Source organism: Talpa occidentalis, unplaced genomic scaffold, assembly GCF_014898055.3.
Source record: "Talpa occidentalis isolate TD23 unplaced genomic scaffold, MPIMG_talOcc4v2.1 talOcc4.15, whole genome shotgun sequence".
NCBI lineage: Eukaryota > Metazoa > Chordata > Mammalia > Eulipotyphla > Talpidae > Talpa > Talpa occidentalis.
The window spans coordinates 60,594,006-60,659,001 of NW_023601543.1; the positions used below are offsets into that span (position 1 = coordinate 60,594,006).

Consider the following 64,996-nt stretch of genomic DNA (forward strand, 5'->3'; position numbering starts at 1 on the left):
AGTGTTGTGTGCGAAAATTTTCTCCTAGTTGGTGGGATGTCTCTTTGTTTTGGTTATGGTCTCTTTTGCTGTACAGAAGCTCTTCAATTTGATGTAGTCCCAGCTCTTTATCTTTGCCTTCGCTATCACTGCTTTGGGTGATGAGTCTTTAAAGATGTTACTGAGGTTTATGTCATGTAGTGTTTTGCCAATATTTCCTTCTATATATTTTATGGTTTCGGGTCTTATGTCTAGCTCTTTAATCCATTTTGAGTTGGTTTTGTGCATGGTGTGAGGTAGTAGTCAAGATTCATTCTTTTGCATGTAGCGACCCAGTTTTCCCAGCATCATTTATTGAACAAATTTTCTTTGTTCCATTGCATATTCTTTGCTCCTTTGTCAAAGATATGAAAAAATGTTCAGCATCACTTGCAATCAGGGAAATGCAAATCAAAACTACAATGAGCTACCATCTTACACCAGTGAGAATGGCACATATTTAAAAAACTAGCAACAACAATTGTTGGCAAGGATGCCGAGAAAAAGGAACTCTCCTGCACTGTTGGTGGGAGTGCAAACTGGTCCAACCACTATGGAAAGCTATGTGGAGATTCTTTGACCTGCTAAAGATCGAGCTTCCATATGATCCAGCAATTCCACTCCTAGGTATTTACCCAAAGGACACAAAATCATTAATTCAAAAGGGCACCTGCACCCCTGTGTTTATAGCAGCACCATTTACAATAACTAAGCTATGGAAACAACCCAAATGCCCAAAAATAGATGACTAGATCAAGAAGATGTGGTACATATACACAATGGAATATTACTCAGAAATCAAAAAAATAAACTCATGCAATTTGCTGCAACATGGATGGAGCTAGAAGGGATCATGCTCAGCAAAATAAGCCAGAAAGAAAAAGGAAAAAAAAAACAGATGGTCTCACTCATAGCAGGAATTTAGAAAACCTAAATAAGGGAACAGGAGAAAGACTAATTATAATAAAGTAAAAATCAAAATCAACAAACAACTATAAGCCAGAGACACATTATGGGGGGAAAGGAGGGCATATGATCAAAATAAGTGGGGTGAGAATTGCAAGGGGACTATAACCAAGATGAAAAAGCATACATTGTGCAAAAATGCAAAATGATGTAAAAATATATAAAATTATATATATATATATATATATATATATATATATATATATATATATATGAAAGAAACACCTAGTGTATTGCACATTAAACCACAGCGATGGTCCTATAAGGCTTGGCCATGGAGGAAATGCTCATAGTTGTGGAAGGAATGCTACAGTAATGTGCTATTACAGTAGCTGAAGGAGAAGAGGATTTCAAGCAGGAAATGGTCAACCTCTTTAAAAGCTTTAGGGAAGTAAAATTAAATCCCTATTGAGAAAAGTTTATTGTGTTAGTTTGGAAAGTCCCCATGTGTGGGTGATAGGGAGGCATCCAGTAACACCCTGATATTTCAAAAGTATTGACTTCTCAGCAGTCTGACATATCGAACAATAGAGATTGTAGGAGAGCATAAAAAATAATAAAACAAGTTGCATTCATGTTGGAAAATGATTACTGACCCAGAAAGTAGCCAGAAGATGTTTCCAGCTCCCATGGTTAATGGTCCCTAGAACTCTGTACCCATAACCACCTACCTGGAAGTAGGGGTTGCTTGGCTTTTAGTAAGCATGCAAGTGAAAAGTAAGGAGTAAGAATACTAGCATTCTATCACAAACTGGTAAGGGCAGTAGCAGTATATTAAACACCAGTCTTACTTTAATCTTTGCTTATAACTGGAATGTCTATCAGCTGTGTCCAACCATTATTTATTTATTAGTATTTTAGGAAGGTCCTGAAAGCCACATGTCTATAGTAGACATACACAAAAAGATTAGCAGAGCATCAAGCTGCAGTATTACATTTTAAATTGCATAACATATGCGTAATATTCTTGGATCTCTTCTATTTTTACAGATACCTTTCTGTTCAACTTATTTGAAAAGAAAAATCACTTCCACTAGATTATAAAAAATGAACTTCAGCTTTGCTAGAATGAATGCCTTGAAGCCACTTTAATCTCATATTTATACTGTATATAAAGTAAATACAGTGTTCTGCTCAAAACCACAAGTTAAAAAAATCTGTAGCTTTAAAGCTACATTTTCAGTATATTTTTTACTCTTACCAATCTATTTTAATTTATTTACTGAATGTTTGATATGTGATCAAATCTCAAATAACATAAATTTTGAAGTAATTAGATGGTGGACATTTTCTGCTAAGCAAATAAACATTTTGGGGAATTGATGGCAAGAGTAAAATCGTGCTGTACGACAGAAGAGCTGAGCTAAGTGTCTGCCTGCCCAAGGGCTGGTTAGCAATTCCATGTGGTGATTTGATGGGAAGTTAATCCTTATAGCAAAAGAAGGTGGAGAGTCCTCAGTGACAGAAAGAGGGCAGGTAATTGAATGAGTGGACTCAGATGATTGATGGGTGAGTGTGAGGGTAGGAAGAAAATGAAATTTAGAGAAGCTCCCAGGTACAAGCCTCCATCCACACATGGATGGAGCAGCAATCCATGGGGCAGCAATCCCTCTGCTAATTGTCCTGACTTAGGTGTTGCCACTCCCAGTCTTTTGCCAAGACTGGGCAGTGAAATAGAAGTTTTAGAGGCACCATGAAACTTTAGGAAGGGGAGAAGAATTTGAAAAGTATAGAGGATGGCTATCATATCATGGAGCATACCCTTACCATTACTAAGAAAGAATTCTGAGAGGGGCCTCCCTGGTGGCGCAAGGGGTTAAGACCCAACCTATGAAGCTATCTGCAGCCTCTGCAGCATGAGCTTGATCCCCAGCCAGGGAGCTACACACACGGCACAGAAGAACTCTGCTGACTTGCCCGCTGACCCCCTCAGCAGTGTATTTCAGTCAATCCGCCTGTTCTGTTCCCCACTCTGTCTCTGGTGAATCATCTCACCCCCCCGCACCTCTGGCTTGTACCCCAGTTCTTGTATGCATAAATAAATAAATCTTAAAAAAAAAAACAATTCTGAGAGGCTTTACTTACTTTCATCACAAGACTTTCCAGATTTGTGTGTCTGTAATCAAAGAGACGTTTTTGAACGTGGGGACTCAATCAAGCAGTCTTAGAATATTACTCAGCTATCAAAAAGGACAAACTCAGGCCATTTGCAGCAATATGGATGGAGCTGGAAGGGATTATGTTAGCCGAAGTAAGTCAGAAGCAAAAAGATAAATATCAAATGGGCTCACTTATACGTGGATTATATTATAATGTGGAATATAGAGAAATCAAATAAAAGGTCAAGAGAAAGACAAAACTTGCAAATGACCATAGATGTGAGGCATACAGCAAGGGAGGGAGAGGGGTCAAAATAGGGAAGGGAAGAGCACAAGGGAATATGGTGATGGTTCACGGGTGATACAGTGGTGAGGGAACTATGGGGACTACAACAATGTAAGAAAATAAACAAAATTAAAAAGGATGTAAGAAAATAAACAAAATTAAAAAGAAATTGAGTTAGTATAAATGACAGGGCCACACTGGTAATGAGGATGAATTACATTTCACCACACCTGCTTGAACACAAGTGTCTACCTGTTGCCAGTCCCTCTGTCTAGGACATGTTCAACCTCGTTTGATTCCTGGATTCTGAGACCAGTTCAATTCTTCTCTGCACCTGACCTACATCCTCTGTACTTGGGATGCTTCCCCCATTTGCAAGCCACTTCCTTTTCATCCTGTAGGTTATATAGCTTAAATAGTGCTTCCCCACAGTACTCTTTCCTGCCTATTCCAGCTGGATGGTCCACAGATAGAAATTATATATTTGTTTGCTCTTTATTGGACCCTTGATGGCAGGTATATTCATTTGCTACAACTGCCATTACAAAGTGCCACAGAGCAGATAACTTAAGCAACAGATACGTACTATCTCACAGTTCTGGAAGCTGCAAGTTCCAGATCAAGGTCGCAGCAGGGTTGATTCCTTGTGACAGCTGTGTGGGAGGGTCTGTTTCAGGCCTCCTTATTTGGTTTATACCTGTGTCTCCTCACATTGTCTTCCCTCTATTGGTGTCTGTGTTCACATTTCCCCTTTTGATAAGAACACAAGTGTATTGCATGTGGGCCCATATTAAGGATTCTCTTTTAACCTGATTATTTCTGTAAAGGCCATATCTCCAAATAATCACATTCTGAGGTACTAGTGGTTAGGATTTCAACATTTCAATTTGGGGGAAGGAACACAATTCAGCCCCTGACAGCAGGAATTTTGCCATTTTCCCATCATCCCTTGTATGACTGCTCAGCTACTAGACCAGTATCTGGCATATAATAGACCTTCAACTAATGTTAGTTGAGTGAATGGATGATCTAGTTTTCCAGTTGCTTAAAGAATGAACTCATCCAGGCCTAGCACTGATCCTCTTCCTGCTATACTCCATGGATCTGCATGCTAGAAAATTCTCCTATTGCTTCAGGGACATTCGTGGGTATATGTGTTATTTTGCACAGATACTCTGTCTTTCCTGGACAGACTTAAGCGCACTTAATCATAATACACCAAACACAAGAGGACCAGACGCCTAAGAGGAACAACTTCATGTCACCTAGATTTTTAACCCTTGTCTCCAAGCTTCTCCTTTCATGGTTCATATGGTCCATCTGATACAAACAAGTCAACAGTTCAGGAAGAAACAGCTAACATTGACTGGTTATTGGGGTCAACAATAACAAGAATTTCTCTTGGGTGTCCCCCCTGGATAGGGCTTTGATATCATGATGAAAACATTTTCTGTAAGACATACCAAACATGTTCATAAAACCATTTATTTCTCTCTTTTTGACCATCTAGAAGTCAACTAATTGTATTTATAATTTCTGATTATAAAACTGTACCTATTCTATGGAGAAAATATGAAACTTACAGCTAAGCAGAAAAATATATAAATAATATAAAATCCCATCTCCTAGGAAAAATCCATTGCTAACATTCTGGTGTATGTTTTTTCCATCTTACATATGTACAAGTATTATTTTTAACAAAAGTTTCAAAATGCATATTAATTTTCAATTTGCTATAATTTAACTATACATCATACATATTTCCTCATATCATTAAATATTCTTTTAAAATATTTTAATAAATTTCTTTTATTTTAATATGTCACTTTATTTTAAAATATTTTAATAGCTTCTATGTATTTCACTAAATAATGTATTTCATTTATTTATTGAGCTAATTCTTTATCATTGAATAGTTTATTTCCAAAATTAGTTAGTATAAGAAATGACGCCACAGACACAATCAGAGCTAAATCATTACAAAAATTTTAAATAGTTTTCTTAGAAAAATTCTCCAAAGGCCAATGGTCAAAATTTCAAAGCTGTTTATGGAATGACCACTTTTCAGAATGGAATGTTACAATTTACCCTCTGGCCAACTGTGATTGAAGGTAGCAGCTGCTTACACAGTTACCAAAACTTTGGGTAACATTTTATTTAATTCTTGTCAGATTGATACACAAAAAAGCAGTGTATCCTCAAGTTATTACTAATAATCTAAACTCCTCTTAAAAATAAAATGATTGACCCTGCAATTTTGTGAATTACAAAATTCATGGCCTTTGCCAAATTCAATTTTATTATTTTTATGATTTGTGAAAGTTCCTTATTGTATATATTTGTTTCTGCTTCATATGTTGAGATTATATTTTCCAATTTTTTTGTGCTCTTCCAATGGAAAACCACAATATGAATAAGTTTTTTTTTTCAAGATTTTTTTAGGTATAAAGGAACTGGGGTACAGGCCAGAGATTTGAGGGGTGAGAGGATTCACCAAAGACAGAGTGGGGAACAGAACAGGCAGGCTGACAAAATACACTACTGAGGGGAGCAGCCAGCGAGACAGGAGAGGTCTGCTGCACCATGTGGGTAGCTCCGTGGCTGGCCAGGGATCTAACTCATGCTGCAGAGGCTGTGGATTGGTTCATAATGCTGTGCCCAACCCCCTGCACCACCAGGGAAGCCCTAAAGATTTTATTTATTTATACAAGCACTGGGGTACAGGCCGGAGGCGTGCGAGGGTGAGAGAATTCACCAGAGACTTTGCAGGGAGCAGAACAGGCAGAAGGACTGAAATAAACTGCTGAGGGGAGCAGCGGGTGAGGGGAGCAGTGGGCGTGACAGGAGAGGTCTGCCAGGCCATGTGGGAATCTCCCTGGCTGGCCAGGAATTGAACTGGCACTGCAGAGGCTGCAGACAGCTTCACAGTGCTGCGCTCAACCCGCTGAGCCACCAGGGAGGTCCTGTGTAAGTTTTTAATATATACTGTTTTTTCTTTTATATACAGGAGAATTAGCATTTTTATATAGTCAAATGCACTAGTCTTTTTTTATGATGTTGCTTTCTTCTATGTCATGACTAAAAATGTTTACCCCACTCCCACTTGCATCATTGTGTATCTGTATTCTCTTTTGGACTCTTCACGTTTTTTCCTTAAATATCTGCATTTTAGCCAAGCCAAAATGTACTCTAGAATACATTGAAATTAATGTTTCCATTATGTATTATGTCTTTAGCGAAGCTACATAATAAATGTCACTTTAAATCACACAGTTATCAATGTTAAATTCTTAAACACTCCTACATCTGTCTTTCTATTTTTGTTTTTAATTTATATTATTATTTTTTTCTTACATCATTGTTAATTTTTAGACAGTATTTGATTTCTACCCTCAGGTGTAGTTCCTGTAGTTTTCCCACCACCATAACACCTGAGATCCATCACCATAGTCCCTCATGCTCTTCTCTCCCCTGTTTTGATCCCATCTCACTCCCCACCCCCCTTCTGTATGCCTCTGATTTATGGTCAGCTTGCTAGTTTTGTCTTTTTCCTAACTCTCTGTTTGGTTTCTCTATATTCCACATATAAGTGAAAACATCTGATATTTCTCTTTTTTCTTCTGACTTACTTCACTTAGTAATATCCCTTCCAGCTCCATCCATGTTGCCACAAATGGCATGAGTTTATCTTTTTGATGGCTGAGTAGTATTCCATTATGTATATATACCATGTCCTCTGGAGCCATTCATCTGTTTTGGGCCATTTAGTTTGTTTCCATATCTTGGCTATTGTAAATAGCGCTGCAATAAATATAGAAGTGCAGCTTTCCTTTCCAATTAGTGTTTTGTGTCCTTTTGGTAGATTCCTATTATTGGAATCTCAGAATCATATGGCAGATCTATTTTTAGTGTTTTGAGGAACCTCCACAGAGCTTTCCATAGTGGCTGGACAAGTTTACAGTCCCACCAAGTAAGAGGGTTCCTTTGTCTCCACATCCTCACCACTACTGGTTCTTTCTGTTTTTGTGTGTTTGTTTGTTTCTTGTTTGTTTTTAATCCGGGCCATTCTCACAGATGTGAGGTGCTATCTGTTTGTGGTTTTGATTTGCATTTCCCTGAAAGTTAGTGATGTTGAACATTTTTTCATATACCTGTTGGCCATTTGCACTTCTTCTTTGGAGAAGTGCCTATTTAGCTCTTCTGCCCATTTTTGTTTGTTTGTTTGTTTTATTGGGTTATTAGTTTTATGTTTGTTGAGTTGTGTTAGCTCTTTGTAGGTCTTGATATAAGTCCCTTGTCAGATGTATGGAGTGCAAATACTTTCTCCCATTCAGTAGAGTGTCTCTTTGTTTTCGTTGCTGTCTCTTTTGCTGTACAGAAGCTTTTTAGCTTAGTGTGGGCTATTTTTGTTACCTCGAATTGTTTGTCTAGTCCTGCACCCATGCCACATTGTTCAAATTATTGTGGCTTTATAATATATTTCAACATTTTGTTTCAAGTTCCTTCTCATTTTTCTTTTGAAAATGTTCTTAGTTATTCTTGCGTGTTTATTCTTCTTGATAAATTTTAAAGGCATTTTATCAAGTTGCAAGAATGTTAAGTTGGTATTGGATTGGATTTAGAAAATTCACATTTAGAAGCAACCTGGGTAGAATTAACACTAATAATAATGAAGTTTGTAATCAAGAAACATAGTGTGTTTTTCCATTTTAAACTCTTTTTAGTATATTTTTTACACAGTATTGCACATTTATGATTTGACTCATTTTTAAACACATTCATTTTGTGAAATAAATAATACTTATTTTTAATATATGAAAGGTATTGATACTTGAATATTTACTTATTATCTACCACATTTTAGTAGTTAAAACATTTTCAAAGATGATTTTCTTTAAGGTAGGTAAAAATTGAAAAAGCATCTACATTGTCCCCTTTAAAATATTTATACCTCTCCTTTCTTTTCTTGTTTTCTTGTATTGTCTAGAATTTAGGAGAAATGAGAAAGAGTGATGATTTTATACATCCTTATCCTATTCTTGACTTTATTTGAAATGTATATCAGAATGATGCAAATTGTTGGTTTGCAAAATATGCCATTTATTATGTTATGAAAATTTTCTTCTAATGCCAGTTTACTACACATATTTGTAGTTATTTATCATCTGTTAATAAATTTGGGGATATCTACTGAAATTCTGGCTTTTCTCCATTGTTGTGAAAAATTATGTAGATTTTTAAATATTTTAAACCTTTTATACCATTTCTGGTATAAACTCTTTCATTTTTTTGTATTGCTTTTTTGTTTCCATCCTGGATTAGGAGTTTTGCTTCCAAATACTTACTAGGTGATTTAGTAAGCTTTCTCTGAGTGCTTAATCTTTATCAGCTTTTGATATTGTGGTTTTGCTTCCATAAAATAAGTTATAAGTTATCCACTGTTTTCTCTGCTTTGGAATTATTTCAGTAGCTCTGGACTGTTATAAAAATGAAAACAACTCAATAATTCACTTTTGATGAGGTTTAAGATTTCTTTCATGATTTTTGATCTATTCCAATGTCTTACTTCTTTGTGAACAAGTTAATAGAACTCCCTCAGAAAAAAGAAATTTAAAGTGCTCACACATCATCTGGGGATCTCATTGGCTTTGGAAGAGATGGGTATTTCTTAGATCTTCTTCTTCAGAAGCAGATCCTGATTTGAGGACTCTTATACATGTGGTTTATATTAAAAGTGCTTTCAGGAGATACTGACAAAATGTGGGTAAGCAGGATAAAGGAGGGGAAGAAGCCAAGAAAGAGTGTGAGTTCTGGTGATGCCCCAGCATCAGCCTGATCTTGCAGGGAACTCTGGAGGAGAAACTGTAACTCAGAGTTTTCTTGACTTGGTGCAAAAGAACTGAGCTTTGTTCTCTTGCACCTATCAGTCATTGACTAAGGGTCATGGGGTCCAGGGATAGGGTGGGGTGATATAAATTCCTAGGTACTTCCTGCTCTTGTGCCTGCAGGCCAAGTAGCTCCAGTGACCTGAGGTCAGTCATCCCAAAAAGAGTTGCAGAGGTTAGGGTGGGGTATCCATTCCTAAAAGGGATCCAAGGGAATCAGGGTAGAGGAATAACAGTGTTGGCTACAGGGTGGATTCTGTATCCCTTGAGTAATCTTCCCTAGACTTTGCTTACTTCATATAATTATTAGCTACAATTGGGGCAACAGAGTTTGAGACTGCATTCTCTCTCTTGTAAGTTCTGACAGTAATCCTATTCTATATTGGAATACTTTTGCAGTTGCAGAGGATCTATTGCTTGGGAGTAGGGTTGACATCCTTTTGTGAAAAGTGAGGAACTATCTATAAGTATGGTACATGGCTGAATAGGCAAGCCATATTACCTTTGCCTTAAAGAGACATGGGGAAACCATGAGCAAGACCAAGATTCTCCCAGAAAATTGTTTTTCATTTGCTAAAGTGCATAGACATATGAAACAAAGCCTGAAGCTCTATTTCAGATTCTATAACAAAAATATTTTTAGTATGGAATTTTTTTAAACTTTGACCATTAAATTTATCTCAGTGAAGGACACAAATTAAGTTACTTCTAATTATACCAGTTAACTAGATAAAATGCATAATTGTATCTGCATACTCATATGTAATTTGAGAAATGTCTACCAAGAACAATGTCTTCAATTTTAGAAAAGCTTATCTGATGCATTTATTCTTTTAACAATTATTAACTAGAATCCCTGTAATCTGTTCAAACCATAATATCTGTATATAAGAAAATATTTGTCTCATCTCGATAGTAGGAGAGCATAAAAGTAGCTTGTCCAAAAGTGGTAATAGATCTTAGAAAGCAAATTGCCCACCCATTTGTACTAGGGAAAATTGTATTTTTGAAAGATGACTACCATACATATCACATCCTCCATGTCTTTCTTATAATTTTACATTGACACTTCTCACTCAATATGTGGCATCCCTGTTCACCCCCTCAAACTTGGATGAACCTTTTTAAGTGTCTTGATCAATAGAATCTGGCAGAAGTGATGCTGTTTGACGTCTGATGTTGAGTCACAAAAGGCACAGTGACTCTCTTTCTTGCTACATTCAGCCTTAAATCTTAGCCACCATATTGGAAAGATGTATAGGCTATGTGGACAGGGTGTTCCAGCTGATAGTCCCAACTAGGCGTCCAGCCAACAGCAAGATTCAGCCCCAGGCTTGTAAGTGAATGAACCTTCAGGAGATTCCAGCCCTCAGATTTGAGCTGCCCCAGCTGAGGCCCTAAGCTCTGTGTGTGGTGTAGAAAACAATCTGTTTCCATGGTGACCTTCCTGAATTTCTGACCCACTGAATTGAGAGATAATAAATGATTGTTGTTGTTTTGAATCTCTGAGTTTTGGGTTAATTTATTAACTGAGACATGCACCAGTAATCCATCTTTACCCACTGATTTAAGGCATTGCAATCTTCTAAACCTGAGTCTATTTATGAACCTTTTTATACTTGATTCATCCATTTAGTGGCATGCATTAAGAAAAGTTTCCTTTTGTATCAGTATATACATAACATAGTGTGTGTGTGTGTGTATATATATATATATATATATATATATATATATATATATATATATGAGTGTGTTTGTGTGTGTGTGTGTGTGTTGCTACAGTAAATCACGAACTTTCAAATCTCTGTAGTTTAGTAAGAACAGAGACTTATTTTATATTCATGAATTCCACAGTGGGCCAGGCAACTCTGCAGGTCAGTTGTCTTTCATGTGGAGATCCAGCAACACAGTCTGTTTCCATGTTGTGATGCTACAATCTTAATGTGTGACCGCCAGGTAGTTTACACATGGGAAGAGAGAACTGGATAGTTTGTACTTGGGATCTAAATGGTTTGACCCAAAAGTGACTCCTTTTCTGCCCACTGGCCAGAAGTAGTCACATCGTATCAACGACAAGGGGGGACTGAGAAACGTGCACAGGTTCGTAGATATTGGGTGAGCAGTTAATTCTTTTGCCACACCCTTCAGTACTCTTTGTTTATTTTTCCAGACATTTCGGCTATTCTCTCATGTATTCTGTTTCTGACAAATTTTGAAATCTATTAAATTCCAATTTTGTATTAAAAAAAGATCTTTTTATTTGGGGAGGAAGAAATACGCTAAAACAAAGAGAGACCTGAATGGTTCCCTATTTTATATTGTTGAGTATTTTGATTTGTTGCTCCATTCTTAGCAACCAAAACTCTTTCAGTTCCTGATTAAATATTACTAATCATGATTTAATGTCTAGTATATTTCGCTTAAGCCATAACCAATTCCTGGCTCTAAATCCAAAAATTGAGGATACGTCAGTGGCATTTTTAAATCAAGAATAAGAAAGAGGGTCTCCTCGGTGGTGCAGCGGGTTGAGCACAGCTCTGTGAAGCTGCCTGCAGCCTCTGCAGTGCGGGTTTGATTCCTGGCCAGCCAGGGAGCTACCCATATGGTGCAGAGGACCTCTCCTGACTCGCCCGCTGCTCCCCTCAGCAGTGTATTTTGGTCCATCTGCCTGTTCTGCTCCCTGCTCTGTCTCTGGTGAATCCTCTCACCCTCCCACCTCTGGCCTGTACCCCAGCTCCTTCTTCCATAAATAAATAAATCTTTTAAAAAAAGAGTAAGAAAGAACCTAAGAGTGATTTGTAGTGGAATAAACATATCAGAAGCATTATCATTCTGTAATTCAAGAATTAGTCTGAGAAAATTAGTTTTGAAAGAGAAAGTGGAGAATGTTCAGTAATTTAGTAGTTCCATAGTTTCAGATGAGGAGGGAGTAAAATATACCCCTATTAAAGGTAGTATAAAATGTCACATCCAAAAGAAAATCAAACTCTGCTCAAAAAACTTTGAAATAATTATCTAATTTTAATTGAAATCTCTGTAAGAGTAAGCAAAGAATGGTATTTTGTCAATTTTCTGTTGCATAGGCACACAATTTTCCCTTTGCAAAGTAAGGAGATAGCTGTGTTTTTAATATTCATATGTTGATCATGTTTTTATCTATGTTTATAGAAATATTTCTGTTACCTTCAATCATGATACCTCAAGTCTACCTCAGGCTGCCTTATGCAATAAATTACAAGTATGATTTTGAGATAACATTATGTTTGAATGTTCCTTCTTTTCTCGGCATAGGCAAACAAAACTCTATCTGGAGAAGTGGGCATTTGACCTGCTCAGTTTTCTAAATATTAACAAATGCCAGGTAGAGTTCAGTTTGCTGCCATTTTATCTTTTGTATTTGCTCCTAAACTGGTCCAGTTCTATGGCTTTAAAAGACAATTAATATTGATGATTGCAAAATGTATATCCTGTCCAGATCTCTCCCTTGAGCTGCAAGGATAACCACCTCTCTGTTTGGGACTCCACTAGGCATTACCAAGTCAGAACTCAATTTGACCTCCATCTCCACCACCCACTCCTTCAACTTTTATTTCTATCAATGACAACATGATTAAATCAGACTTTCAGGATCAAAACCTGTGCATACTCCTTTCCCCTCTACCCCTTCAAATCACAAAGCCAGCAAGTTCTTCATGAAATCTACATTCGGAGTATTTCCAGAATCCAACCACATTCTGTCACTGCCACTATCCACTTAATCCAAAATTTTACTAAGAGGTAAATGTTAATTTGCCCATAAATTATCCCCTGCAGAGAGGGAATTAGTCTCCTACAAGTCTCCATAGAAACTGGCCAAGCCTAGTACTTAAAACAATCAATCCTGGTCAACCATGAGATCCATGAGGCTTGGATCTCAGCCCTCCCAGCATGCCCAGAAAGGGGCTGGTGTTTCTCCAATCATGAGCACTAATGTGGTAAATCCTGCTGTTAGGTTTCTTTGTCATGCAGCTGCAACACTTGGATCCTTCTCTCACTTCCCAAACAGCAGAAGAGGAACTGACAGGATAGAGAGGAAACAAGGTTCCGCTATAGCGTGTTATTATATCCTGGTTCCTGATCACCCCAGAAAAGGGGCTGACAGGATAAAGATGGAACATGGTTCTACTGTACCAAATTGCTATTATATTCAGACCCCTCACTATATGAGAGGAGCAAGCTGGTTCTTCCCTAATCATTCAGCTTAAAATCCCCAAATCCCAAAAATCACATCCCTCTCCCACATGTGACGTGTAGGATGAAGTTACCCCAGAGCGTGAGAGACAATAAGGAACTCCCCTATATGCCCTGATCCCATCTCCACCTTTCCCCCAGTGAGTGCTGTCCCTGCAGGCCTGGTTTACATGCCTGCACAACAGCTGTCCTTGTTGCACAATAGATGTTCTGTTATATTCAAATCAGAACTCTTGGTTCTGTCCCTCCCGTCTACAACCACTGTACTCACCCTCTAATCTTGCCTATTTCAATTAATGGGCATGCCAATGAATCACTGATTGTTCATAGCAAAAACCTAAGGGTCAGCACCAATTCTTCTCCCTCACCTAAACCATAAATGCAGAATATCAGTGAGATCGGCAAGAGATCTGCTTTCAAAATATAGTCAGAATTCAATCACATTTCACTGCATTGGCCTCCCAATTGGGTTGCCTATTTCATCAAAGACCCAGGATTATTATTATCATTATCAATTCTATAAACATGAATCAGGGCATGTCACCCTTTAGTTCAAAGCTCAGGGACGTCAGCTCATAGCCAATAATTCTCTTCCTCTGGTTCACTCTGCTTCAGCCAGAAAGGCCTCCTTTCTTCATCTTGATGACTCCAGGCTTGCTCCTACCCTCAGAATTCCCTCTGCCTAAAATGGTCTTCTCTCAGCCCTTGGATTTCTCTTACTTTACCCATATCTCTGTTAAAATACCACTTCCTCCTAGAAGCATTTCTTGGTTACCCAGTCTACACAATTACTTCCTCTTTACTCTGCATCCCCTTATCCTTTTTTATTTTCATCATGGTACCTATCATCGCTTGAAAGTATATCATGCATTTGTCTATGACCTTGTTGTCTGTCTCCCTAATGGAGTTTGAGCTTCATGAGAGCTTGAACCTTGTCTGTCTCATTTACTACTCTTTCTCCAAAGCCAAAAACAGGACTTGGTACTGCTCAAAAAGTATTTGTCAACTAAATGAATGAGTAGGCCTGGGGGAAAAAAAAATTCTGAAAATAATTCCACAGTTATCTGTGAAAATCAGTATATTTCTGAAACTATAATTATTCATCAATTTGGTAAAGAAAGTCAGAGATTTCTGCACTTAACAGGTGTTTAATAAATGCAGATTGAATAAGTAAATGGATAAAATGAAGTTGCCTTTATTCATCACATAAAACAACCATGCAAACTTCTAAGCCTATTTTTATTTTTTCTTGACCTAAACCACCAAATATGTTTTTCAAACCTTCTTAATTGGAAAAAAGTTATACATTTGAAGCATAGAAACTACTCAATCTGTGAAAAAATTCATTTGGGAAAAAATAAAGTGTCAAATAGTATGAGTGGTATCATCTCTGTGTGTGGGGGGACAAGATCAAGAAATAGAACCTTTCCTTGAACATCTAGTCAATGACTATTCATCCCTTCAAAAGTGTACATTAATTATAAGCTGTCAGTACAAACTCTCACAATAATACTTTCTGTGTGAAATTGACCTTAAGCGGGATTAAAACTGACCTAACATGAGTTTGTCGAGCTCCTAGTGAAGGTAGTATGTACATGATCACTGAGACCTACCAACCTCATTAAAAATATATTTCTAAATGAATGTCACATTTTATATTAAAAGAAGTGAATATTTCTTAATCCTGTGAAATTTAAGAATTTGAGAAAATAAGACTTGACAGTGGAGTCTATTCTTTTTATAGCAAGCACATAAGAAATTGAAGTTTAAATATGACTGAAACAGTTCTGTTTCATTCTATGGAGAAAATGATCACTTCCTAGTCTGCCAGTAGTTTTCTAGGTATGATAATATAGGAAACAAAGGCCGCACACCTGTGCAGAGCTGGGGCTGAGTTCACCACTTCCTCAGGTGTTTTAGCAGAGCTCTGACAACACAGAGCAATAATCTTTGAAATTTAAAACAATGTTGATTCAGTGTCTCCAATGACCCTCACACCAAGTCACTTTAATTAGTTTTCTTTACCATGAAGTAGATGAAGTGACTGAGGCTGTAAGACGTTACCAACTTACTCCAAATTGCAAAGCTCATATGATTTCCCAGATTGGGGCAGGTGTGGTATCACTGAGCTATGGATATGCAATGAGAGGTGCCAGTGGGCTATTTAAATAGTGACTTCTGGCCATCCTACCAAAAGCAATTTACAGATTCAATGCTATTCCAGTAAAAATCTCAATGACATTCTCAAAGAAATAGAACAAATACTGATGAAATTCATATGGAACCACAAAAAACCATGAATAGCCAAAGCCCTACTGATGAAAACAGAGGAGAATGGAGGTATCACACTTCCAAACTTCAAGCTATACTACAAAGCTATAATAATTAAAACAGTTTAGTATTGGAATAAAAACAGACACAGACCAATGGAACTGAATAGAAAGCCCAGAAGTAAAGCCACACTTATATGGACAACTAATCATTGACAAAGGAACAAAGCATATACAATGGAACATAGACAGTTTGTTCAATAAATGGTGCTAGAAAAACTGGGCCACCACAGGCAAAAGAATGAAACTAGACCACAACCCCTCACTGTGCACAAAAATCAACTCAAAATGGATAAAAGAACTGGACATAAGACCTGAAAACATAAAATATGTAAAAGGATATATAGGTAAAACACTATAAGACATACATCTCAGTAACTTTTTTTTATAATAAATTTTATTTTTATATTCTCCATACAATTGCAACCCCCTTATTTTGACCCCAATCCCTCCCCTCCCCATAGAGTGTCTCTGGTTCATAGTTTTTGTTAATTTTGATTTCCACTTTCTTATAGTTATTCATTTTCCTGGTCCCTTATTTAAGTTTTCTAGATTCCTGCTATGAGTGAGACCATCTGGTATTTTTCTTTTTCTTTCTGGCTTATTTCACTGAGCATGATCCCTTCCAGTGCCATCCATGTTGCTGCAAATTAAATGTGTTTATCTTTTTTGAATGCTGAATAATATTCCATGGTGTATATGGACAACATCTTCTTGATCCAGTCATCTATTTTTGGGCATTTGGGTTGTTTCCAAAGCTTAGCTATTGTAAACAGTGCTGCTGTAAACATAGGGGTGCAGGTGCTCTTTGGAATTGATGTTTCTGTGTCCTTTGGGTAAATACCTAGGAGTGGAATTGCTGGATCATATGGAAGCTCTATGTTTAGTAGGTCCAGAAATCTCCACACAGCTCTCCATAGTGGTTGGACCAGTTTGCACTCCCACCAGCAGTGCAGGAGAGTTCCTTTTTCTCCATATCCTCACCAATATTTGTTGTTGCTAGTTTTTTTTAATAAAACACTGTTAAAAGAAATAGAAGAAGACACAAAGAAATGGAAAGACATCCCCTGCTCATGGATTGGAAGAATAAACATTATTAAAATGGCCATCCTACCAAAAGCAATATACAGATTCAAGGCTATTCCAATCAAAATTTCAATGTCATTCTTCAAAGAAATAGAACAATTATTGATGAAATTCATATGGAATCACTAAAAACCCCGAATAGCCAAAGCTCTCCTGAAAAAAAAAAAGAAGGGAATGGAGGCATCACACTCCCAGACTTCAAACTATACTACAAAGCCATAATCATCAAAACTGCATGGTGTTGGAACAAGAACAGACACACAGACCAATGGAATCAAATAGAAAAAACTCACTAACATTTTTAAAGACTCATCACCTGAAGCAAAGAAAGTCAAGGAAAAGATAAACGCCTGGGATTACATTAAACTGAAAAGATTCTGTACAGCAAAAGAGACATTAACAAAAGCAAAGAGACACCCCACTGATTGAGAAAAAATTTTTGCACTCCATACAGCTGATAAGGGTTTAATCACAAAGACATACAAAGAACTCATATGACTCAACAAAATCAAAGTAAACAATCCAGTCAAGAAATGGGCAGAAGTACTTAAAAGACACTTCTCCAAAGAGGAAATGAAAATGGCCAGCGGGCATATGAAGAAATGTTCAACAACCCTTATCATCAGGAAAATGCAAATCAAAACCACTTTGAGATACCACCTTCACCAGTAAGAATGGCACATATCAAAAAATCAAGCAACAACAAATGATGGGGAGGATGAGGTGAAAAAGGAACTCTCCTACATTGCTGGTGGGAGGGCAAACTGGTCCAACCACTATGGAAAGCTGTCTGGAGTTTCCTCAGTCTACTAAAAATGGAGCTACCATATGACCCAGCAATTCCATTCCTAGGGCTCTACCCAAAGGACACAAAAACACTGATTCAAAAGAACACCTGTACCCCTATGTTTATAGCAGCACTATTTACAATAGGTAAAACATGGAAACAACCCAAATGCCCCCAAAATAGATGAGTGGATCAAGAAGATGTGGCATATATACACAATGGAATATTATTCAACAATCAAGAAAGATAAACTCATGCCATTCGCAGCAACATGGATGGAGCTAGATCGAATTATGCTCAGTGAAATAAGTGAGAAAGAAAAAGAAAAATATCGGATGGTTTTACTTATAGCAGGAATATAGGGAAACCAAATAAGACATCAGTGTAAAAAAATAATAACAATATAAAACATAACAGCAAAACCAGACAGTTATATATCAGAGACATCCTGCAGGGGAGGAGGAGGGAGAGGGATCAGAGGGAGGGAGGGAGGAGCACAGGGGACTGAGGTGACAGTGCATGGGTGCATTGGTGATGGAAACTCTATGGGGACTACACCTGAGGGGGTGGGGGAAGCAAATATTGTTTAAAAATGAACAATGATGTGAAAAAAAAATTAAGAAAAAAAGAGTAGTGTTTCATCCCAGATTCCTAATAAAAAGTTCCTTTAGGGGAAAAAAATGGCGATTTCTTGGGAATAAGTGAAAATTCTTTTTTAAAAAAGATTGATTTATTTATGCATACAAGAACTGACGTACATGTTAAAAGTGTGCGGGTATTGGTGAGAGGATTCACCAGAAGCAGAGTGGGGAACAAAACAGGCAGATTGACTGAAATACACTGCTGAGGGGAGCAGCAGGTGAGACAATTCTTGCCTTGAAGTTCAGAAAGAAAGCTGAGAACAGAAATTGACCTCAAGGTAACATTTGAGTCGTGATTTAGATAATCACTCAGGTAGATGTTAGTGGAGAAAAGAATCGAGGTCATGAAGGAAAGGGATGCCAGGCTGAGAGTAGATCCTCTAATGTGAGGAACATAAAGGGAAGAAATAATTTTAAGGGGGAGTTGTTCCTTTGTGTCAGATAGTATTGAGGGGTCCTGTGGAATGAGGAGTAAGACCTTTGACATAAAATAGACTTTGGGGTCCTTACCTTTAGCATGGAGTCCCCTTATCGGTTTGGCATAGTACTAAGTGATGATTTTAATAGCTTTATTTCTCACCTAAACAAGGAAGGGTTATTTTTAGAACCATAATGAAGCAAGATTAGACATTTTGCTAGAAGATATGTTTCCTCACTAAATATAAGTTCTCTTTTCTCAAATTTTCTTTCTTTTCTTTTGAAGCTGTACATTTTTAATTCTGGATATAAAATAATTTTATTACCTTTATGAAATAACTCATGGATAGTAGAATTAACTTAAAAGAAAAGAGCTAGATAAAAATCTTAAATTTTCTATTACACCAGTAAACTTACTCTTCAAGTGATTTTTAAGAAGTTCAAAAGGTGCTTAAATTTAGAGCCAAGTCTTTATTGTTTTGTCATCTTTTTACACACCAAAAATTATCCTTGATTTATGCCTTTGATGAGATTTTCAGTATGGTGTAAGGAAAAAGATGTCTTCTCAATGCTTTGAAGATTCTCATAAAATGCTGGAAAAGATGCCAAAAAAGATTATTCAATAAAAATAGCACATACATAGTAGTTCGTTAGCTTCAATTTACATTCTGAAATTGTTAATTGGATTGATTTACTGGGTTCAGTTATGATGACTAGAGGTTTTTAATTCTAACTGCACTTTTAGAATTGCCTGGGAAGTTTTGTTTTTGTTCCCTTTTTGCTGTGAGTCTATCTTCTTAATCAGGTAATATTTTGTGGGGGCAAAGGGGGGATGTCAGTTTGTTGTTTTTAAATACTTTATTTTTGACAGCAATTTTAAGTTCACAGCAAAATCAAGAGGAAAATAAAGAGTTCCCATATTTCCCCTGTCTTCACACACACATAACCTCCCTCCTTATCAACATCCTCCACCAGGATGGTACACTTATTGCTATTGATGAACAGACATTGACACAGCATTATCACCTGAAACCTTAGTCTGCATTAGGGTCCACTTTGGGTCTTACATATTCTATGGGGTTGGACAAATGTATAATGATGTGTATTTATCATTATAATACCATGAAGAATATTTTCACTGCCTTAAAAATCTTCTGTGTTCCACACCTATTCTTCCTTCCCTTACCCCAACCACTGAACTTTTTAAGTCTCCATACTCTTGCTTTTCCAATATGTCATATAGTTGGAATCATACCATATGTAGCTTTTTCAGATTGGCTTCTTTCACTTAATAACATCATTTTTAGAAATTCAACTTTATTGAGGTATAATTTGCATATAAAATTGTAAGGTAATATGCATTTCAGATTCTTCCATGTCTTTTCATGACTTGATAGATCACTGAACAATATTCCATTGTCAGATGTGCCACAGTTTATTTATCCACTCAACGACCTTGAGCTCATCTTGCTTGTTTCCAACTTTGGGCAAACGTGATTAAAGTTGTTATAAATATCTGTTTGCAGGTTTTTGTGTGGACAGAACTTTTCAGTTTCTTTGGGAAAATACTGAGGAGTGCAATTGTTGGATCTTGTGCTTAGAGTATGTTTTGTTTTATAAGAAACTGCCAGATTGCCTCCAAAATGACTATGAATGATTGTGCATGACCACCTGCAATGAATGAGAGTTCCTAGTGGTCATCCTAATGCATGTGTAGTGGTATCTCTTTGAACTTGCGTTTTCCTGATGACATATGATATGGATCATCTTTTCCTATGCTTTGTCGCAATGTATATATTTTCTTTAGTGAAGTATCTGTTCAAATCTTTTGTCCAGATTTTAATCTGGGTGTTCCTTTTCTTTCCTTTTTAAAAATTACCTTTATCAGGGCCTCCCTGGTGGCACAAGGGGTTAAGCACAGCACTATGAGGCAATCCGCAGCCTCTGCAACATGAATTCAATCCCTGGCCGGCCAGGGAGCAACCCACATGGTGCAGCAGACTTCCCCTCTCTTGCCCGCTGCTCCCCTCAGCAGTATATTTCAGTCAATCTGCCTGTTCTGTTCCCCATTCTGTCTCTGGTGGATCCTCTCACCCACCTACCCCCTCATCTCTGGCCTGTACCCCAGCTCTTGTATGCATAGGTGGATAAATCTTTAAAAAAATAAAAATTAAATATTACCTTTATCAAGGTAGCATTAATTTGCAATGCTATATGTTTTAGGCATACAGGTTCACACTTCTACAAATACATGTTACTGCAACACAACACACCACACCACAAAAGCACCAATAACCCTCCACCATAGTTCATTGGGTTGGCTCCCATCATTGCTGTCAAACTCCCCACACCTTCCATCTCTGGTAGCCGCAGTTCGGTGGTCAGCTCACTCACGTTTGTTTTGCTTCATTTTGGTTTTGTCTGTTCTTTTGCTTTATTTGTTATATTTTCTATATGAGTGAAGTCAAGCAGTATTTATCTGTCTCCTTATGACTTATGTTATTTAGCATAATGTTCTCCGGTTCCATCCATGTAGTTACAAAAAACATGGGTTCACCTTTTTTATAGCTGAGTAATATTCCATTGTGTCTATAGACGACCAGCTTCTTTATCTATTCATCTGTTGTTGGACACTTAGATTTGTTTCAATAAATTGGCTATTGTGAATAGTGCTGCAATAGACATAAGAGTGCATATTTCCCTTAAACTTAGAGTTATTGCCTTCTTTGAGCTAGGAGTGGAATTATTGCATCATATGGTACATCGATGTTTAATATTTTTGAGAAGCCTCCATAGTGCTTTCCATAGAGACTAGACCAATATACATACCCACCAACAATGTGCTAGGGTTCTTTTTTCTCCACACCCTTTCCAGTACTTGCTTTTTCTCACAGGTATGAGGTGGTATTTCATTATGGTTTCGATCTTCATTTCCCCGATAGTAAGTGATAACAAGAATTTTTCATGTGATTGTTGTCCATCTGCATATCTTCTTTGGAGAAGTATTTATTTAGCTCTTCTGCCCATTTTTTAATTGGGTCATATGTTTTCTTTTCGTTGAGTTGTATGAGGACTTTGTAAATTTTGGATATTTGCCCCCTCTCATATATATGATATACAAATATTTTCTCCCATTCAGTAAGGTGTCTTATGTTTTAATGTAGCCTTAGTTGTGCAGAAGCTTTTTGATTTCATGTCATCCCATTTGCTTATTTTTGCTTCTGTTTCCCTTGTCATTGTAGTTGAGTCCCCAAACACATCACTAAAGCCACTAAAGTCATTTAGTGTTTTGCCTTTGTTTTTTTTTTCCTATGTATTTTTATGATTTCAGGCCTTGCATCCAAGTATTTAATCCATTTTGAGGTAAATTTTGTGTATGGTGTACATGTCAATGATCTAGTTTCATTCTTTTCCAAGTGGCTGTCCATTTTGTCAACAAATTTTTTTTTTACTTTCCTTTCTCTAGTGTATGTTCTTGACTCTTGTCATAAATTAATTGCCAATATAAATATGGGTTTATACCTGGGCTTTCAGTTCTGTTCCACTGGTCTGTGTGTATATTTTTATTCCAGTGCCACACTGCTTTGATTGCTATTGCTTTGTAGTATATGTTGAAGTCTAGTCGCTTAATAGTACCATTCTTGTTTTCTCAGAAGTTCTGACAATTTGAGGTCATTGTGGTTACATACAAATTTCTCTATTTCCTTGAAAAAAACTATTGGAATTTTTATAGGGATTGAATTAAATCTGTGTATTGCTTTGGGCCATTTTAACAATGTTAATTCTTCCAATCCATGAGCATGGGCTGTCTTTCCATCTCCTTGTGACTTCTTTAATCTCTTTTAACAATGTCTTATAGTTTTCATTGTATAGCTCCTTCACCTGCTTCATTAAGTTTATTCCTAGGTACATGGTGTAAATACATGGGGTGCTTTCTTGATTTCTTTCTCTTCTGATTTGCTGTTTGAATATAGGTATGCAGCAAACTTTTGCATATTGATTTTGTAGCCTGCTACTTAAGTGTGCTGATTTATTGTTTCTAATAATTTTTAGTTTCTTTTTTGTTGTTGCATTTAAGACTTCTTTGTAAAAAGAAAGTTCTTGCAATTATTGAATGGATCATGCCTTTGATGTTGTAAGGAGAGATTTTATTTGTTTGTTTGTTTCTATTCTTCATTTTCTTATTCTTTACCCAGTTTTATTGGGATATAATTGACATATAACACTATACAATTTTATTTTATTTTTTTTTTAGAGGCATGTTTTTCTTTATTTGTTTGCTTGTTTGTTTGTTTTTGTTTATACATGCACTGGGTACAGTCAGAAGCACAGGAGGGTGAGAGAATTCACCAGAGCCAGAGTGGGGAGCAGAGCAGGCAGAAGGACCGAAGTACACTGCTGAGGGGAGCAGCGGGTGGCAGGAGAGGTCTGCGCGCCATGTGGGATCCTCCTCCGGTGGCCGGGGAGCAGCCGGGGATTGAACCGGCGCCGCAGAGGCCGTGGGCATCTTCGCAACCCAGCGCTCTACCGCTGCGCCACCGGGGAGGCCCAACACTATACAATTTTAACATACATGTTGATTTGATATATTTATATATTGAAACCTGATTACTACCAAAGCTAGCTGACACTTCTAACATGTCACATAGTTACCATTTCTTTTATGTGTGTTGAAAATATTTAAGATACATTCTCTGTGCAACTTTCAAGTGTACAATACAGTATTATTTGCTATAATCAGCATGCCATACATAAGACATCTAGAAATCATTCATTTCCAACTGAATGTACCTTTTGACCAACATCTTCCCAATTATCCTGCCCAAGGGTGTTTTTCAGAGTTCAGCATTTTAATATTCCATATATAAGTGATATTATACAGTATTTACTTTTCCCTGTCTGACTATTTAACTTAGCATAATGCCCTCAGGACTCATTTATGTTGTCCTAAATGACAGGATTTCCTGCTTTCTCATGACTGAATAATATTCCTAGATACCTTCTTTATTCATTCATCCACTGATGGAAACTTAGTTTGTTTCCCTAGCTTAGCTATTGTAAATAATGCTGCAGTGAACATGGGGTGCAGATACGTCTTCATGATCTAGTTTTCATTTCATCTGGATATATAACCAAGAGTGATATTGCTGGATCATATGGTAGTTCTATTTTTAATTTTTTGAGCTTTTGAAAAGGGAGTTTTTAAAAATGCCAAATGCCCAGTCCCCCCCACTAAAAACTGCTTTAATTGGCCTAAATGAGGCCTGGGCAGCAGTATTTTTAAAGCTCTTTAGTAAGTTTTAGAACTGAAAAGCAGAAGCTGAGTGCCAAAGTGCCTTTTCTTTCATCTTAGGCAACAGATTTCTATGATTAAAAAAGCAAAAACATAACTTTTCTTTTTTGGTGGCAACTTTTTTTTTTTTTTTTTGGTGACAAGGCACTCCTCTGGTTTTCTCCTACCTCTGACCACTTCTTTTCGATCTCACTCCGGGGCTCATCTTACTCCCTCAACCTTAGCTACAGTCTCGCTCTTGGTGATCTCAATCAGTTACCAAACTTTAAATACCTTTCATAGTTTGACAACCCCCAAGTGTATAACTCCAGCTTTGAAATTGCCCCTGAAATCCAGACTTTCCTATCACAACTATTTCTCTGCTTTTCAACTTGTATGTCTTAAAAGAGTGTCAAATTGAGTTTGTTCCAAATGGAATTTAATGATTCTAGCCCAATCTCTTATGAAACCTGTTTCCCTCAGTCCACCACGGTGCAGAAATCATTATGGATTTTTATTTTTGTCACCTCTCACATCTAACTTGGAAAAAAAATCTTATATCTTTTTATCCTCAAAGTGTATCCAAAGTCTGTTCACCTCACCCCACCTGCTCTACTCACCTTAGTGCAAGCCACTACTTTCTCTTACCTGGAAGAGTACAGTGACCTCTCTCCTTCTACTCTTTGTCCATTCACATCTCCTCATCAGTCTGTGATCCATCTCTACATATGATGCAGAGTGAGCTTCTAAAAATTGGAATAATTGCTTTGAATTCACCACTGATTTCATCCAATTGTGAACAAAACTGTATATTCGTTTCCTAGGGCTGCCGTATCAAAGTACCAAAAATTAGTGGTTTAAAACAACAGAAATTTCTCATCTTATATTTCTGGAGCTGGAAATATGAAATCAAGGTGTCAACTGGGCTGTTTTCTCAGATGGCTTTAGGAAAAAATTCTTCCTTGTGTCTTCTAGCTTCTGCTGGTGGTCAGTAATCCTTGACATTCCTTGGCATATGGATGCATCATTCCAGTCACAGGTCTTCTTCTTCCTGTGCATCTTCACATTATCATCCTTCTGTGCCATGTCTGTCTCTCTGTCTAAAATTCGCCTTTTTATAAGAATACCAGCTATATGGGATGGAAGCCCATCCTAATGATCTCATTTTAATTTGGTTATCTCTGTGAAGCCTCCATTTCCAAATAAGGTTGTATTCTGAGTTACTGGAGGTTAGGATTTTAGCATATCTTTTAGCACAATTCAACCAGTAACAAAACCCCAAACTCCCTACACTGTCCAATAAAACTTATGTGCTTTTATCTCTGACCAACATCTCCTACCGCTCTTCCCATTCGCTCTGTTCCAGTCCCCTTGGCATTTCTACTACCAAGTTAGTTCTTAACATTTAAATCAAAGGTTACTTCCACAGAGACCAACTCTGGTCATCTTATTAACTCACTCTTCTTCCTAAATTACCTCAGTTATTCTCTATCTCATTATTATTTCATTTTCCTCATAGCATTTCTCATACACTGAGGTCACCTAATATTTATATATATAGTCTCTCTCCCTGTGGAAGATATTACTGGTTTTCTACCCAACTACTATTCATCCTTTTTCATTACTAAAGTCTATGTCCAGTTTGCCATGGACCCAGGCCCAGGGCATGAATCATGACCACTCCAAGCCAGGCATGGCTATTGTTTTTCCCTTGCAGAGATCACTGTTGGGCTAGAAATGTGGCTAGGTTGTGGTCAATGGAATATAAGGGGAAGCCTGGGGGCTTCTGGAAAGATTTTCCTCCTGATTACAAACGAAACAAACAAAGAGAAAGCTCTTTCTTCCCTCCATCTGGACTCATGAATTTAGATATGATTTCTGGAATTCTAGTAGCCATTTGTGTCCATGACCTGCTAGAGAAGAACAGAAGCAAACAATGTTGAGCATGATGAAAATGAAAAGGTCTTGAGTTTTTCATGGTACTACATGGTACTATAGTTACTATACCAACTCTACCACATTCTGCTTCATGACTGAGCACCATATTTTTTCCTGAAATTTTATGAATTTTCCGATCACTTACATAGCTAAATAACTTTGGGAGTACAACTGCATACCTCAATATGTGCACATGCTTCATTCACCCTTCACCAAAGCTCCAGTGCCAGTGCCCTATCTCTTTCCCCCCATTCCCTGAGCTAAGCAGTGTATTTTTCACAGAGTCTAAGAATTAATTTTGTTGTGTTTTGCCAGTTTGTTTCCTTTGGTAAATAACTGCAAATCAGGGAAACTATCCAGTAATTGTCCTTCAGTAGACTGAGCACATAGATGCCCTTATGTTTTAAGTCATTCATACTCAAACATTTTGTTATTTGTCTTGAAAGTGTTCTTATTGACATACTCTTCCACCATTACCACAGAAACTTTGTCTGTCTCATTCAATGCTGGAGCCTCCAGAATGAGAACAACATCTGACAGGTAGGAGGCATTCAAAGAATATTTGTTGAATGAGTGTACGGATGAATGAAAGTCCGGTATGCATGTCTGCTCTGCAATTTTTTTAGGTTCTTTTGCCTCAGTCTTCTATTTAACATAAGTTCTTTTGTCTCAGATGCATTTCCACTCCATTCTTTTTTATAACTTCACCTACCCCCACTTCCTAGCCTGCTCTTCCTCTACTCTCCACATCCTTCTGGCTCACCATAGTGTAGGCTCAGACTCAGCAAAACACCTGACTGTGTGTCATTCCATGAACTCCACTTTGTCCTCTGGTTTGCACTCTGTACCTTCGAAGCCCACATCCAATAGCATTTTCCTGGACGAACCAACTCTGATCTTACTATAACTCTTGCTTTTCTCGTGGCCTTGGTCACATTCTCCCTTGCATTTTTTTCATAAGCCAACTTTTGTCTCTTTCCTGCAGTATTATAAACACATTAAGAACTGGATCCAGGTCCTTCTTTTATTAATGCCCCTGCAAAGTATCAAATCATTACTATAAAAGCACAGCTAAGTGAATTTCTGGTGAATGGGTAGTGACTAAGCCATGGCCTTTTGGAAACAGACAAACCAGAGCACATGTCTGCCAGTTGCTTTCTGTATTTACCGCAGGGAAGTCACCTAACTTCTCAAGGCCTTAAGTTCTCTATTTACAAAATAAAGAATAATAGTATTTACCTTATCAGATTGTTGAGTATCAGAAAGAAATATATGCTTGTAGAATATTTGACACAGAGCCCAGCAGAGAGTAAATACTCATTTAATAGTTGCTATTATTATTACTAGGTACTTTTATTTTTTTATTTTTTTTTTTTTAGAGGCATGTATTTTTTTTATTTATGATTTATTTATTTGTTTGTTTGTTTTTTGTTTATACATGCACTGGGTACAGTCAGAAGCGCGGGAGGGTGAGAGAATTCACCAGAGCCAGAGCAGGGAGCAGAGCAGGCAGAAGGACCGAAGTACACTGCTGAGGGGAGCAGCGGGCGGCAGGAGAGGTCTGCGCACCATGTGGGACCCTCCTCCGGTGGCCGGGGAGCAGCCGGGGATCGAACCGGCGCCGCAGAGGCCGCGGGCAGCTTCGCAACCCAGCGCACAACCGCTGCGCCACCGGGGAGGCCCTATTACTAGGTACTTTTAAATGAATGTTTATATTCATGAGGACAGTCAAGATTAGTATTCTCATAGGTAATTAGAAACCATGTCTAACAGACTATGCTGGCATGTTAGGATTTTACACACAACATACACCACACACACACACACTTCTATCTGGATCCATACAGCTATGATGTCAAGAGTTATTGCTTTCAGTGGGTGTAAGGTACTTGCATATATGAGCTATGGATCTTGTTATATACATACATAGGAATTTTCTACTTTCAAAATGTTATAGCAGGGACTCTAGCAGACTGATAATAACCCTGAAGCCATTTGTTTGTTTGGAAAAGTAGCTAAGAGGAAGTAGAGTCCACATTTCCACTTGTATATTAATGATGTTAGCGTGCCTAAATTTGGAAAATGTAATGTTCAGGTCAGGACTCCTGGTCACTAACCTCAAAAATGGTCTCTAGTTAATTAAAGCAGAAAGGAATGTATTGGCAGGATACTGGTGGGTGTGGTGAGGGGGGTAGGACAGCTCACGGAATCGTCAGGAAAGTTGGGGATCCAGACTCAAAATGGTGGTAAAGAGGGGTTCAGTCAACAAGACCAGACTGCTAAGGATTCCATTATGGAAGGCCCCTGCGCCCCTAGAACAACCACCATCGTGTGGCTGGACACTGCCGTCCCCATACTGGTGGCTGTGACCTCCAGACTCCCCAGTGCCACCAGGGGGACTGATCCCTGAGTGTCTGTGGGCCTTGGCCTCTCTCCTGTATAGACATATGCTGAGCCAGGCCTCATCACAACTGTCTCTCCAGCTGCCCTGAGTTGGGGAGAGGAAGCACCTGGTCCCTTCAGGGCCTACAGTGAGGAGGCAGGTCCTGCCTCCCACCTGCCTTGGGATTACCCATCCCTCTAAGGATGTTTGGATGCTGGAAAAGTTCTATAAATACCCACTAGAGCTACCAAGAAAGAGAGAATGTGAAAATGGGACTAGAAATAAAGGGCTCAGGGATGGTCCTTTGAAAGATTTCCCACCCAGCTGACAGACACCTTCTTTTCCAAACTCTTCCCACCCTGAGTGCACATAAAATACCAGCAGGAATATTTTCATCTCTTTCTGTCTAGATAGGGATTTAAAGGAGCCCCTTTTTTTTTCTCAGCAGCTTAATGATGGCCAGTAAAGTCACCACATGTGGCACAGTGACCTTCTAAAGAGCCGGGTGATGTGATGAAAAGAGTCGTTGTTGCCAGATACCTATTGGGAGGCTCAGGAATGGTCTCTCTGGAGCCCAATGGGCGGAGGCAAAGCCTCCTTCTTGAAAGGGGCAGCAGATGGTATTCTTCGCTACCCCTGACAGAATAACGGCTGGAGGAAGCAGTGGGGCTCCATCTGGGAGACAGCCTATCTTCTGTGGCCAAGCAGTCAATGTGTTTGCAATCTTTACACTTTTCTGTGGTGCTCTTTCAGAAGGGCAGATTGTAGAAGGCTGGAAAATTCCGTCCAGGAAGCACCGCACCTTTTCATGTTACTTCAGAGCCGATAGAGTGACGATGAGAACCCGAAGGCAAAAGATAGCAGGGTGGAGTGGTGAGCATATGTGGGGAAAGCCACACGTCATTGATTGGGAGAAATGAAAAGGTGGATGGACATCAAGCTCTGCTATTTGAAATGTTGGTGGCCAAAGCGTTTATCCTCCCTCCTCCTGATCTGGCCCACAAAACTGAGCCAGAAAATGTGTTCATGACTATTTCCATGGCCCTTACTCAGCTACAAGTCATTTCCCCTCTCAGATTATTTCCATTTTAAGACTGAATTTCTATTTGATCTTCTGCTTTTAAGATATTTAGCCAATATCTTCATCGACCAAGTGCCAGATTCTCTTTCAAGGCTTTTGAACTTGTCATTTATGCTTTATCCTTGTAGGTGAATTCTGTTTGCAACTGCTGGTTCCAGATAGACAGGGTTTTCCTGAGAGAGAAGAGAAAAAGAACTTCTTAGTAAAGGTGGAGGTTAAACTGCACATTTTAAGACAGCCTCTTGTAAACATCTGTGACTGGAGTAACGATTCTGTGGAAAAGTTGTAATGTGATTATCAATATCATTTAATAAATGATGTGATACAGCTGAACATGACTGTCTCAGCATCAACGATTATGTGGAGCACCCACGAAAACTTTCTTCTAAGCTTTAAGATGAATTTACTCTTCTGTGAAATACCATTTTTTTTTAATGTTCTCAGTTTATTCTTTATCGATGTTGATAAAAAATTATTCTGGGCGTGGGTTTAGCTGACATAAAAAAGTATAAATGGCTCAATGGTTCCTGGTATATTCTAGAAAATGTGCTGATGCTTTTCTACCTTAATTTAAAAATTTTTAAGGACAAGGATTAAGAAATACTTCCCTTTGTAGTGCCACAGTATTATCCAACTAGCAGGCACTGAGCCCACACACAAAGCTACATTTACCATTTTTTTTACTAACTGTAAAGTGGTAGGTTGGCCTTACCTGTTAGTCTCCCTCTCCCATATCTACAGGAGTCAAGGACTACACATTTTTGTTTCTAAATCCGATCTAAAGTTTTCTTCTAAATGATGCAGATGAAAGCACTTATTAAAGTGCCATTGTGGAGTTAATCATGTATATGCTGCTAAAAATCATTTAATGGATGAACAACTCAGAAAAGAAGAATTCTCACCACCCACACGCATCGTGATAAAATAGGGCAGCATTTTGCACTTGCTTTAACAGCACTGCCTGAGAAGTAATTCTGATTCCCATCTTTCTCCTCTCTCTTACTTAGAATTTCAACTTCATCCCAGTCAGCTGCCAAATCGTGAAACAGAATGCCACTCTGTCTTTGTATTTCCAAAACTGTGTCATTATTGCGGACCACATCTTTGTGGCAGCCACATGCTTTGCAAAAGAATTAAATCCAGAGTATTCACTTAGCCCCTTATTATTTCCATAATACGAAAGGAAAAAAAAAATCCCTCCTTGTCCTTGTGCTGCTGTGTTTTCCCATCGTTAAGATGCTCCGTGGAAGGGAGCCGAGCGGTGGGCAGCGGCTGAGTCCCTGATAAGAAGCGCCTCACATTTCCGTGGCATTCCCATTTGCTGGTGCGCTGCTGCGGCCGCACGCCTGATTGATATATGACTGCAATGGCACTTTTCCATTTGACATTCTCTCTCTCTCTTCCTCTCTCCCTGCCTCTCTCTCTCTCTCTCTCCCTGTGTCGCTTAAACAACAGTCCTAACTTTTGTGTGTTGCAAATATAAAAGGCAAGCCATGTGACAGAGGGACAGAAGAACAAAAGCATTTGGAAGTAACAGGACCTCTTTCTAGCTCTCAGAAAAGTCTGAGAAGAAAGGAGCCTTGCGTTTCCCCCAAGGTAAGCAGGAAAACAAGCGCTGACGACTTGCCTAGGAAATTGCTTCTTTCCAAACCTAGCATTTCCTCCTCCTCTCAGACAAAGAGACAACCTTTAAATACCACTTAAATTTGCATTCATTTAATTTGCATTAATCTGTAGCATGCTAGCATTGTGTGTTTTAAATGAACGGGTCTTTGAAGTCGCTGACAGAGCAGGGGAGCCTCACACAGAGAGGTTGGAAAAATCTCTTTGGGTTTGACTTAAGAGATTTTATTTTCACTCTGCGTAGTTAGATGTAACTTTGTAATGGTTCTTATATTTGACCCTGTGGAAGGAGATTGAGAAGCAGCAACCCCCTTCGCGGACATGGATCCTTGGAGCCCCAGTATCTTCCCCACAGCCCTCATCCCACTTACAATGGGGGCACTATTAACGTGGGCAAGCCTGCGAGTTTAAAAGCGCACTGTTTACTTTTATGACTACTTATGTATGCTGCTGGTCTCCTGCCAGGGCTCTGCCGGAGTGCTGAGAATGACTTCAAACAATAGGCAACATTTATTTCTAGCTTTCTGTGTCACGCTCTGCAGAAATCCTGTTCCCCTGCACTCCTTTCCCAGCGAGCAAGGGCTTTGCTTCCATAGATGCGTCAGGAGCACTGCAGAGACAGGATGGGTTTACTATATGATTTTGATTGGGCGAAAAGTTCAAGGAAATGCATGCCTTTTGCCTTGGCCTTATTGCAAAGAGTTATTTTTAGTAGTCTGCTTGTCTCTGCAGCACCACTGATGCTACAATATCCAAGCGGAGACTGGGAAAGGATGCTCCCACCGGCTCAGGGACCAGGACCTGTAGGAATGACTCTTAGAAACACCTGAGGAACATTCCAAGGGTTCTTTCAGTGCTCTTGCATATCGTTCTCCCTTGGATGAACAATTGGGCTGTCAGAGGCCTGGGCATAACTCCCGAGGGACGGGAAGTTTGTGCATGAAATATTAATGACTCGAAACACCCTGTCACTGAGGTTCCTTGTCATTGAAGCACCCAGGTAAACCTGCATGAAAGAGGTAGACTCCTTTCTCTGCTGAGATTAGGCACAGGGATCTGGTACGATGTATGTCCCATTGTCCCATTCTTTGCAACTGGCCTTGATAACAGATAGGGACGCTGTGAAACATGTTTCTTTTCATTTCTAATATCAGAGCATTTGCATGACAAGGAGCTGGCATTGGCAAATTGTTCCAACACATAACATTGAATACCAGGTGCATTTGAAAATAGAGAGACGCCTAAGATGCAGTGATAGTTGTGGGTGTCAACCAAATACAGCGGGGACTGCAGAATGCTTCTCAACTGTGCGTTTATTCCAAATGCAAATCTTTGCCGATTTTTTTCTCATCAGTTCTTCTGAAAAGTAAACTTTAGGGGTCCTATTGACCAGTTTTCACTGTGGAACTAGGAGGCAGTTTGTGCAGAGGGCTTTGCTGATTTTCTCTAATAACTGTAACTAGCTTAACATGCATGTTGAATGAAAATCTGGCTTTTGAATGAGTATTTACAACTTTGGGATAGTCACTGGTCAAGAAAAACTGGACCAATACTGTGGATTCTATTGCTATACAATTTTACAGGATTTTTAAAAACTATCACTGTAAACAATTTAACTGAATCAAAACCATTTTCTGAAAGTATTATTTAGATTGTCATATGAGAACATCTGAACACAAAATGCGATGCTTGGCAACATTTACTTTAAAATACATTTGGTTCAGGTAAAGGGAGAATAGGCTGAGGCCTTCATGATGACTGTGTCCCAAGCAGCTGACACCCACAGATGGAAACCTGCTTGTGGAGATTTCAATCTTAATTCCAGTGCCAATGACACCGTCAAGGGGAAAATAAATCGTTTTTCAATCCATTCAACAACTTCCAACTCATTTCTTTTCCTGGGCCCTTGCAAAATGTGGCGAATTTCTTGGGAGTATAGCCACAGTGGTGGCCGGCATTTTTTTCTATACTTTAAGAACTCACAATTCAATCTGTTATTCTTACTGGTTAATTATTCATTCCATTATTCTTTCAATACACTGTGCTAGTTCTGATGGATGCAAAGGTGAATGAAACATTGTCTCATGTCTTCATTCTCAGTCAGTGTGCTATCTTCAGTTAGATTTTGGAACTGAAATGAACTTTGCCAAAGGGTAAACTGGTCAATGACTTCTTTGTTATAAAAAGCCATCTAAAATATTTGCTGATATCCTGATTTACTTGAAAGGATTGTCACTTATCATGGGTTTTATTTCCATTTATGATGAAGGGCTTCCTCTTAGACCTTTGTCACTGAATCCTGGGTCCATGTCACTCACAGCTAACGTGGTCCAGATCTTTTCTGCCTGGGTAGGAGAAGCCTAGCAAAAGGGCAGTTTGTCCTTTCTCCCTTGAGCACCCTTTGGAAAGGATCATGTGCTGTCTCTATTGGGGATGGCTCTGAGTCACCTACTCAGCAGCTGACATCAGGGACAATCGATGAATCATCGAGTTGGAGACCAGCACGGAGGAAGATGTAGTCACCATCTCCCATCATTCACTTGTCTCATCACCAGAATCGACACTCGTGACCTCTGGGTCTGGCCTAAGTTTGAGGCCCCTAGAAAGAAGTTGCCATAAGTCGTTCCCCAAACTCAGGTGCACATGTGTCAGCCACACAGAGCAGGTACGGTTTCAGATCATCCAGTTGCATGACTTTTCATGCTGGCCAGTTACTGGGGAAAACCCTTAGGACAGCATCACCGGGGTCCTTGACTCATTCCTGATCAGCAGACAATCCCCTGTGGTTGGATTAAAATGCCTCTGACACCCTGAGGTGGCTAACTCACCCTAAACGGCACTCCTGCTTCTTGGCCAGTGACCTTTGAGCCCACTCTCACCTCTTCCTATACTAGTCAGTTACTGCTGCTTTGTCCAGGCCCTCGGCTGAGCCAGTGAGTGCAGAAGGGATGTGGAGGCAGGTGGAAGGACTGAGAAGCACTAAAGCAAAGGGGGAAGCAGAGCCACGTGAGGTTGGTGAGTTCCAGGGTGCAGACTGCCGTGGCCTGCCCTAGCTGTGATCAGCTGTCATTTCCTCTTCGTGTATGACACTGTGGAACATATTAAAATTTCTCTGGGATGGTATGTTTGGAATTCCTCTGATGCCCCACCTCACCAACTTACCCAGACAATAAAAGCAAGGTTGTAAGCCTTTGAACAGCTGGCAGGCTATATATTTCCCCTCTTTCTTTCGCATAATCTAATTCCAAAAAGAATCCAGCTAGACTGGCAGTGCCATGTCTGGGTACTAGTTTCCTGCAAGTCCTTTCTCCACTGCCTCCTCCGCCCTCTCTGGAGTCTTCCTGGGTGGCATGTGGCTTTTCTTTTCTTTTGCTCTCCATCATTCCCACCCCGCCCCTTTTCCCCTGCCTGAGCTCCTTCCATTGTGAGCTTGCTCTGTGCTCTGCCTGTTTTCCAGACAGCCTGATTCCTGTTCCATCCTGGGACAACCGCCTCTGAGGTCTCCCCATCTCCATAGTATTCCCAGGATGTCATTGTTGGCAGCAGCTCCTCGGATCCGATAGGATTGGGGGGCTTTTTGGAGCCCCGAGTCTGAACCCACTCGCAGGGAACAGCAGCCACATGGCTCGGCTGCCCTTTAGGCTGCCCAGAGCCGGGCTGCCGCGACCCGGATTGGCAGGCAGCAGCATACCATCACAGTGACCCGCGCATCTCCGGCGGCGGGCTGGGGGCGGGAGCGCTGTGGGAACGCCTGGGTGCACTTCGACCTACATTAAGAGAAACGCGGCTATTCTCTGTTTGGGGGAGAGACCAGCGACTTGAAACAAAGCTCCCTGGATCTTTGGGCCCTGTCCCGCCCCCTCTCTCCATTCTTCCCACAGTCTGCCCTTCCCGAGGAGAGAGACGGGAAGACAGTACTTTTACTTTGGCCGGCACGGGACTGGATGTCTGCAGGAAACCCCCGTGCTAAACGGAAGAGGGGAGACGTGGACCTTGGGTTGAGCTGAACTCAAAATGCACATGACTGGGAAAATGGGGGAGACTTTCTCCTTCCTTCCATCCTTCCTTCCTTCCCTCCTTCCCTCCTTTCTTCAGCTTCCTCCCTGCCTCCCTCGCTCCCTCCCTTCCTTTTTCCCTTTTTCCTTCCTCCCTTTCTTCCTGCTTAACAGAACACCAGATTGTTCTATGAATTTCAAGTGCAAGGAACGGGACTTCTCCTCTAGACATTTCCATTTAAGAGCCTCGCATAACCCCTCTGTGCAGCATCCTTAAACGATGCTGCTAATGTCCTTGGAACCAAAAGGCATTAAAGAGCAACCTCCAATGCCGCGTCCTATTCCTGTCATTTACCTGGGGGCTTTGCTGGTCTTTTCTGAATTGGGTAAAGTTCATTGAAAGACTCAGAAGGAAAAAAGATGAACACAGCTGAATGAAAATGAGTCTTTTCCTGTTAGCTTGACAAGAGGGGGGAAAAAGAAAGAAAAGAAGGAGAAGAAAGAACTAACTCCTCTCCTCTGCCTCTTCTTGGGTTTTAATATGAATTATTCCATACAAGTCCCTAGGCTAGAGGATCTATTTAAAGACGCCTGGCAGCATGAAGGGAGAGGGTAAAAATACAACTACCCTTTTGTCCATCAAAGGTTTTCTTTGGGAGGACATTAAGTGCATTCCTATTTTCCTCTCTGCCCCTGCCAGTGGCAACCATCCAGCTGGTAGTACCCACTCCTCACCCATCAGATCAGCAACTGTGAACTGTGTTCAAGTGCAGGAGAAGACAAAGGGTGGGGAACCCTTATGAAACGCCAGTGTGTGAGGAGTGGGAGAGGCTGGTTCTGAGAGGCATGCTGGCTTGGCTGGGCAGATCGCATGCTGCGAATTCACATACCCACACGTTTGAGATTTTGAGAAAGATTATGCCGATGGCATTATTTCTGATGCCAGCTGCCTCCACATCTGCACAGCTTTTTCTCATGTCCCAGCAACAGTTTGTTGGCAGCGTTCATGTTCACTGTCCCCTTCCTTTGTCAGAGGATCTCAGAGTCTGAAAGGTGAGAATATACCACGGAGAGTCACGCCCCCTGCACCCATTTTCAATGGTCAGAAAATAACACCCTGAATGGGGTTCCCAGTCTGGAACAACTACTTTCTTGTTAGACAGAGTGCTGACTCAGAAAATTCAAAGAATGGGTAACTTCAGTTGGCAATATACCCTCCATGCCTATAATCAGGAATTCAGCCAATTGGGGTCCATTTCACCCTCATGTCAAAATTTGGATATAAACCTTGACTAGTAACTTTAACCTCAGCTCTATGAGATCTGCAGTAGATATATTTTTCTTCATCTTTTTCCACAAAAGCTAAGAATTTTTCAGACAATTTTCTCTCTTCCAAGGCCTGGCTCGATTCCAGCATTTCCTTTTAAGCTATGATCCAACCAATTGCAATATGCTTTAAAAATGAAAGGGCAACAGGTTAATACATTCAAGAAAGTTGATAAGCTGTCAGAAAATGATCAGGGGTGACCTTTCAACATTGCCACAGACCAACAATAGCCCTAAACATGGAGTCTGTTCCCACCCGTCCATCAATAAGGAATAAAAATAGGAAGAGAGCAGGTCACGGTAGAAGTAACAAAAGAGAAGAAAGAGAAAGAGGAATGATTATTTTTGGTGTTTAAACTCTACCACTGCAGACTTTCAAATAGCACAATTTCAGAAAGAGAGGTTTTCCTTGATTTCTCCTATTCCATCCCAGGAAGAGGGGTTTGAAGTTTGAAGTTGCCTTCTTTACTTGACTTTAGAAAAGGAGGTCAACTCCTTCAGTGAAAAAATCCCCCATCCTCAACTCTCAATACAGATACACACATTCTTAGTATGTCCAAGAAGAATCAAAGAAATCCAACCTTTTGAAAAAACAAACATGAGACTATATTTTGGGACTTGGTACATTTCTGTGATGTCTCCAAAATTATGGAATATTACTCTTTGTCAGAATTTAAATTTTTCTTTGGTGGTTGGAAATCCAAAGGTGGCCAAATAGAGTCATTGTAAGAAATCCAGTCATCAAAAGATGTAGCTGTCGCCTGCGTGGTTTAAGCACAGCAGAATTCAAACAGAAAGCCAACAGCCCAATTAAGTTCAGAGTTATTAAAAAAGTAGGAAACCCTATTTTAATTTGATTTCATTTTGATGTTGGTTTGCATCCACAAGTGTTCCAGATTACAGCAGGACTGAATTCAAGGTTCAAATCCCTCCATTGGGCAGAAGAGGTAAATTGAATGGGGAATGGAATGACAAAGTTGCCACTATTGTTTATGCGCCATTTCTAACTAAGGGCCCTACAGCTGTTAAGTGAGATCACTACCCACCATTCCAAAATGTTGTTGCGGGTGAGGAGATTTAAATGCAGTTTTGGAAACACTTCACTGGACACTTTGAAGAAAAGCCAACAAACTCATTTGGCTCCAGGGTGAACGGGAGCTTGTACCCAGAGCTGACATTGCTCACCTCCCTTCTCCTGAGTGCATGCCCAAGCCAGAGTTTCATGGCAGGGCAAGTGTCAAATGACAGGAGCACCTAGGTTCTCAGAACACCTGGCTACCTTTTCTTTCCCACAGGGATGAGATATGTTTTGGTGGGGCTGGTCCCCTGGGTCGGGTATCTCAGAACTTTCCAGCGTTCTTTCCAAAGGGTCTTAGTCTAGATGACAGGCAAAAAGTGTCTCATTCCTCACATAAAACCCCCTTTCAGGAGGAAATGCGTAAAGAGAAATAAATCTTCTTTTTCTGAAATTTTGCTCTTCAAAATTATTGAAAAGGCAGTGACAGATTTTGAACAGGAAAAATAATCCTTCCATCTCTTCTGTACTTCTGTGACTTCCTCTCTCCCTGTTTTTATTCCCAGTTGATGAAAGGATGGAAAGGAACTTCGTGTTTAGGCCTATTGATTTGTGGTGCCACAGAAAAACCACCCCTAAGCATTTTTTGACAGCTCATCACCACATCAATCACAGCTTTGAGTGGGCTGGCTAGATTTATAGAAATAATCCAAACTGCCAGAGAAAAGGATTCCAACTGTATCTTGGCTTCTTGACACATGGGTAATCAAGACCTGGTCATTTCCAATTTATGTAAGGTTTGTATTCTAAAAGTCAGTTATTCATGTTGACCATTAAGAAAAAAGAATGAATATATAGGAACTCACAGAAGACCAGGAAAGGGTTCAAGAGCTATACCCATTGGGGTGATCCCAGCCTAAGGCTTCCTCCCCTAACACAGAGCTTATATAGATACTTGACCAAGCAGAGTGCCTTGCTCTTGACTACTAGGACTATCTTGATTCTATATCTGAAGAGAAAACAACTCTTCTAACCAATCTTCCTCCTTGATACTAAACCAGACTGCCACAAATGGCGCCACAAAGGCATGAGGGCCTGTGGCTCAAACTCAGCTTAGGAATAAGGGTCATTCACCAAAAAGGGCAGAAGACACAGAATTTGGCCTGTGTCATCATCAAATTAAAGAAACCTAATTCTAATTACTCAGCAATCAAAAAAGATAAACTCATGCAATTTGCAGCAACATGGATGGAGCTGGAAGGGATCATGCTCAGTGAAATAAGCCAGAAAGAAAAAGAAAAATACCGGATGGTCTCACTCATAGGAGGAATTTAGAAAGCCTAAATAAGGGACCAGGAAAAAGACTAATTATAATAAAGTAAAAATCAAAATCAACAAGCAGCTATAAACCAGAAACACACTATGAAGGGTGGGTATAGGAGGGATTAGGGTCAAAATAAGGGGGGTGGGAATTGTAGGAGGAATATAACCAAGATAAAAATTCATACATTGTGCAAAAATGAAAAATTATGTAAGAATTATATAAAATAAAATAAATAAAAAGAAAACTTAAATAAGAGACCAGGAATAAGACTAATTATAATAAAGTAAAAATCAAAATCAACAAGCAACTATAAACCAGAGACACACTACGGGGAGCGGGAGGAGGAAGTGGCATCAAAGCAAGGGGGGGTGGGAATTGTATGGGGACTATATCCAAGATGAAAATGCAGACATTGTGCAAAAATGAAAAATGATGTAAAAATATACAAAATTTAAAAAAAATAATAAATAATTTTTAAAATTATAGTTACATTAAAAAAAAGAAATCTAATTCTAGCATTATTGGCTACTATTAGCTTTTTTCCCTCCCCATTTGGTGGAGACTGGAAAGAAATCCTATAAATTAAAAGACAGCTTTCAGAGAAATAAGAACTGTTTAAATACCTGTTAACTGCTTCCTATTGTTAACAGCATATTATGAATTTATAAGCCATATTAATATTAGTATATTGTAAGCACTGAGTCAATAGGTTGTTAAGGGCTGTTTTTATTTCAGGCCACCAAGATGGACTCAACACAGAGCAAATTCTTGCAGCTCAGCCTTCTGTGTTGCCTCAAGCACAGCATTAGAACTTGTTTGGAATATTTTTAATAGCTTCTTAGATAAGGAAGGAACTCTTCCTACAGGATTGTATTTGGGAATTTGTAACCCCAAAGCAGGTGCTGTGGTCTAAAAACTTGGATATAGTTAAAGAATATTAGAAATGGATAGAACTATAGAAGCATGTACATCCACCCATTCATTTGGAAGTGAGGAAATTGAGTCCTAGAAAAGGCAAGTGACTTGCTCAAGATCACACTGCCAATGATGGTAGGGGAAGGCACAGAGTTTTGGGTTCCTCAGACCAGCCTTCATTCTAGCACAGCAAGCAACATTAGAATGTTCTTTTGGTTTGAGAATGTAGTGGAATTGTTATTCAACCTTTATGACAAATGAGTACGAAACACCGGGACATGAGACAGTAACAACAAAGACTAGAAATGGGCTTGGAGATGAAGAGATGAAAGTTATAGGTTAAGTCAGAGTTTGGAGAACAGCGGGAGCTTCCTCTTGGTTTCCTGCATATCAGGATTTTAAGTTTCAGTCAGTCTCAAGGTCAAGTCCTCCCACATCAGTCCTTCCCCAAACAGTAAAACTCTTCAAGTCAAGGAAACACACACAGGTGGAAACCCAGAAATTTACTTCCATTCCTAGTCCTTTTTTGCACCCCTATTTACCCCAATGTTATGATTTATTGTTTTTTTGCTGAGCTATATTGTGCCTTCCCTTCTGTTTCTTCCATCTCTTTTTCTCCATCACCACCACTACTGCTGAGTTAGCCTGCCCTGGATTAGCAAAGCAGGTCAGGAGAATACAGAATCCTATCACAACCTGGAGGACTATTGTCTCATCGCTAGGACACCATCTTCTTTCTAAGGGAGAGGAGCTAAAGTGGCACTATGGGGGGCAGGCATAGCCTCATTTGCGACCTCCACCTTTGGCTGTAGAATAGATCCCAGGAGGTGACAGGAGTAGAAGCCACTCCCTCCTGATGGACCTTGTGGCTGCCCATCCTGGGAGATACCTGGCACTGGCAAGCTGGTGTCTTGGCAGAGTTATCATCGATAGTGTGGCTTCTGGGTTAGCCCATGTTTGGCTTCTTGGACGTTACTGATGTGCTGCCAGGTAGGGGTAATATTAAAAATCATTCATTGAGTGCACAGAATGCTTTATAAAGTCCAACATGCTGTTTACAGTTTATAAGTTAAGTGCCTTGGGAAAAGGCATCTGACTTATTCTCCAAGGCATCTTGTTGACTAGATTCAATAGGAATTCCTTGAGTTCCTGGGAAGGGACTACTTAGCGCTTCACACTCTCTGATTAGACCTAGGGTTTCATGCTTTTGTAATCCTAGTTTGGAGTGTTATCTAGTGGCAAGCTTTCTTCTTCGTGTAAACCTTTCATTTTACAGGCAATTCCTTTAAGAGAAGCTCTATGTTCTGTCATCTTTACCTCACTCATGCCTAATATGATTGTCTTAAATTATAGCAAATATCAAATAAATCTGTTACGCTGACGCCATTCCAATGTCATTATGTTTTATCTGCTTAACTTGATCTTCTTTGAAATGATGCATTGCATGTTGGATACAAATTAGACATTAAGGGAGCTTATTATCAACGTGTCCAAAAAATTACCCAGGAAAACAGCAGGTTGAGACTGCTTATGGCTACATGCACTGGAAGAGAGAATTAGAATAGGACCTATTTTTTTTCCCCAACCCTTAACTCTCATTTGTTAGCGCAAAATGAGAAGCGTAGTAGGTCCTCAATTAATAGGTGTTAAATAGATATTTGTTAAAGGAAGCCATGGGAGGCAGTACCTGCATACATTAGTACTAAAAGCAGTCGGGAGGAAATTTGGATACTGAAGCTCGACACCCTCTTGCTTGGCAAGCAGCCGAAGAATAAGACCACTCTTGGCACATGTCATTTTTATTACCCTGTAGCTGCAGTAACTTATATGAAACTAGCACTTTACCTTCTGCCAGGAAGAAGGTCAGCCTGAGAGTCAATTGATCTGTGGACACAACACCATCTCTCCCCCGGACACTGGGTCCTCTGTAAGCTCTGCTATATTATTTCCCTGAGAATGACAGGTGGAGAAATCTGGGCACCAGTTGTTCTTTTCCACTGGTATTGCTTGGAGGGTAGCTCCAAAGTCGGGCATGACAACCTACGTGCTTCTTCTGCTGGCAGAGGCTCCACACTGGGGCTATTAGAATGTGGGCTCTGTTCATCGGCCAAGTGCATGTCTCAGAGACTGGACCAGAGCATGGGGCAGCTCCAGGGCAAGACAGTCCCTTTCTCTCTCATTCAATCAATCAGTGGCCAGGTTGTGGTAGCATGGGATTTTATGTTACATGGTTTTAAAAATAGGAAAGCAAATAGGAATTAATTTTGAGAAAATGACAGAAGGTCCTAAAAGACAGGCTGCCATAAAAAGGGGTTCTTAGGTGATGTAAGTGTCTTTCACTCCTGATTTTCCTTTTGAACATGCACGCCGAACATTCTCATCAATGCAAGCTTGTACCAGCACGATGTTAATACAGCTCCATTTAACATTAGTCTTTTCTTGAGCATTATGCTTATTTCTTCTTCAACACAATGATGTTGGTTCATTCAATTTGAACACTTAATGGCAAAAAACTCCAATGTTATGTTTTAAGAAATTTCCCTTTTTGTTTTGGATGCTCAGTGAGGTCTATTACATATTTATATTGTTCCTTGAATTCTTATTTCAGAGTTTAATATAAAAACTGAACAAAAATGTCATGCTTTGTGAATGTATTGAAAAACCTTACTATTTAGTGATGAAGCAACATTTCCTCTCATTCTTTATACTTTATTATTACTTCTAGGTGCAGGTTATTATTTTCTTTGGAAAGAATAGCAGATAAAGTTAGATTTTGTGTGACATTAGCTATCTCTTTATCAGTATAAACTTCATAATACTTCCTTGCAAGAGTTTTTATTCACCTTTTAAGGGGGGGGGAATGCAGCCGTGCTTGCAATTCAGGATGAGGCTCATAGGTGGCAGTGGTGTACAAGAATGAAGCTGTCTACCTAGAAGTGTATTTCACTGAGACGAGCATGTCTTCACATATTTATAAGAAATAAAAATATAATACTATTAAATTACTCAAACTTGCACCAAAATTAAGCATCCATTAACTTAATTATTTTTAAGCCACACTGTCAAAAGAGAAAGTATTTTTTGAAAGAATCTATAAAGTACACAGTGAGAAGTCTTTCTCCTGTGCTCGTCCCCCAACTCCCACAAGTAAAATACTTTCTTGGGTATCTTTCCAGAGATTTTTTTGTGTAAATACAAATGAATAAAATTTATATTCTTATCCTTCCTCATTTTAACACAAATCAGTACATAAGGTTTTGAACACATCTTTATATAGTTGCATAGTATTCTACTGTGTGAAAGCTGTGTATTTTAACCAGTCCCCCACTGATGGATATAATGTACTGTTTCCAATTCAATGTTATGACAACCAACGCTGCAGTGAATAACCAGATGCTTGTGTGATTTCCTATGTAGGAGATTTCTCAGAAATGAATTTGCTGGGTCTAAATTACATACATTTGCAATTTTAATAGATATTGCTAAATTAACCTCTACAGAATTTATACCAATTTATACTGTGCTGTCTCCAAAATAGGAATATTTTCCTACAGCTTTGCCAACAGGGTGCATGATCAAGTTGGAATCTTTGTAAATCTTATTGGTTGAACAAAATATCTCAAAGTACTTCAATTTTCATCTCTTTTAAATGAGGGAAGGTGCCCATCTTCCATATTTATATTTCCTTTTCTGTAGAGAAAATGCAAATGCCAACAAATATAGCTCCACACATACATATATGTAGGGTTTTGTTGTGGATGCCATTGTTTATTTTTACCATCATGCCATACAAGTTTTTCGTTCATTTACTTTGCTCTTCTAACCATACCGCCTGGTCGTGGCTCTGAAGCGAAGCTGCTGGCAATAAAGAGGGAAGGACTGGGCTGAAATGTCTACTTTTCCCATCATCCTTTTGTCATGGACTCCTGGGGGAAATAAGTGTAGACTGGAGTGGTGAAAGGAGAAATCTAATAAATCTTTTTCCTGAGACTAATTAAGGCTTCAAAGAGACAGATAACCACTTGGGATAATTTAGTCGAATTGAAAATCAGAAAATGGTCAGTAATATTACAGCCACTAACACTGGAACCCGACCAGACTCTGTCTCTTTGAGCTGAAGTAGTGGTGAGTTTCAGTTTAATGTGCATGAGAAAACCTAGCATATGCAGCTGAAAAGAAAACAAAATATGCTCCTCTGCATCCTTTGCCAGTTTGGAGCTTTCAGATTGGGTTTGAACAATTTTAATGAGATACTGCCTTTTATCATGCACAAAAAGTAAGCGGTGTGCTGTATGAAAATGTGGTAGCCTTAACTTTAGGATTATCCTCTGCATGTAGAGATGGCAGTAACTAAATCCTTAAGTATCAAGCGGTGGCATTTTAAAGAGAGCGGGCACTGCAGACACCTTCTCTTGCAAGTCCCCGCCTCTATAGTTGAAGAAAAGGAGACTGAAACAATTTAGATGACCCGTGCGAGGTTCCATAGCTAATGGCAACGCTAGAGTCCAGGTAGGTCCCATATTACTGGTCCTGCAACTGATAGGACTTCCTTAAAAAATGCACATGCTGAGGTATTGCCATTGCTGGGGATACGCTGTTCTGAAGCAACCCTTTATCATACATCCCTTCTATTTGGGGTCACTTGCCCCAGACTCCTAAGGAGATAAGTGGGTCTGAGGCCACTGTATTAGAGCAAAACCAATTGACTTGTATGGACTTGAATTTCTAACCTTGATCTTATCAACACTGACTTATTTATTCAGACTTTTCTGAGTAGAAAGTTTTTAAAAAGTTGAATGGTAAACAAAACAATCAAGCTTTTATGTGAAATACCTTTGAAAGTTTTTCAGAAGCTTTAATTATCATGTTTCTTTTGTGTTGAATGCAATGTCAAGTCCCCCTAATTTTTCTAAATCTTTGAAAATATTTTGGATACTCTCTGCCTTCTGGTGTGATAAAAGGCATCAATATTTGGCCATATCTTGGGGTGGGGGGGTTGGTGAGGTGATTTGGGGAGATATTTCAACCCATTCCTCTTTCTAAGAGGAATGATTAAAAGAACAAGCAAAAACATTGTTGTTTAAAAGAATAAATAAATGGAGCTTAAAAAATAAATTAAAAAAAGAACAAGCAAATTTCAGGAAAACTGGTATAGCGTGCTCCCACTTTAATGAGTCTCTGCTCTGATGACTTCTTGCTTTCAAATTCTACCATGTGCTTAAGCTGCAAATACTCTGCCAAAGTATGTGACTGTTGGCAAATACATGTGTGTTGCCTTAACCACCCTGGAGGTCAGCTAGCAAAATGTGCATTTCAGATACAGTTTGTCATTGATGCTGGGTGGCATGGGGCTTAAAACAAAAAAAAAACAGGATGAGCCAAAGATCAGAATTGGAAAACCAGGTGGGTGGCTATGGACTTGGAAATGGAAAATAAGCTTCCTCGTGGGGCATGAGCTGTGTTCATCAGTGCTGACCTGTCTCCTCCCTAGCCTGTAAGCTAGTGCTGACACGAAATTTTATTGAATAACTGAATAGATACTCCTGTCCCCACCAGCCAGGAATAAGTGTGAGAACACCCAATTCAGTTATGTTGTGGCCAGAACTTCATGTTTAATCTACCATGGGTTCGAACTATTCTTGTTCCTAGGAACATGGTCTCCAGCAATCAAAGTCAATATATGTTTCCATAAAACCATTGTGTCTACCTCCAATGGTCATAAATATGTAGCATAAGCTATGGGGTGGGTAGAGGTTGGGATGGATGACAGCTTATGCTAATAACACTCTAGAAACCAATATTCTCCACTCAAAATGACATGGAAAAATTATACTCCATACCTCCTGGGTTCCATTAGTGTTTCTGGGTAAATGTTTCTAGGGGAAATAATTTCTGTTTTCATTCCAGCTGTGCAACAGATACTGTGATGATGGATTGCATGTGCAAAAAGTAAGACAGACTCCGGCATACAAAGGACAATGACAACAAGCAAGCTTCAGTCATATCCTGCCCTTTCCTTGAAAGGAACTGGATCCTAGGTGAAGACATTTCCAATTTTTAGTCCTCTGCCTCCCTCTGCTGTTCCTCTTGAGAAGTTTTTTCCTCACAACAATGAGAAATCATGTACTAGCTGCATCTTTTTCTATGCTCTCCCTGCTGGCACTAATGGGAGATACAGACAGCAAAACGGACAGCTCGTTCATGATGGACTCCGACCCTCGACGCTGCATGAGGCACCATTATGTTGATTCCATCAGTCACCCATTGTACAAGTGTAGCTCAAAGGTAAGACCAAGATGTCTGTGAGGATGGCATTACTTCTTGCAAACGAGAGAAGCCATCATTCTCTGTCAGGGAATGGAGAACAATGATCATATCCCAAACCTGATCTATATAGCTGGACCACCGGGCTTGTGGGGGAATCATGTTTTTAGGGTTTCCCATCATGCTCTACACTTTTGTCAGTAGAATCGCCTCATCAACTCTGTGCACGCTCAGCCACCTTCTCTTTTCAGGCTGCTCAATGCCAATAGGAAAGGCTGGAAGTTTCTCACAATACAGTTGTTGCTAAACATGACGTGGGTGTGTTTTGTCCCAGGATGTGAAATTGATGAGTAGTCGTGTCCTTTTTCAAGAAAGGAAAATGGAGTCTGCAAGTTATCATAACTCCTTCAACCTCCACCAGCAATAAAGAGGAAGAGAATGCAAGAAATATGATTCAGCAATGAAATGTCCTCCTTGGGAAACTCTTTAGACAGTTTCCTGGGTAAATAATTGGTCACTGGATTGGGGTCCAAGCTTTCCTTCACCTGCCATGTTTATGTTAAAATAATTCCAAAAGATAAATGGTGATCTGATCATTTATCATTTTGATATTGATTGTCCAAGTCATTCTTTTTTTTTAAATATTTTATTTATATATTTATTATTTTTGCATAGAAGAACTGGGGTGCAGGCCAGAGGTGTGGGGAGGGTGAGAGGATTCACCAGAGCCAGAGCGGGAAGCAGAACAGGCAAATTGACTGAAATACATTGCTGAGGGGAGCAGCGGGCAAGACGGGAGAGGTCTGCTGTGCCATGTGGGTAGCTCCCCAGCCGGAAATAGAACTCAGGCTATAATAGTGACAGCGTTGAGACTTAACCCCTAGGTCACCAGGGAGGTCCTCCAGGTCATTCTTATTAGGAGTAGATAGTATGTTTATTGCATAGGTAACCTATACCTGTGAAGCCTCAATGCTGAGATAAGGTATATGAAAGAATACCAAGTTTCTGAGACCACTGAAAGTGTCCAGCCACATGGACCACCTAGAAAGGATCCACACAATAGGGCAGAACAGATTGAGAACAAGAGTTCTCATGACTATCACTGTCCCCAAACATCCCCATGAATGAAATTTGTCCCTGTTAGTAAGAATTGTTTAGTTCAACCTCAGAGACTTTCACTTTTAGTCCTAACACTAAACCCACTTAAATATATTCATCTGGCTAATATTTTTTTAATTACCAGTATAATTAAGAATTTTTATAATATCAGCCACCAGAATTAAAACCATATAAGTTCATCTCACCACCCTCTATTTAAACTCTATTTAAAAGCATGACAATGTTAGTCTGCCTTTAAAAATTCCATAAGTTCTCTGGTTATAGCTCAATGACTTGTTTTAGTTTGGGATAATCAGAATTTGAGTTAAATCACTTTAACCATTATATGAATAATATCTAAGACTGTGGGAAAAAATAGAGACTTTCCACTTAAGAAAAACTTTCTGGCTCTTATTTGTATTTATAGAACTAAAAAAAGGAGTAAATAGATAAACTTAAATTTTTGCAAGACTGCACTCCCTTCTTAGGAAGAAAAAAAAATGAAAACAAGTTGAGAAAAAAATGGGAAGTGTTTTTACAACTGTGATTTCTCAGAAATCGTAAGCCTGAGAGAGGTTGACTGGAGCGATTATTAGCTGCTCCTCCCTTCCCCCCACAGAAGGAGCTAGCACGACTATTTAGTGTGTCATATTCCACGGATGACTTCTCCTTCTGTTGACTTGTCCCTCCATAAGCACATTTTTTGAAAGTGAATTAAAGTAACTTCAAAGAAACGGTGGATGTGATGATGGGGGGAACAGAGAAATAAGAGCATCTCTAAAACCTAGAGAACAATCTGGAAAGGTCTGGCGAAATGATGGAGGAGTGCCTTAGCAATTATCACATTCAAGGGAGGTCAAAGGATATGTCACTAGCTCAAACCTAACAAATTCACAGTACTTGAATGTGAGTGCTAGAAGTGGACTTTAACCTACCTTTCATCATCCTTGGTTCTCCCAGCATGCCACAGTAAATAACAGCACAAGGTTGTGATAGTAAGAGAAATGTTTGTAATTTCATGGGAACAATCTGTTTTCAAACATTCCAAACTATCCCAAATATAGCAATAGTTTTGTGTAAGTGGTGCTTGTAATTATAAACCTTTCTTTCTTGGCCACAAAACATGCCTGGCAGAATCTTAACCACCCAGACCTCTTCTGGATTAGATTTTCTCTATGTATCCAGGAACAAAAACTATTTTTCTTGTTGCAGTATTCTATAATTCTTAATTCTCGCAGACTCAGGCTGATCTTCTCTCTAATGGATCTCATTTAATGAAATTGCTTGCCTTTATAGACTTGGGATAAAACTTGGAGCCTGTATTTAGAAAATAGCAGTATGGGATTTTCCAAAGAGAAGACTAGGGTAGATTCTTCCTCTCTGCAAAAATTTCCCCTGAACATGATGTCCAAAGACTATTATTTACTACAGACATGCTTGCCATTTGCCTGTCAATTGTTACTGCTTCCTGCCTTAAATTTAGCTAACCCCGGGAAGGCAGATAAAGGGAATTACATGATCCAGGCTCCAGGAAGGGAAGCTGTTGTCATGAGTACCTGATATGGTCAGTGATCTGATCACTACCCCCAAATTTGTGATGGAAGACATTATCATTCCTATTTTACCCAGAAGGCAAACTGAAACCTGAGAGAAGTATTAAGTTGTTTGATCCATATTATTTAGCCTTGGAGAGGCAATATCTGCTTCTGATGAGCATTCAGCTTTTGATGACTTGGATCCTCATATTGGAGGTTTGCAAGTAGAATGTAGGAGCCACTGCTTAGAAGTGCAGGCTCATTCTCCAATCTACTGGATACTAAGATGTAGAATCAGCAATTTTTCTGGAAAAAAAGATTTTATAGTGAATGCTTTTCTGGGAGCCTTCCATAAGATTGTCTATTCCCTTTGGCTCTGAACTTGCCGCTGGCCAGATGGCCTATCACCCATCTCCTAGCAATTCAGGAGAAAGTTTAGGTGGTGTCAGGCAGCAAAGATCGACCAGAGTCATCCACCCAGGAGATATTGATAGATTAGGATGCAACTGGTAGCATTTCCATAGGGACAACTTGTAGGATTTACTACAAAAGATCCTGGGGGTGGGAAGTTCATTTATAATCTTCCCTGCAATTCTGGGTGAGTAAGGGCTGCAAAAAGTCAGTGTTTAGTGGAAATGAGTTGTCTGGGAAATCTTTAGGCAACTGGGCACCCTGGTCTTTGAAGTTAGAGAGGCCTGGTTTCAAAATCTAGCTCGCCAGTTTGCCGAATGAGTGATTTTGTTGGAAGCGAAGTGATGTTCTGTAGTGCGTCAATTTCGACCGCGAAAAAATGGAGCTAAAGGTGTGGGTATAGGTATTGGTGACAATATAAAGTATCCAACATAGTAGATCACAGACATGAACACATGATATTATGATCTTAATAATGAAGTTATAAATTGGACAGGTGTTTAAATTCACTTTTCTATTTTAGTCACTACCAACACTTCAATAACTCTTGGGATCTCCCATAGCCTTAAAGGATTAAGAAAATGAGCCTCACTCTGGTTCTTGTTAAACATAGAAACTAACAGGGCTGGGAGCAGGCAGTGTGCAGAAGAGCAGAGTAAATGCGAGCCACTGTGCTGAGTGCTAAGAGAGGGGAGGAAAGGGAAAAAAGAACCCGAGCCTGCTGTCTGGCCTCCCTTCCCAGGGGAGTGGAACAAGGATGGACTAGATAAGGGTGAGTTCTGGATTTAGGCCAGGGGGTGTTTTCAGGAAAGGTCGGTTGGGCCCGTGAAGTCTAATTTGGGCAGGACTGGGAGATGGTGGCCTCCGACAAAGGGCACAGATCCAATGCATATGGTTCTGAACTCTGAAGGGTCCCTGGAGTAGCCACAAAGAAGAAGAATGGGTCTAGGATAAAGCCTAAGAAAATTCCCAAGGAGAGGGGCCTGATGTGCCAAGGACTGAGCCTCCACGTTGGAAAGGAGTGGTAGGATCCCCCAAACCGTTTTTGACTACTATCCACAAAGTTCATCACTCGGTAGGGAAAACAATGGCAGCCGAGAATATTGAGCTATAACACAGTTACCTACTAGGGAGATATGACTTGATTTTTTTTTTTAATAAAAGGAACCTATTTATAAGGAATACCTGCTACATGCAGGCACTGTGTCAGTACTAGGGGCACAAAAGTAGAAAAGAAAAGACAGTCATTGTCCTCATTTTGCTTACAAAAGACTTCTGATGTCTGCGGGAGTGGTGAGGAGATTGAAAGCAGCAGATCCTGGCTGGGATTAGCTGAGCTTCCACCCACCCCTTCAAAGTTTTCCCTCACACCCTACTGTTTCATGCCCCTGCTTGCCATTTTGTTGATCCCCTCAGCCTGGCACAGACCCTTTTGAAGTTGACCTGGGTCCCTGGAGAGGAGCTGAACAGTCTTTTATGGAGAGTGCGGGTGAGGGAAGGAATGGGAGCAGCATGGGTGGGTATTGTTCCTGAGGAGAGAGGGGGTGCTCTGAGAGCGGCCATGAAATTAATTGAGAAAAAGGCAAAGATATCACTCCATTGGGGTAAAAGAGGCAAAACCGTCTCCTATAGCAGGACAGGTGGGTCTTTATTCTGGCACTGATGGAGACCTCTAGTCATTGAGTGCTAACCTGAGCCAGAAATTCCCAGGGGCCTTTGGTGATAGTAAGAGTCTTTGGACAAGGAATGAAGAAAAGCATCTCTGTTTGGGTTTTCTCTCTCTCAGAAGATAGTTGTGTATTGCAGCCAGAGACATAACTGTCTAAGAACTGTGGTGGGTCACCAGAGATAAGGGCCTGAAGTCTCTGGGTGCAATCCTTGGTCTGGACCCAGGAATCACAGCTGGCCACAATCCTCAAAATATAGTCTGAACTCACTCGTGACCTACTTGAGCATTTTATGAAATTTGAAGATTTGATAGACTGCCTGCCTTGGTCTAACAATATAGCCCTGTCACTGGGAGAGTGGGCTCGGGAATCAGGCTGTCTCGGTTCAGAACCCCCACTCTCCACAGTACAGCTGTCTCACTTTATGCTGGTAACATATCCTTGGCCTCCTAATGTCTTAAATTGTAAAATAGGAAGAGCTTACCTTTTGAAATAGTTGTTAAGGATCAAGCTGCCTATGAAGAGCTTGGCACAGTACTTGCTGCCTCTTAAATGTTCAATATAAGTTGCACATCATCATCATGATTATTCTTTTATTATAGCCCACGAGTCTTTTATTACTCTTAGCCTCAGCACATGGAAATCAGATTAAGGCACAAAGGAGTCTGTCCTTGAGCAAACATTGAACCTGGAAGCTCTTTTCTTATCAGAAGGAACTGGCTTGTACATCCCACTGGAGCCAAATGGCTCCAAGGTTGAGGGGATAAAAAGAGGCTGCTGGAGTTTCTTAGCATCAGGCCATTTGTTTGGGGAACACAAGAGAGAAAAAAGTTAAACTGGATCAAAGGCGGATAACATGTACCTGTCACTTGCTTGAGCTGAGAAGTCGGTGGAAGGTAATATGAGCAATTACTAACTGTTGTGCCCACTCATCTAACGGTGGTGCCCTCTGTGGATTCTCTGTCAAAAGAAGTCCATTTCCGTTTAGATAATGGAGCATGGTTATGATGTGTCCCAAAAAGCCCATAAGAAAAAGCAGACATGTCTGGCTCTGGTTATGATATGGTTTGAGTCAGATCAAAATAGATTAAAGAAGGGTGTAAATTGACTCATGCCTCAGGAAAACAACTTAATATCAGGAAGCAGGATATTATGATGGTTTAGACCAGAGGGTGGTTTTCAACAGACTTAGGTTTCATTCCAACTCTGCCATTTACCAGTAATATGGGTTTGGGCGAGTTATTTAAACTCTCTAAAACCACAGTTTCCTTGTCTGTAATAATAGTAAGATAATAATAGTGCCTTTCTCATAAGATTGTTATGAGGATTAAATGAGATTACATGCTGTAAGCACTCAATAAATGCTAGCTGTCACTGTTATTACTAGCTCAATGATCACTATCTAGAAATCCATCTAGACCAGAGCCTCTCAAACTTGAACAGGTCCAGAGTCTTTCTATTATAAGGATGGACACTAGCCCATCTGTACAGAGGGCAACTAGAATCTTAAGAGAAAGGCAGAATTTTTGGCCCTACCCTAGAACTACCCAATCACAATATACATAAACAATATCCATTGGGTTTACATGCACATAACAGTTTCAGAAGAATGGTTTGCAAGAAGTCAGGATGTGAAATGTATCACACTTCAGGTGAAACATGGCAGATACGAAAATGTAAGAGATCACAGTTAACCTGGATGGCAGATAATTATCCCTTCCCTTTCTTAATGGCACTCACTTATGGATCTTATCCACCAAATACCTGGTTTACCCTTTTAAAACACACACCAGAACAAGATTTTTATATTTTTTTCCAGTTTTGAGACGAGATCTGTATACTGGGACTCTCCCATAGAGAGTACTCATGTGTGTGTGTGCTGAGATCATCAGGGTCCAATAATTGTTTCACAGTTTTTATTTCGAGAGGTGGGTGTTTGGATCTGGCAGTGGAGTGTAGTTGGAATTTCATTAAGTAGAGTTATGAAAGAGGAAAGACATGAGCAAAGGGAAGAGGCAGGGAAATTTAGGGCAGTTCCAAAGTCATTAAGCTTGATGAAGCAGCAAGTGGGTGATGAAACTGAGAACAGTTGTAAGTAAGACTGAAAAGATACATCAAATCCAGATAAGGGAAGGCCTTAATCAAATACATCAAATCCAGATGAGGGTTGGGCATGGGCACCAGGGACTGGTCCATATGCTTCTGACCTCTGGTATAATCTTTTAAAATCTATTTCAGATCATGTTTGTTTGCCTATCACTGTGAAGAGCAGGCAAGATAGAACGGAAAAGCTTTAATAAAACCCAAAAGCTTTAATAAAACTGTTTTATAAAAAAAAAAAAACAGTTTACAGCTGCCATTTTCCTTCTGCCTCTGTGATCTTTCAGTGAAAATAAATCAGTTGGAAGGTCCAACTTATTCTCACCAAGGCCCACTTGTTGTTTCCTAGTATCTCGTATTCTCTTGCTGGTTGCTAAGAGATTGTTGGATTCATCCCAGCATCATCTCAGATAATGATGCTAATGATCTATAATTATCAGAAGTCAACCTCTCTTCCATTTGGAAAGATGGGCAGGCCATTTCCTCCTTAGTTGTTGGGTGTTTAATTCTGTCCTATAAGATGATGTCAGAGATAGTGGGTGATTTTTTCACAATAACTGCTAATTCCTAAAATATCATGAGGTAAATGTCAAATTGGTTTATACATATATATGTATCTTTTAAATGGAATAGTTCCACTTTTGATGTGCTCATAGGTTCCAGATCGACAGGACAACTTTGTCTCCATTACTTAATATGAAACTCACCAAGCAAGACCCTCTCACATACACATGGGCCAATAATCTCAGGTTGCCCCCACCCTCTGTGCCCTAATATATACAGGGTTTTATAACCCAATGTATCAAGCTGCCCACTCTACCCCACCCATGACTGCCACTCCCAGAATGCCAAGATTTATGTATGGGATATGTTAACAAACTCTGGTCCATTACCTTAAGTCCTATGCAAAATATTTAGTGTGTGCTTATGTCCATTGTTCTGGGGATAACCTTGGTAATTTGCATAATATTCTTAAATGAGTCTGTTGACTAAAGCCACATTAAAAGTCAATATAAAGAACATAGCCTCTGTTACTCCAGCCCAAACATTATTATCATCCTAACCTATCTTTGGAAAGGGAGATAGTGAGAATGAGTGTGTCCTAATATTGGTCCTAGAGGACTCTGAAGATTCAGTTCAACAAATCTCAGACTTTTCCACGTATAAGCCTCAGAGTGTGATTCCAAGGCCCAAACCATACCCAGTTCTGATATCATTCTTTTGCCTCAAATTGTAGCGCCCAGAGCATCTCTTCCTAGGCATCACTCAGGTGGTCCTGTTTTTCTTCTTCAGAAACCATATTCCTTTTCTCCAGCAACTGCCTACACAAAACCAAGTCCTTTTTTTCTGTATTCATTCTTTACTTATTCTGATTTCAATTTGGCATGATTTTCTGCATTTTAAGACTAGTAGAATTGGCAGTAGGCCATGGTAGACTACCACCCGTCGGAAGAAAATTTGCTTGTTCTTTGACTTTTGTTTGCACATCATGGTGCTGCTCCTTGTCCCGTGGTTCTAAAACCCTCAGTGCACTTCTGACTGATCTAAGAGCTTTGAAACCACAAAAGTCTGGGCTCTATCCCCAAGGATTTTAATTCAAACTGAGACGGGGCAAGGTTGTTGACATTTTAAAGACAAGATCGCCATGTGATTCCCATGTACAACCTGGGTTGAGAGTCACTGGCCTAAACGGGCAGGAATTGGAAGAGTATTGGGATTTTAATGTACTCTCCGGTACCTGGTTGAGACCTTGGCATCCCCACAGGGTAACTGCTTCTCTTCTCTCCCCAGATGGTGCTCTTGGCCAGATGTGAGGGCCATTGCAGCCAGGCATCACGCTCAGAGCCCTTGGTGTCCTTCAGCACTGTCCTCAAGCAACCCTTCCGCTCTTCCTGTCACTGCTGCCGGCCCCAGACCTCCAAGCTGAAGGCACTGCGGCTGCGCTGCTCAGGGGGCATGCGGCTCACCGCCACCTACCGGTACATCCTCTCCTGTCACTGTGAGGAGTGCAGCTCTTGAGACCAGCTGTTGAGTGACTTCTGGACGGCACGACCTCCCCACTCCCCCAGGCGGTCCAACCCACCAGAGAAGGACTGGCAAAACAACAGTTAAGGCAAAAAAAAAGATGCAGCAATTCCCACTGGATTCTGCATATTCTAGTAATAAAGACTTTACATGCTTGTTGACAGAGAGAGAAACTCTGGGAACTTGTTTTCCATTCCCATTTCTGTTCCCTGATACAATTTCTTTTGGTTCCTTTTCAGATTCAAACTTTTTTCCCCTTGGTGCTGAATGCTGTTTGCATTTCCAACAATTCAGCATTAGTGGAAAAGTGGGCCCCCACGCAAGAGTGGTCAGGCTGGCACTGTTTGGAGAAGACTAGGAAAGCACTCAGGTTGGAAAGCAGGAAAGCCCAACTCTTTTGGGGACATCACTTTTTTTTCTTTCAGTTTTGTCATTTGGTCTAAGGTCACCATTGCTGCTGAAGGTTAGCAATTTCAAATTCCAGGCACCAAGCATGTGGATATGTTTAACTGGGTTCACTCACAGCCAGCTAACAAACATTAAAATAACTAACAGGCAGATTCTCTCATGTGACGCTGGAACTCCTGATAGCTGTAATTATTATTCAGAAATACCTTTGGGGAAGTAAAAGCAGCATAAAGGACTTGTCACCCGAAGCCTTTCTCAGATAAATTATGGTAAAACTTTGTTAAGAGAGTAGACATTTAGAGACAGACACAAACACAGATCCTATACCAACTTTGGAAAAGGCATATATGTATTTGTGGCATGGAGAATGCACTATACTCATGCATGCAAATTAGACAACAAAGTATGAATTTATTTGTGGGTGTGCTATAGCTTTAGCCATGTTGCTGACGTCATTCTTTAACACCCACTTGTCCATGTGAAACTTGCTGCCAAAATGGTGGCTTGGCTCACATTCTGAACATTTGGTTCAAATATATTTTGGTCCTTGAACCTCAAAATATGAATTATTTCCATGTTTTGAAATAAAAAGAGACTTCAAAATTTTGTTGTGTAAGTATTGTATTTTCCTACTCATTGTAGGGTTCCTCTTAGAATGATGCATCCCTTTAATGTGGGAGAGGGTCCAGAAAAAGAGGGAGGGAGGGAGGTCGTGTTCTAGAAAGCATGGCGGGAACATTTTTTTTTTTTTTTTTTGCAATCAATATACTAGGTTGGTGGGGGGAGTCTATAAAAATTGCCTTTTAGTCTCAGAATTTAATTTGTGGAGTGAGCCCAAAATCTGATGCAGTCTGGCTTCCTTACTGTGGAATGAAATAAAGAAGTCACCTCCTTTTTAATCTCTTCACTTTTCTCAGAAGAGAATAAGTGTCCGTAAATGAAGTTTGGAGAATCAGAGGGAGAGAATGAATAGTTCACCAACAATGGCATCTGGGCTATTGACTGTTCAGTGCTCTAGGTCCAGGGACACTCCTGAGCATTCTGAGGATATTCATGGTGCTAGCACAGTGCTTTGTCCATATTAAGCATCTCAATGCTAACCCAGACTTGGCAGCTCTGTTTCCAGGGCAACCTCAACACAATGTTATCTGGGTTCACCAGAGATGACCGTGCACCCCACTGTTATTACAGTCAACCTGTGAATTACTTTTCCTTTAGAGATGATGATTTTGTATACTCTTTGGCACAGCTTTCACACATTTTTTAGAAAGTCAGCAGGGTTAAATTTGTATTTGTGGCTTTGGAACAGAATGAAACTAATGCTATTAAGCCTTGACCTTGATCTTAACTTTCATGGTGACAGAGTCAACCAGTCCACTAAATTGGAGGCTCTCCCCCTTCTGAATGCAAATTAGAAAATGGTAATTTGAGCCATTACATGAAGAGAAATTTTGTTTAAAAATTTTAAATTTAATACCTAAAGTTAAATGGTTATACTTCTTACTGATAATGAAAGTATTAACTGTTGGTCACATTTATAGCTATTCTTTCATGTCACTAATCAAGAAGTGGGAATAATACTTCCCACTCTAAAATAGCTCTTCCTAGTTTCAGGAACTCAATTAGCTTTGAGAACTATATGCCCTGAGCTCCAGTCTTTATTTCTTTACTACTGATTTGGGACTGGAAGGGTCAGCTATATGACTCATATTTTCCAAATTCCCTGAAAGTCACAGAAAATATTCCCTTCAAGTCCCATTACATGGTCTATTGTCAAAGTTTCCCCATGGAAATAAGCGGAATATGCTCCAAACGTTAGAGAATCATAGAACAGTGGCACTGGGAGGGCTTTTAAAAAGCATCCCTTTTCCTCTCTCTCTAAATAGATGAACAAATGGAGACCTGCAGAAACCCAGGAATTTGCCCAAAGTCACACAGTCTTGGATTTGGAACTAGAACCCAGACCTCCTGATCCCCACAGCCTTGGGTCCTTCCTCTTGCCCCTGTCAGTGAAAGAAGCTTCACTGTTCTCAGGATCTGGGATACTGACTATGCTGAATGGGCTGGCAAAGAGTGTGGTGAGACAGGGCAAAGTTTAATGGGCATATCAAGGCTGAGAAAAAGAAAAAGTTGTATTTTCCCTAAAGATCTAAAAATAGCCCTGGGAACAGAGAATTTAAGCATTATTGGATAATAGATACTATGGAATTTGTACTATATTTTTTACGCCAAAACATATTTAGTTTTATGTTAATGTCTGCCCCTAAGGATTGAGAGAGAATGAAAAATTTTCAAATGAAAATTTTGATCAGTTAAAGACAATCCTGGAATGCCTAAGAAATGTTTACCCGTCTTCCCCATTTGCCACGCATGGATAAAGGGAAATGAAAATATGTTATAATCCTAGTAGCTTACATCTTAAAAATCTGTGATAACCATTATGGAAGAGGGAAAACTCTCTCATAAACTGATCATACCTTCATCATTTAGAAGCATGTAATAATGTGTTAACTCTGCAGTGGAAAATAGAAAATCTTATGGACTGCATTGATCTTCCTGAGATCTCAGTTTCCCTAAATCATCTCTTAAGTCTTTTCTGTGTAAGCTCCCAGACTTTTCCCAGAATCTTAGAATGAAGGACTAATCAATCCTTTTGGTCCTGAGGAAATAATGGCTGGTTTTCTTCTATATGCAAGCATTTGCTAATCCTCACACATGATTTTGTATTAGCTACACAGGCTGAATACACACCGTGGTGAGAACTGTTTGAATAGAACCATTTATTCTTTGTGATCGTGAAGGAATGAAAGTACAGGTTTGCTTTCGGTCACTTCTTCAGGCCCTTTTGATAAAAACACACTTGTGTAAGACAGCTGTCCAAGATGGAACAATAAATGCATAAGGGATAAGAGTTTGAAAAATGTGAATCAAAAGGGGAAGCCATATCCTTCTGATGCTGCCTCTTCATGACCCCTGGACCCATCCACTTCCTAGTAGACAGACATTCCCACTCCTGTTAGGAACTAGAACAGTGGAGAAACGTGGATCTGGGAAGAGGGACTCTGCCCATCACTGTATCATTACAGCCCAGGAGTGTGTTGCACAGAAATGCCTGTCACAAAAACAAACCCAGCAACTACTTGTGAAACAGTGTTTTGTAGAAAACAGCATCACATGCCAACAACTCAATTATAGAGTCCTGTTTCCACTAAGTGCTCACTACAGTCAACCACTGCACAATGCAGGGCCACCAACCCTGCAGGCAAGTTGAAAATCCACATGTAACATTTGATTCCCCTAAAACCAAACTGCCAATAGCCTGTTATTCATAAATAGTCAACACATATCTTGTATGTTCTATGTGTCATATACATAGTCTTACAGTAAATTAAGCTAGAGAATAGAAAACATCACTAAGAAAATCACAAGGAAGAGAAAATGCATTGCAGTACTCTATTGTATTTATCAAGACTGTAAATTGACATGGGTTTATAAGAATGCCTGCAGACAAGTAGACCTGTGCAATTCACAAATGTTGTTCTAAGGTCGACTGTATATTGATGAATTGGCTTAGTGTAGTCTGCCATGGAGCTAGGAGGGGAAAAGCCTTTCCTTGCATTAGGTTGTAAGTGTAGTTCCAAATTTCTCATTGATCAAAGTCATTCTGTGCCCTCAAATATTAATGCCATCTTCTCGTGTGATAGACAGACTATTTTAAACGTGGTGAGTGGTGTGAATATGGACACTCACCAAGGAAGGATTTGTTACCTCCGATATCAATCCCCTCAGGGACTGCCTCAGCTGTACAGTCACCTTGCCCAAGGGCAGCTTTTTCTTGAGGTCGCTCTTATCCAGTGACTGACAGTGGGGGATGAAGATTAGAGGTTGCCTCTCTCAGCTGATGCAAGACAATTCTATTGTAGCAGGCAATCCCCCCTCCAGAGCTGTCCTTGGGTTGGCTGAGGCATGCTGGCCCTACATTTCTTTTTGCCCAAGTTTGCTTCCCTAATTGCCTTCCAGGGGTGCTGATCCCTAATAAATACCCTACACCATAAGCTCCATCTCAGTGTCTGACTCCTGGGAACCAAGTAACAGTAACTTGATTGGCCTGTAAAAAAAACACAACAAAAACCAGTATATCTAAGCTTTCTAGTTCATTATATGACCATAATATTTAGGGTTCAAAGCAATGTTTCTGTTCACTTTAATTGTGTAGTTTAAAAACAGGTGCTAGTGGGCCTCCCCTTGTGGCACAGGCTGTTGAGCGCTATTCTGTGAAGCTGTCTGCAGCCTCTGCAGGGTCGGTTCGATCCTGGCTGGCCGGCGAAAATCCCACATGGCGAGCAGACCTCTTCTGTCGCACCCGCTGTTCCCCTCAGCAGTGTATTTCATCAATCTGCCTGTTCTGCTCCCCGCTCTGTCTCTGGTGGTGTCCTCTCACCCTCCCGCACATCTGGCCTGCACCCTGTACCCCAGTTCTTGTATAAATAAATAAATAAATCTTTAAAAAAGAAAAGAAATACAATATGTGCTCAAGAAAAAAAAGCAGGTGCTAGTACCTACTGCGTGTCAGCTAGAATGCTGAGTGAAGGAGATCTAGAGGTGAAAAAAACAGCCTCGTTTTTAATATGTGCAGAGGCTAGAGAGGGCGAGAGATGACTGTAATAAGTGCACTGATGACTAATAGAGATAATCCACAAAGCAGATGATCTTCTGTGCTTGGATTTAAAGTGACCATTTTAAAGTAAGGAGATAGGATTTTTAATAATAACATTACCATTTGTATAGCACTTTCAGAGACACTATATCATTTGATTTTCAAAATAGCCTTATGAGGTATACTAATTATTATTAAAAAAATCTCACAGACAAAAATGGGAGGTTTCCTCCTAATGTCAAAGTCTGTGCTTCCTTTCTTATTCTAAAACAGCCTTTTTCTTTTATTCTAAAGCTTGTGAACCGAAGGAAAGGACCAACAAACCACTTCATATTGGTATCGGCCAGTTCTCATTAGCAAACTGTGATCCCAGAATGTGAGGAACTTGTTGGCACAAAGCATACAGGAACTTGGCCTGATAGAAATTTAGAGAATATACTATTCAATATAAATTCATGGAGAAAATAAATGCATTCTAAATCACATATGAAACTAAAGTTGTGCTTTACAGTTTACAGTCCTACGTGGCTGTAATCTTTTGAATAGCTTCTATATCCCAGTGTTAAACAGATATTCCAATTTGAATGATTTACTTAAGAGATGTTGACAAAACAAACCCTAGAAGTCTGACTGTAGAATTGAAGGTACCAGAGGAGGAGGAAGATGTGGATGAGGGGCTCTTGGGGGTAGCCCAATGGACTACAGTGAAGGATTATATGCTATGGAAATAAAATTAAAGATGTAAGTTCTCTTCTTATAAGAGATAACCCTGGTTGCGACCCATGGCGCAGGGACGCGCCTGGCAGATGCACCATATTTAAGATGGAATTCTGTGCCCTTCCAGACCTCACCAAAGCTGTTGTGTGGAACTGAAAAAGGGCTGTCCCCACAGTCAGAGGTGAGCTGAAGGCGCCCACAAGCCAGGCTCCACTTGGCAGAGAGTCAGAGCCCAGGGGGGATCCAGCTATTTGGAGCCCAGTGGGTGATCCAGCCACTGCCAGGGCAGTCTGTGGGACCTCAAGACCCACCTCTGGAATTAAACAAATACAGAAGGAGGAGATTTTCAGGGACAGTGACCATTAACATATCCATAATACCACTGCCCTACTGGACTTCTGGCATAACAGTATTGGACTCGATTGGACCACCAGTTCCCGACATCCCAAAAAGAACACCCTGAAGAGATGCCGGCCAGTACCAGAAACACAGTGTCCCAATGCATAGGACAAATTAGAAAACAAGCAGCAGGGAGAAGAAAAATTACAAGCAACCAAGCACGTCCCCAGGGAAAAGACACACCACAAAAAGACAAACACCAGACTATAACACCAGTGATTTAGAGGAACTTATGAGTCTTCCCGATAGAGAATTTAAAATCACCATGACTAAAAAATTGAAAGAAGTCAAAAATGATGTGGGAAAAATAATCAACGATCAGAAGAATGATATTGAACCCTAAAGAGGGAAGTGAAAGAAATGTAGGAGATCAAAGGATTAATGAAGGAGCTAAAGAACTCTGGGAAAAGAAATGAAAGCAGAATAAATGAAATGGAAGAATGAGTAAGTACTCTCGAAGACACAGAAATAAAAAGAAAACCAAAACAGAAAAGGAAAGAGAAGTATGAAGGAAAAAGAATGAAAAAAGACTTCAGGAATAATCTGACTCCATGAGGAAAGGAAATATAAGAGTTATAGGAATCCCAGAAGGCGAGGAGAGAGACATAGGAACAGAGAAAATATTCAAGGAAATAATTGAAGAGAACTTCCCAAACATGAAGAAGAAGCTGAAAATAGACATAAAAGAAGCAAGAGGAACACCAAACTTCCATGATGAAAGGAAAAATACAGCAAGACACATAATAGTAAAGCTCCCAAGAATCCAAGACAAGGAAAAAATAATGAAGCTGACAAGAGGGAAGAAACAGACAACATACAAAGGAAAACGAATCAGGCTGACATCAGACTTCTTGGAAGAAAGACTATGGGCAAGGAGAGTGGAGGGACATAGTGAACAAACTCCAAGACAACAAATGCCAACCAAGAATACTCTATACCTCAAAGCTTTCCTTCCTCTATGAAGAAAGAATAAGGACCTTCCCAGACAAACAGAAACTCCGGAATTTCATTACAACTAAACCCCACTCCAAAAAAATACTGCAAGGAGTCCTAAAGCCAGAACCAACAGAGGGATGAATAAGAATGAAACAAGACCAAAATCAATTAAAAAATAAATAAATAAGTAAAACCAGAGTAAACACAAACAAAACGGCAAATACAGATGCTAACATATCAATATTAACTCTGAAAGTAAATGGATTAAACTCTTCAATAAAAAGACACAGAGTCGCAGGCTGGATTAAGAAACAAAACCCAACCTTTTGCTATCTCCAGGGAACTCACTTAACTACAAAAGATAAAAATAGACTGAAAGTAGGGCCTCCCTGGTGGAGCAGGGGGCTAAAGCACCGCACTATGAAGCAATCCACAGCCTCGGCAGCATGAGTTCGATCCCTGGCCGGCCAGAGAGCAACCCACATGGTGAGGCAGACATCTCTTATCTCATCCGCTGCTCCCCTCAGTAGTGTATTTCAGTTGGTCTCCTGTTGTCTTCCCACTCTGCTTCTGGTGAATCCTCTCACCCCCCACATATCTGTTCTGCACTGAAATTAAAAGGATGGAAAACAATCCTACAAGCAAATGGACCGAAAAAGAAGGCAGGAACAGTTATAATTATATCAGATAAAACAGATTTCAAACTCAAAAAGGTAAAAAGAGACCCAGTCACTACATTCTGATCAAGGGGACAATATGTCAAGAAGATATAACACTTACAAGATATACTCCCCAAATGAAGAAGCACCAAAATATATCAGGCAACTATTATCATCTCTAAAACCAGACATCAGAGAAAATATGTAGTAGGAGACTTCAACACACCACTATCAACAATGGATAGATCAACGAGACAAAATATAAGCAAGGCTTCTAAAGCTTTAAATAAGGATTTAGACCTCATGGGTGTAACTGACATCTATAGAACACTAAACAAAAAAAAAATCTGAGTACACATTTTTCTCAAGCACACATGGATCATTCTCCAGGATCAATCACATACTGGGACACAAGACAAATATCAACAGATGCACCAAGATTGAAATCACACCAACCATCTTCTCGGACCATGAAGGCATCAAATTAGAAATAAACCATAAAAAGAAGGCAAGGAACTCTCCTACCCCATGGAGATTGAAACCCATACTACTGGAAGACCACTGGACTAATGAGGAGATCAAAAAAGAAATTAAAAAATACTTTGAGTTGAATGACAAGGAGGACACCAATTTCCTAAAGGTATGGGATGCAGCAAAAACAGTAATAAGAGGAAAATACATAGCAATACAAGCTCACATCAAGAAACAAGAAAGAACTCAAAGAAACAGCCTAATCTCATATCTCAAAGAACTAGAAAAAGAACAACAAAAACCCTAAAACCAGTGGAAGAAAGGAAATAAAAAAACCAAAGCATAAATAAATGAAATCAAACTTAAAAAAAAAATCCAAAAGATCAATGAAACCAAATGTTGGTTCTTTGAAAAAATTAATATAATAGACAAAACTCCTAGCCAGGCTCATAAAGGAAAAACTGGAGAAAGCACAAATAAATAGGATCGCAAATGAAAGAGGAGGTAACACAACAGACACAGCAGAAATCAAAAGAATAATCAGAAACTATAATGAACAGTTATACGCAAACAAGTTCAACAAGAGATGGACAAATTCCTACAACTTTACAATCACCCAAAGCTAGATAAAGAAGAAATAGAACACCTAAACAGACCAATTACAAGCAGTGAAATTGAAATGGTAATCAAAACCCTTCCCCAAAACAAAAGCCCAGGACCAGATGGATTTACAAATGAATTCTACCAAATATTAAGAAACCAACTAGTGCCTATCCTTCACAAACTCTTTCAAAAAATTGAGAAGGAAGGGATAATACCAAACACATTCTGTGAAGCTGACATTACACTAATACCAAAACTGAACAAGGGCAACACACAAAAAAGAAAACTACAGGCCAATCTCTCTAATGAACACTGATTCAAAAATCTTCAATAAAATTTTAGCTAACAGATTCCAACAATGTATCCATAAGATAATTCACCACTACTAAGTAGGATTTATTCCAGGGACACCACAAGGATGGTTCAACATCCGAAAATCAATCAGTGTAATCCAACACATCAACAACAACAAAAAAAAACCAGCCTTCCTATACACAAATAACCATATGATAATATCAATAGACACTAAGAAAGCTTTCAACAAAGTACAACGCCCATTATGATAAAAGCCCTTGAAATTCTTGGGATACAAGGAACATATATGACAAACCCATAGCCAATATCATTCTCAATGGTGGAAAGTTGAAAGCATTCCCATTAAGATATGGAAAAAGACAAGGATGTCCACTCTCACCACTGCTTTTCAATATAATACTGGAAGTCTTAGCCAGAGCAATAAGACATACAAGGAACCCAAATAGGGAAGGAAGAAGTCAAACTATCACTATTCACAGATGATATGATAATATATATAGAGAACCCAAAAAACTCCACAGAAAAACTAATCAAAATAATCAATCAGTTCAGTAAAGTGGCAGGATACAAAATAAACACACAAAAATCAGGAGCCTTCCTATACACCAAACAATATCTGAAGAAGAAGAAATCAAGAAAACCATCCCTTTTATTATTATTGAAACAAAAAAAAAATCAAATACTTGGGAATAAACCTAACAAAAGAGGTAAAGGACCTATACAAAGAAAACTATAAAACATGGTTAAAATAAATAAAAGAAGACACAAAGAAATGGAAAGACATCCCCTGCTCATGGATTGGATGAATTAACTCTATCAAAATGGCCATCCTACCAAGAGCAATTTACAGATCCAATGCTATTCCAATAAAAATTTCAATGACATTCTTCAAAGAAATATAACAAATAATGATGAAATTCATATGGAGCCACCAAAAACCCCAAATAGCCAAAGTGCTCCAGAAAAAAAAGAAGGGAATGGAAGTATCACACTGTCAGACTTCAAACTATACTACAAAACCATAATAATCAACACTGCATGGTATTGGAACAAGAACAGACACACGGCCAATGAAACCAAATAGAAAATCCAGAAATAAACCACAGATTTATGG

The 64,996-nt window shown here is 39.6% G+C and overlaps 1 protein-coding gene across 1 annotated transcript; it reads left to right on the top strand.

Annotated features, from left to right (window-relative positions):
- The first annotated feature begins 30,749 nt into the window (after positions 1 to 30,749).
- Positions 30,750 to 55,719, top strand: NDP (norrin cystine knot growth factor NDP). The gene is made up of 3 exons (XM_037512499.1): positions 30,750 to 31,015; positions 45,525 to 45,902; positions 54,484 to 55,719. Exons 2-3 carry the CDS (start codon positions 45,729 to 45,731, stop codon positions 54,709 to 54,711), a joined length of 402 nt encoding a protein of 133 aa, XP_037368396.1. The 5' UTR covers positions 30,750 to 31,015; positions 45,525 to 45,728; the 3' UTR covers positions 54,712 to 55,719.
- The last annotated feature ends 9,277 nt before the right edge of the window (positions 55,720 to 64,996 follow it).

What these genes read in the sequence shown, in the direction of transcription:
- NDP (XM_037512499.1), top strand. Translation starts at nt 45,729, where the DNA reads ATGAGAAATCATGTACTAGCTGCATCTTTTTCTATGCTCTCCCTGCTG. An exon ending in TGTACAAGTGTAGCTCAAAG is followed by an intron (nt 45,903 to 54,483) that starts GTAAGACCAAGA and finishes TTCTCTCCCCAG; the next exon opens with ATGGTGCTCTTGGCCAGATG.